Source organism: Maniola jurtina, chromosome 10, assembly GCF_905333055.1.
Source record: "Maniola jurtina chromosome 10, ilManJurt1.1, whole genome shotgun sequence".
Lineage (NCBI taxonomy): Eukaryota > Metazoa > Arthropoda > Insecta > Lepidoptera > Nymphalidae > Maniola > Maniola jurtina.
In genome coordinates this window covers 6095154-6167242 of record NC_060038.1, presented here as the reverse complement: position 1 = coordinate 6167242, position 72089 = coordinate 6095154, and the positions used below count along the sequence as shown (strand labels likewise).

General features: G+C 36.5%; 1 protein-coding gene across 2 annotated transcripts; it reads right to left on the bottom strand.

Moving 5' to 3' along the window:
- Window positions 1-29287: 29287 nt before the first annotated feature.
- LOC123868864 (neogenin-like) lies at window positions 29288-71367 on the bottom strand. 2 transcript variants are annotated; one of them, XM_045911504.1, is made up of 17 exons: window positions 70861-71367; window positions 63610-63802; window positions 62880-62983; window positions 62235-62388; window positions 61685-61889; window positions 60955-61138; window positions 60409-60863; window positions 60049-60331; window positions 59494-59609; window positions 58622-58833; window positions 57708-57862; window positions 57493-57621; window positions 56851-57005; window positions 55955-56392; window positions 55574-55607; window positions 41132-41143; window positions 29288-29298 (listed from the first exon to the last, which is right to left on the bottom strand). In XM_045911504.1, exons 1-15 carry the CDS (start codon window positions 70967-70969, stop codon window positions 55575-55577), a joined length of 2925 nt encoding a protein of 974 aa, XP_045767460.1. In that variant the 5' UTR covers window positions 70970-71367; the 3' UTR covers window positions 29288-29298; window positions 41132-41143; window position 55574. The 2 variants fall into 2 exon arrangements, with proteins under 2 accessions (XP_045767460.1, XP_045767459.1); XM_045911503.1 differs by lacking the exons at window positions 29288-29298; window positions 41132-41143 and having other exon boundaries at window positions 54831-55607.
- Between the last annotated feature and the right edge of the window lie 722 nt (window positions 71368-72089).

The window sequence follows — 72089 nt, the reverse complement described above, 5'->3', positions numbered from 1 at the left end:
AAATCTAGCGATTTACCAAAGATTACAGCACCGCTACCCGCACCTCACGCTCCGCCAAGTAATCCTACAGAATTAGCACTTTCAGTGACTACCTCTTCACGCAATTATTCAAAAGATACAACTGTACTTTTACCTACCGCGAAAGTAAATGTATGTAGTAACAATACGCAATACGCTATCCGTTTATTTTTAGATACAGGTTCAATGACTAATTTTATTTCAAAAGAATGTTGCCAACGCTTAAATATGAAAATTAAATTCGCTCCGTCAGTTGTAAAAGGCATTGGTCAAACAGAAAGCACATCCCTGGGATTCGTAACATTTAAAATTTACTCTCGCTTTGACTCACGCTGTTCTTATACTATTACCGCTAGGGTGATAGACACAATTACCGACCACTTACCAAACGCTCGTATCGATGTTTCCCAGTTGACTCATTTACACGCATTGCCATTGGCTGACGACGATTATCATACTCCAGGGCCGATCGATTGCCTAATCGGTAATGAACTGTTCCCCTTCTTGCTTGGGTGTGACAGAGTGGTCTCGCCTCGTTCGTCTGTAGTCGCAGTTCAAAGCACGCTAGGCTACATACTGATGGGGAGAGCAGACTGCGCAGCTCACAACTCGACTCACCGCTCAAACGATTTTAAAACTTTTTTATGTCACACAGACTCTCCGTCACTTGATGAAATTACTGAACGCTTTTGGTCATTAGAAAATGTACCTAATAAAATTCACATAAGCCCTGATGATGAAGCATGTGAACGCATCTTTAAAGATACTTACTCACGCGATGAAACAGGCCGATATACTGTTCACTTACCCTTTAAAGATGATCCCGCTAAACTCGGTGACTCATACTCGATCGCCAAACTCCGCTTTCTTCAATTAGAGAAGAAATTAAACGCTAATCCCGCTCTTCGTAAAGATTATAACGCAACCATTCAGTCATACATAGACAAAGGTTATCTTACGAAAGTAGACAACCCTTCACGCGATATAAATTGTTATTATATTCCGCACAGAGCTGTTTATCGCCCTGATAAGCAGCCTTCGAAAACTCGCATCGTTCTAAACGCTTCAAGTCGAACTACCTCCGGAAAATCGCTTAACGATTTATTATATGTAGGTCCTAACTTACAAAATAATATATTCGAACTCTTAATAAATTTACGCTTATTCTCAATCGCAGTAACCGCAGATATTGAAAAACATTATTTTCAATTAAATTTAACGCCCGCGCATCACGCTTTTCAAAGAATTCTTTTTAGATTTGACACTGAGCAATCTATTGACACTTATAACTTCACCGTAGTATCATTTGGAGTATCTAGTTCACCTTATCTCGCTATGAGAGTCGTGCGTCAGCTAGCTGAAGACAGCATTGACAGGTACCCGCTCGCAGCTAATGAAGCTACTCATCACATGTACATGGACGATTACATAAACTCAATCGATGGTTTTGAGAAAGCCAAAGAAACTTATCATGAAATGGTCGATATGTTCAACTCGGGTGGTTTCAATTTAACCAAATGGATCTCCAATGACACTAAATTTCTAAATGAAGTTCCTAGCTCTCATAAAAATCCGCACGCAATTAATTTTGATTCAGATGCTCAAGACGTTACAAAAATAGTAGGAATGCAGTGGCATCCTAAACTCGATACTTTTACTTTTAAAATCAACGCTAAGGAAAGTCCACGCGATTATACAAAACGCTTAATTCTTTCGATTACCGCGCGCCTGTTCGATCCAATCGGTCTAATAGGTCCTGTTACCGCTTTTATGAAACTTCTCGTCCAAGAATGTTGGAAATTAAATCTCGACTGGGATACTCCAGTACCCAGCTCAATCGCTCAACAGTTTGAACAATTTTGTAATGAACTACCACATTTAGAACAAATCAAAATTCCACGCTACGTAGGGATGAACTCTGAATCCCATGTAACGCTCATAGGTTTTTCTGACGCTAGTGAAAAATGCTATGGAGCCGCCGTTTACATACGCGTAAGTTCAGATGAACATTCTTCTGGCTCTGTTCATTTGCTCGCTTCAAAATCTAGAGTCGCACCGCTTAAGAAAACATCACTCGCTCGACTCGAGCTTTGCGCATCTCTTCTATTAGCCAGTTTAATTGATTTGATACGTGAAACTCTTAGTAAGCGCTGCAAAATAAATAATATTTACGCATTTTCTGACGCAACAGTAGCCCTTTCATGGCTTCACTCTCCCGCATATAAATACCATACATTCGTTGCCAATAGGATTACCGAAATTAATTCAAAGTTATCTGCTGAACATTGGTATCATATAAAAGGACGCGAAAATCCTGCGGACATTATATCTCGTCCAGTCACGCCGAAAGAATTATTAGAACGCAAACTTTGGTTTAACGCTCCTCAGTGGACAACGCATCCTATATCGCGATGGCCTATAACGCCTTTTCAAGTAAACGCTCATAATGAAAATTTTGAAGAAGCAAAAATTACTGTTCTAGCAGTTGAAACTTCTGTTTCCGACACTCAACATCCGATTGATATCTTAGCCGAACGCTCTTCTAGCTGGTCTAAATTATTGCGCACCATTGTTTACATGTTAAGATTCTCCAAACGCTTAAAATCACGCGGTTCTATTACAGTTTCAGATCTAGATTTTGCAGAAACTTATATAATTCGCTATGTTCAAAATAAACATTTTTCTCAAGATATTCACGCTCTCAAAAATAATAAACCTTGCTCGAAATCGATCTTAAAACTTAACCCATTTCTCGCAGACGACATCATCAGAGTTGGTGGTCGTTTAAGCAATTCGCAATTAAATTTTGGTCAAAAACATCCAATAATCTTACCTTCTAAAGACCGCATCACTCAGCTAATAGTTGATTATTATCATATCACTAATTTGCATACAGGACCCGCGTTATTACTCGCTTTACTCAGACAGAAGTTCTGGATCATTGCTGCCAGAAACTTGGTTCGACAACGTGTACACAAATGCAATATTTGTTTTCGCACCAACCCTCAATCTACTTTTCCACAAATGGGAGAGTTACCCGCTTTTAGAGTAGCGCAAGTTAAAGCCTTCGTTCACACCGCTGTGGACTACATGGGACCTTTCTTTGTAACTCACATTCGCCGCCGAGGTATTAAAAGTCATAAAGCGTACGTCTGCATATTTACATGCATGACTACCAAAGCAGTACACCTAGAATTAGTCTCAGATCTTAGTTCTGACTTATTTCTTGCAGCTTTTTTGAGACTAAGCGCACGCAAAGGCCCTGTAAGTCTAATATACAGCGATGGAGCTACTACATTTTTTGGAGCTAAACGCAAATTAGATGAACTTTACACTCTCATACAGTCCAATGCTCATAAAAATTTCATTGAAAATCGCCTCGCAGAACATCGTATTCAATTTAAACATAGCCCGCCTTACGGCCCGCATTTTAATGGTCTTAGCGAAATTAACGTTCGCTGTGTAAAAACGCATTTATACAAGGTAGTAGGGACACAAATCCTTACTTATGAAGAATTAAATACAATTATAATTCAAATCGAAAACTTATTAAATAGTAGACCATTATGTATTTTAAGCTCTGATCCGTCAGATCTTTCCGCACTTACGCCCAATCATTTTCTCAATCTCACTCCCGCAAAATATTTACCTGTCGAGGATTTAACGGATATTCCCGACAGCCGCTTATCCCGCTATCAATTGTTAACTAAAATTACTTGTTCTTTCTGGAAACGCTGGAGCCAAGAATATTTGACTTCTTTACAACACAGACAAAAGTGGAATACTCCATCCAACCCTGTGAGTCTTGGAGCTGTTGTTGTAATCAAAGACTCCAACGTTCATCCTCTTTGCTGGCCTCTAGGAGTTATAGAAGAACTCTATCCAGGGAAAGACAGTATAATTCGAGCAGTCAAAGTTAGAACGCGTTCCGGAAGCTACATCAGACCTGTAGTTCGGATATGCCCTCTACCTTCTCAATAGGCTGCTATTAACTCTATTTAAACGCTTTTAACGCTATAATTTTTATCTCTCTGTCTTGCAATTCGTTCTGTTTAGAGGATTACCTCTAGGCGGGGGAAGTTGTAAGCGCCCTCTAGTTACTTAAGTTATTATTATATATTTAATTACGCTATCATACATACACACACACAAACACTCACGCACACATAAAATTCCATCCTATTAACCGCTCCTACACCCCGCTCCTGTCAGTTACCTTTGAACCGGCGTTTACGCACGTCGAGTCTGAAACCCGCTAACTGCGTGACGCCCGCTGTACAAACGCCACGCGCCGCTTGTGTAAAAAACTCATATAACGCTAAATTAATCACGCAAAACCCGCTATTAAACTGTAAAAACGCTACGCTAAGTACATAAGTTAAAATCACATAAACTTTAAAATTAAGTGAAGTGTTCTGCGAATCTGTGCTTCGAAGAAACTATCCACGGAATACGAGAAAGGGAAGACTTCAGACCATCCGGTGACCTATCCTGCCTAAATCCAGGTATTTATCCTACACCATTCTAAATTTCAGCCGAATCCGTCCAGTAGTTTTTGCGTGAAGGAGTAACAAACATACACACACACACACACATACAAACTTTCTCCTTTATAATGTTAGTGTGATCTCTGGTCTATTCTTCACTGAAGTTCTAGTATTAACACAAGGTGGGCTTTCGAGTCGAGCATCTGTGGCGTCAATGACGACTATGCAATTCCAATGCGAGCGCAGCGACACCATCACGCGCCTGAGTGTCATCGAGCAATGTTCTGACACAATAGACTCTCGAATCGAAAGTCCAGAAAATCATATAGTTTTCGAGATATACCAACACGTACTAGGAATGTAGGTACTAAGTTACCATGTAAGGAGTGGTTGAAGCCAATGTTGACCAAATAAATTGATGTTTACCCAGCGGCTTAAGAGCCTCATTTAGATCGAGCGGTTTACCTAATTCCCACGTTTGTGCAAACATGTTTGATGTTTGGTTAACCATAGCTCCAGTTTCAGTATGTACCTACCTATGTTAATGTTCAACATATTATGTTAATCATTATTAAAGGTAAGTAGCTATTGAGCTATATTAATACATTTTGCAACCCAGTTGTTAAGAGTTAAGACTAGATAGGCTTATAGGTAAGTAGGTACATACTACATACCTAATTCTCTTTCAAGATAGAGGACCCGGCTTTGATACTCAATAGGTATAATAGGTTCTTATAATAATCAAATTAGGATTTTTCTCGACTATTTTATTTTACTAAGTATTAAGATTAAAGTTAAAATTTCCCTTTGGATACTACGCAAACATTACCTACGTATAAAATACCAGTTTCGGTGACCAGTTTGTAAACATATCTAAAGACCAAAGTTCTGAAAGGAAGGAATGTTAGAATGTGGCGGGAGCCATATATCTTTATGTTCATTTCCCTGTTACGAGCTTTCCCGTAACTTCACTTGATTCAGTGGGACAAAATTGCCGAACTAGGTATTTGTAACGTACAAGGTCAAATTTGTACGCAATTCGCAATCCAATTGCCGGAATATGGAAATGCTATCTTTATGGTTATTTGGCATCAGAGATATAGTGACCTATTTACGTTGCTCGCAATGTACCAGGAAAGATTAATTTCGGCAATTTCTTTTGATAAAACTAGATAAAATACGGCATAGCAAAGTTCTCATAAAAAGCTTTTGTCAAAAAGAAATGTAAGTACCTAAGTAATAAATAAATATAAATAATCTTCATGGAGGTTTTCCGTTGAAGAAACAGATAATTTAGTATAATTATAAATCCCCAAATTGCCCCTGCCGGTCATTGCACCTGGGACCTCCGATTTCTAAGACCACAGCACCACGTCACAGGAGGTCGCCAAACTGACTGACAAATAATAAACTACCACTAAGAAAGACGGGCCAAAACTTACGAGGGCAAAGTTGCGAGAAAAAGCTAGTCGATAAATTAAATAAAATAGAGAGGAGAAATGATATCTAATAAAAAGTACAGAATAACTTATTTATTAACCCCCGACTCAAAAAGAGGAGTGTAATAAGTTTGACGTGTGTATCTGTGTATCTGTCTGTGGCATCGTAGCTCCTAAATTAATGAACCGATTTTAATTTATTTTGTTTTGGCTTGAAAGGTGGCTTGATCGAGAGTGTTGTTAGCTATAATCCAAGAAAATCGATTCAGCCGTTTGAAAGTTATCAGCTCTTTTCTAGTTACTGTAACCTTCACTTGTCGGGGGTGTTATAAATTTTTAATTTACACTTGTTATAACTTGTAAGCTCATATTTACTCAACATTGAAAATTTTGTGCTAACAACGTTTGACAGGTTATCAAATACAAGCTATAAATAACTGAACAAAGCCCACACACTGGTCGCGCTAAACCAGAGCTAAACCTGCTCTTATTTGTAGTGGTGCATACAAGTGCACTCCCACGGTGTATCTGGTGGATTAGTCACGCTCCGGAACAGCAGGCTGCTAATGTTTATTTATTTATTTATCGATTTACAGTATCTAGATCGGAGCCAACACTTTTAAGGCTTCAGCTAGATTCTAACAGTATAGCTAGGTACAACTAATAAATCACGTCGTAAGGCTTATAACAATCCGTATATTAATTATTTTTTAGTTTCTGAATTCTGACTCGTATTAACATTACACACTGCTTATAAAACATGGTTTATCTTATTATTTCAGACACATAGTATGAGACTTATGTAAGCCCTTTATATGCAGTCTACTCGTGCAAATTTTAATACGAAGGGCAATTAGGTATTTACATTTTTTAAATTTACATTTACGTCCTAAATCCGAGGACTCTTTCGGTTTATTTTGACAGGTTGCAAGTAAAGACTGCAATATTTTGATATATTATGCAACTACTTCGAAGATAAAATTTATAAAAACTTTTAAGTAAGTATAAAAATATAATTATTATCATTTACATAGCTTCACATGTTTCGTGAGGCACCAGGATAACCTGACCTTTTGGAGTTTTGGATGTAGAAGCTCGGTCACCCATCCAGTTATCAAGTGTGCTCAATATTTCATCAGGCGCAATTATTCATCATCAATTAGGTACCTATATATTCTGTTACGAGAAAGCACATCTACTCTCAAATAGAGAAATTATCTTCATCTTGATTAAATGAATAATAATTTATGTATGCAGATCTAAATTAAATGAATACATAACGCCCTACACACTTGCTATCGCCATTGTTAAGAACAAGTTTATTCACAAGATCAGTCCAGATTTGCGAGGCACGCCCATAAATCACATAAGCTGTGATTCTATCGTCCCACGCGGCCTCAAATGTCTTAAATTAGACTCGAATTCAATACAAATTGATGTCTATATCTAACTCCGTTTGTATGATAAATTACATCGCATAGATTAAAATGATAGCTGTGATAAATGCGAAACTATGGAATTCCATAGTGTTAGAGGTCAAATAATTGGGAAATTATGCGCAACACTTCAAATTATAAATAACCAGCAAAATCTCATTATCATATTGTAAAGGTATACCTATATTCTTTTCACAATAATAATTATTTCTCTCCTTCGTATTCATCGTTGCTGAGGATCGTGATCATATCCATTGACCACATAATGGCCGCTGGACTCCAAGATCCTCATACAAATCAATTAAGAGTCCTACCTATTTATAAAACTTGTATTTTTTTAATTTTTTCGGCATCACCCATAGCCGGCCCAATACTGAACACTAGTCTCCTCCCAAAATGAGAAGGATTTAGTCCATAGGTCACGCTGACCAAGTGCGGACGGGCAAACTTCTTGAGAACATTAGAAGTCTCAGGCATGCTGGTTTCCTCTCAATATTTTCCTGTTATATTTAATTGTTTAAAACTCACACATCTCCAAAAAATTCGAGATTAGTGAGATGAGATCGAACCCCGTAAAACTTGTAAAATAGGCATTTTCAAAAACAGGAAAAACGATAGTTAAATGCTGTATAGTAATAAACAGCGATAAGCGATGATAATCTTTTTGTTTCGCGTCACCCAAGACCAAAATGTTGAGCCACCTTAATGAAATACAATTTGAACGGAGAACATCACTCTTCCCGTTTCGCCTTAATTATTCCTTTATTAATGACGACACGACGTCACAGTTTCATATTCATCACGTTTACGTCGCTATTAAGGCGCCGGCAGACGTTTAGATTTACAGCCCGCCCCGTTTCCACTATTTGCATAGTAATTTTCACTTATGAATAGGTATTAGGGCGTTATTGCACTTATAAATATTTACGCCTTACCAGGACCTAGTGGGTGGAGCGTAGTAGGGCTTGAAATTCGGACTATATTTCAGCTCCGGAGTTGGGCTTGTTCCTCGTTCGAACTCCGGAGTTCCGGTTTACGAAATGTCATTTATTAAATCTAATAATTTAAAAGTGTTGATTTTAGATTGGTTTTAGTTCTCAACTTTTCATTAGAAATTGTGATCTTTTGTAAAGAAAGCATTGTAATTTTAGAACCAAGCGGTTTATCATGTTGAAACAAAATCACTAATGATTGTAAATAACAAATTACCATCATTTCAAACTAAGAAAGAATTTACAGAAAATCACACCTTACACGGTTTTTAAAATGGACGTATCTGCTGAAAAAACTCGTTAAGCTTTAATTTTTTCTTATAGTCTGAAAATCGAAATTCCGGATAATATGTTCGCTACAATTCCGGTTTTACAAACAATACTGTAATCTTTCGAAACTCCGGAGTTACAACAAAATCGGAGTTCCGGAGCTCAAGCCCTTAGCACCTCTCTTCCTGTCAAATAATGCTTTGATGTTTCCAGGAAGCGTATGAATGATTGATGTAATTCGCTTTAATGAACATTTTGTATAGGCCAATGCAGTTTATTACAGCACAATGCCGAGATCGCATAGAGCTTCTAAATTACTTTGATGATATCACAATGTTCTATTGCTGGTATAGAAGCTAATAGAAATAAAGTCAATAGGTATATGCTACAAACGAACTGTACAAAGCTGGCAAATCTACGATTCAAATTTTTATTTGTACAATACAAAACGCATTTATTTGTTTAGAAACGTGCAGAATATTTTTAGTTGTAAATTTACATATAAAGCTATTATTTTAGCTGCACGTATGTGTTAAAAACGAAATGCATACCTACATTCGTTTTTTTCTAAACATCCATAGAATTGCAAATTGCCTTTTATAAAATGCAGTGCATTTATGGAGATTGCTTTAACGAATTCTGTGGTGTTTTAGTGCTTTATTTTGAGCCCTAAGTATTTGAAGTAAATTGAGTATGAAATTGGAATTAGCCTTTTATACGGAAAACTGAGCAAAAAGGTAAAACTTTTAAAAAGAGCTTCATTTTCTTCATGAACTTGGCAAAGAAGTACTTAATAAAGAAGTGGCCATCATTTAAAACAATAAAAAAATTGAGTTAGTATTTTTATAACAACGTTGTTGATTTTGTGGTATAAAGAGCCTCGCCTTCAACCTAAGCATCTTACCAAAATAACACTCTTAGATTGGACTATTAAGACTAGATCTATGACTATTTCAAACTTTTGTCTCATCATGATCAACCCATCACTCACACTACTGAAGACGCGGTCTCCTTTAAGAATATAAGGGTTTAGGCCATAGTCCGCAACGCTGGGTAAGTACAGATTGGCATACTTCGCACACCTTTGAGTACATTAAGGAGTCTCAGGCATGCACGTTTCCTCCTTTGATATTTAATTCCTTAAAACGTACGTATAACTCTGAAAACATTAGAGGTGCGTACCCAGGATCGAACCCCATACCAACCCTCCCGAATAGAAGGTTCTTAACTACTTGAATATCACGGCTTTCTCTACTATAATAAATTCTACTCTTCTACTTTCGAGTTGTTGCATCATCGAGCAGGGGTTATACCTATCATCATTTATAACATGACCTCCAAACTTTCGGCCACTAGCTTAACAATATATTTTCAGAGCCAATTTATCATTTCATTCTTACTTTTCCGTCAATCACTGTCCAGTTTATACACGCATCGCAAAATTCACACTCTTTTACAATGCTTTTACAGTGATATGATATGACATGGGAATTAAATGTTCATTTCAATAAACAAGTGAACAAAAGAGGTAAAAGCCGTAACAAATGCGCCTGTCGACAGATACAACCATTTCAATGATTTGTTGCGCTCAGTCAGCCAACGTTTATTAATTTACATTTGCACTTATGTGGATAAAAATGGCATAATGACCATAATTTATTGGTGAACTGAGGGTGGTTTGACCCAGTTTTAGCAGTAGGTATTCCACACAATATATTTGGTTACACAGCGACAACATAAGTCGGCAAATGGATGGATGGCGAAACTTTTTCAAAGAGAGCTCGGAAACAAATATTTAGGTCTAAAATTAAAATTAGCTGTGAACGTCGTGGGCAATAAAATAAAATAACAGCCTGAAAGCAGCCCATTTCCATAAACAACTTGCTATTCAAATTCGTAACAGTTCAAGTAATCCACAATTCAAGAAAATATACATAGCAATGTAGTCGGGCTAGTAATTATTGGACTGGAAACACGAACGTCCATAATCACTATTTGTAGCTGATAGGTTTAAAACGTTAATACTAAGTTCTCGCTATCAAAGTAGGCATTGGCGCCACCGCCCACGATCCACGTCTCGGCCCAGCGCGATTGCAAGACCTATTACCACGCAAACCGCTATGAGAGCCTTTTCGAACAAACCCACCGATAAACAGAACGCGTGTAAACACACTAATAATCTTAACGATATTAATAATTATAAGTGATGACCGAAAACGGTATAATGCTCCCCAAGGATTATCTTTGACAGTAGTCTTTGAGTGAGTCATTGAGTCATAGAACTGTCACCGTTTAAGATATCCGGTGGAAAACTGCAGCTATAGCGAGATATCGTGCTAAGTACCTATCTACATTAATTAAGGTACCTAGGTTATGGCATGAGACTATAATAATAATATTAGGCTTAGTTTCTTCAATAAGGCCAGTTTAACTAGATTAACTAGATGATGCCCGTGAAATTACATGAAATCACTAGCATCAGATTTGAAAAATACAGAAAATCAGGGTAAAGTTGGGACCTAGAATTTTACTTGCGCTGGATACACAAATGGCTATTCGCTGTCAATATGACCATACCCTTAGAGGTAATGTTTACGTCTCTAACCCCGAACCTGTCGCTCTTGCGTGGGAAGATACTCATAGGCTTTTAATTTTCAACACCCGCTTATCAAGAATTATGGAAAGATAACCAGCAACTATTTAGATCTAAAACATAAGTGCATTTAATGGGTTAGCCGTTAGAGGATGGAATATAAAATGGTACAAGCATCTCTTAATCTACTGTGTTTATAGATCAAGACAATAAAATAATACACGCTTTCTATAACAGATATAGGATCTTATGAAATCATTTGCAAATAATTTGGTCGTTAATATTTAACTAGCAAGTGCTTGTCGTGTAAATAAGAAGTCTGTAAACAAAGTATGAATGTAGGTTGTAAATACGTAATATGATCAAGGAAAATTTTCCCTTCGCAATATAAACAAAGCACTCAAGACTCTTTTTTATACCTTTTTAGGTTTATCAGTATTTATGTCATATTGATAAAGAAAGTTTCATGCAAGTTCTATTGAAGGACGATCCCATAGCAGTCCAAATTGACCAAAACCGGTTACAAACAATTAATATTTGTCTTCATTTGATCAGATTTGACAATAAGCTCTGAACTCAGAAATCTGGCTTTGGGGATAAAGCCAGAGGTTTTATTATTTTGCTTCCATATACAAATAGATGCGAAAATCCGTTTTTTACCATCCATTATAAATTATAGGCCACACAAATCCAAATCTGATCACTGCTTAAATAAAACAGAACCGATCACAGCAAGCAAAAGCTTCACATCAATCTCACTAAACCGTACACAACTCAATCTCCACTGTACGTTCGATAATTCCAATAATTTCCCGATGATTGGGTTTTCAACCGAGAAAATCTAAATATAAACCGTCGTATTCTATCTAAATAGCGCACATTAAATATCGGTTGCTCTGCTAAATCATGCTGACGGGAACTATTAATCTTCAGAGTAGAATGCTTGTCGTTAGTCGGGCAATAAAGAGATAACAAAATAAATCAAACAGCTATAAATATAACTCGATGAGCGATCAGTCTCAGAACTGTCCGATCCGATAGAATTCTACGGAACTTTTATGGAACTATCACGGAACTGAACGGAGTAAAAATAAATATAAAAACAGGGGCCCAGTTGTAAATTATGTTTACTATCGTGTAGCAGTTAAAATTTTATTTTGTTGCTTGATAGCTCTTTTTGCGTTTTGTTCCTTTACTTGTCACTTTGGAGTCGTTTCTCGTCGCTGTAAGTTTTTTTATTATTATGAAAACTTACGTAACTACATAATCCACTCCAGTTTTTTTAAATTCCTTTTTAGCGGGAGTTTACGTCGTTATAAAGAAAACCAACATGAAATCCCAAATTCCTAGATCCCGTGATATAGATTAATCATTACAGACTGAAGTGATTTTTAAATCAACTTAAATTAATTCTCAAAATATGATATAAAAACTTTATTGACACTCAATAATCACATAGAAAGGCTGTAAGTTTCAAATTCATTGCGTACTATATTGTAAATATAACGTTATCGAGAATATAGGTACGTAATCATAACGTTATTCATAGCAAACATTAACGTTAAATAAAATCATTATAAAACACCCATCTCGCTTCCATTCATCTTCATTAACACAATCATAAATAGCTATTTATAGACTATTCATCTGACGAACAAAACCAAAATTTTATACCTTTTAACAGTCTATCATTATCATTGCCTCTTTGGAACATCGCTAACCGTTGAAGGTTCCCATTCAAAGAACGAAAGTTGATAAGATTGCACAATTGGTCGTTCCCAAGACCATACCATTATGAAATTAGTGTTATCTGTACTATATATGTCTTAAACTCCTTGCGACTTGGTACAATCCAACAATAGCACTTCTCCTTTCAGCAAAGGTTGGCTGGTAGAGATTGCTCCAAGCAATAAGGCCGCCTTTGCACACAATTGTTTTTTTATGTTTTCTTCTCTCTGTGTTGTGATCCTTTACATGTGTTTTCGTGTGCAATAAAGTGTTCTATCAATCTATCTATCTATCTACTTGGTATGGACTTGATTTGGTATGGACCTATAGTTACGATCAAGATGGTACGAGTATCATAGATTTTATCGATACTCATCGTAAAAAGTACTCATTTAATCTATGTCTTTTTCACATTCAATTCGATTTATAGTTGCCCGCGACTTCGTTCGCGTGAATGTAGGTTTTTTAAATTCCCGTGGGAACTCTTTGATTTTCCGGGATAAAAAGTAGCCTATGTACTAATCCAGGGTATAATCTATCTCAATTTTAAATTTCAGCCCAATCCGTTCAGTAGTTTTTGCGTGAAGGAGTAACAAACATACACACACACACATACAAACTTTCTCCTTTATAATATTAGTGTGAAGTGTGATGTGTATTAGTTTGTACCTACTCACTCATTTTAGCAATTTTTTCCTTTCGGAACTTACCTATGCATACGAATTTCTGACTCTTATTTGCATATCCATATGGCTTGTGGAATATAATATTATAAATTTAATACACAAATACTAGGTACCTAATTTATTGATGGCATTAAGTAGGTACAATACTATGGGATTGACAAAAATATCATGCTGACATTAAGAATGGTATGGTAGTTGAAATCTATACCCTTAACAAACGCTTTTATTGCTTTTTTTTAAGTAGCAAGCTCGAATTAAACTCTTGTATTACATATGCTTGATCTACCATTGTGTATAGTCAGCATCAAAAATATCTTTTTCAGGTACAAACAGCAACATAATTAGTTTTGCACCCGTCCAGTGTCGCGTAATGCACACAAAACTATGCTGTCCTGTCCTCCAATGTGCGCAGGCCCTGAGACGGATATATCCATACTTAATATTATTATAAATGCGAAAGTGTGTCTGTCTGTCTACTACCTTTTCACGGCCCAACAGTTTAACCGATTTTGACGTTTGGTACAGAGTTAGCTTATATCCCGGGGATGAACATAGGTAACTTTTTATCCCGGAAAATCAAATAATTCCCACGGGATTCCTAAATACCCATCCGCTTAACCGATTTGCATGAAATTTGGATCCGAGGTAGCTTGCATCCCTGCAATTGACATAGGCAACTGTTTATCCCGGAAAATCAAAAAGTTCCCATGGGATTTTTAAAAACCGAAATCCACGCGGATAAAGTCGCGGGCATCCTCTAGTATTTTATATCTTGTCCCAGCTATATGCACGTTTAGTTACGATATAATCAACTATTGTCGATAATATCACACACTCACAAATAAATGCGTGTTAGTTGCCCTGCAAACCTATCTCTGCTGCTTGTACACATCTAATCCACGTCTTCGTCCACGTGATACAATATTGACTTTTGAATTTTAATATAGGTACATAACCATAAAATAATACGTAAGTATTTATGATCGAAAGAGAAAATTCTAAGAAAATTTCTTTCTTTGAATACTTTTGCCAAAAACATGTGTTATTATTTTCTATATCTTAATCTAGTAAACGATACCTATACGAAAAATTCCCATAATGTAATTAAATATCTTGGCAGCTCCCATATGATTTGTATTAGTACTTAAGTACGAGAATATTTTCTGGTTCCAACTGTACGAGAATGAATCACAGGCATAAATCGCCCGGCGACAGAGTGCTCGTAGCTTGATTTTATTTTTTGTTACTTCTGTTTCCCATCCACATGCGAGACTCTAGATTTGCTTACAACAAAATAAATATCACGTTGGCTTCATTTTGTAAAGTACTTAAAAGGTCTCTCTCCATCACTCGTTTCATACAATCGTAGTTCCAATTTCATTTGAATATTAAGCAACCAAAGTCCATGAAATGCAGACATATTCTAGAAACTAATATCTATGTCTGTGGTTTTCCAGATTTCTGTTAAAATATTCGGTTTCAAAGTTACGCGGTCTTAAAAATTTTCATACAAATCTTTGAGCCCCCGTAATTTTAAAACTACATATTTTTAGTAAAATCTAAAACACCACAGACACAGATATTAGTTTCTAGAATATGTCTGCAAAATTTCATGGACTTTGGTTGCTTAATATTCAAATGAAATTGGAACTACGATTGTATGAAACGAGTGACGGAGAGAGCCCTGTTAATAGCAATAATAGCAACTGTTAACTATTATTCATTTGTCATAGTAATAATAATAAATCATAATAAAATTGTCACATAACATCACGGATAGATTGTAGAGGCAAAAGCTCCCGGTGCTAAAATCTATGTTTGATTATTTTTTTTGGTTCACGTGTTCCAGAAACTGACTATCCGATTAAATGTATTCTAGATAGCTTTAAATTTGTATCGTTATGCATGTATTGAACATAACAATTAGTTTGGGTTAATTATTTTATTAGTTTCAATGAATTGCACCGCGTAATCACTAATTAGTTGTGCCCAAACGATTGTGCGGTTTATATGGAACGAATTCATTCGAAACGTTCGCTCAAATATTAATTTGTTTTGTTTTATCGCTGTTGATTCTCACGGATAATTGTTAATTGTTTAGTACATGGACCGGTTGAATTAAAATCGTATTTGTATTAGTTAAATTACTACTGCCAGGAAAATGTTTCTTCAAACCACTCAGAGATTTAGGAAAACTTGTATTTCAAAATAATTTGATGATCAATCATCGATAGAGAATAATAAACCTGTTATATATATTTTTAAGTTAAACTAACTATAGGTACTAGGCTATTATCAGCTTCCCCTGATGCATAAGAATTCTGAAACAAAATCTTTTAACAAACGGGGATATTGTAACGACCCTACATTTTACACCAAAGTGTTACAAAATAATATTAAAAAAAAAAAAAAAAAAAAAAAAAAAAAAAAAAAAAAAAAAAAACGTATTAAAATTTTTACTTCAATTTTATCAAAATCAGGTTAGTGAATACTTGTAGAGATGTATTTACACATACGAACATAAAATTAATTTTTGAATTTTCGAAAGGAGGCAAACACCGTTTCGCATGTCGGTGATGCAGAGACGCGATTGACCGCGGTCGAATTGCGTTGGCGAGCGATGTGTGCGCGGGCGTCGTAACGCTCGGAGCAGAGTCGAAATCAGAACGTGAACGAAATAACCCCGCACAGCGGGACCGCGTGCATTTGCGTCGGCGGGCGGTGCCTGCGCGGACGTCGTAATGCGCGGAGATAATTAGTTTGTTTAAATTCTGTACTGGGGCGATACATAAAGTTTATATTAAAGAATACTGAGTTAAGACTCGGACCAAGTTGGTGTTTGGAGAGAAACATTCTAAGCAAACACTCGAATAGAAGGGACCACTTTAATTACACAGATACTCGTATATTTGTTATATAGGGGCGATACCTCCTAAGATCTCAAAGCGATTTATGTTTGAACTGTTGACGACGTGGCTGCTCAGGCGGGGAGAACCGCGTGTCCTCCGGATGTTCGGTGATCTTTGCTTGAGATGGCTTTCGGTGATATTAACTAACTATCTGACATATGACAGAGCGCGTTGGAAGAAACTTATGCGAGGGAGTACCCTGGTGCCTTTGATGCTTTGTCAATCCTAACTAAGGAGAGCCCTAGTGTCTTAGGCGCTTTGTGAATCCTTTGCTGAGATGATTCTAATGTGCTTTAATAACAGACTGACCACAGAGGGCAGGTAATGCTGCTGTTCTGTTTGTATTCTGACATTTGTTGGAATACTTAACCGCCTTGTGGTGGTTACCCAATATCAATAACATACCCATACAAAATAACGCTAATGCATATATACTGAAGGTTGGGTTAAGGCCTGTGGATATTCCCGCAGTGAGTCTGACCCGTCCTTGAAACCTATTACAGGTCTGTAGTGGGAGGGCACCACTATAAAAATGCTATCTCAGCTACGGCTGCAACGTGGGATCATAAGTGGCACGCACCACTTCATAAAGTATGCTTGCATACGCTGCGCTGTTTATCTGGATGATGACGTGTGTGGGGGGGGGAGCTACTGTTCATTGGTATTTTATGTGCCATATTGATCTCTTGATTTATCGAGGGTCCCAGTATGACGATGGGATACCAAGGGAAGGCAGAAGCTCACCGTACGTGGCGTGGTGGAGCTACGTACCATCATTCGCTCTAAACCCCTTTTACGCCAACTGGAGCGAATGATGCCGCACACAACTTCTTCCTTTACGAAGGAAGAAGCACACTCACACACACACGTCTAATAAGTAGGGCTCTATATGAAGTGTTGTCTTGTAAGAGCAGTCTCATGATCCTTTCATATTTGAATACGTTCCTATGCAGGAATACACATTTTGATTCTTGAGCTAGCATTTGTCTTATTGGACCAAATGCTAAATAAATATTCATACACAAACAACACATTTTCAATACTCGAACTAAGTTCGCGCTGGCAATAGTTTTGCCGGACCAAATGCATGGGAGACATTATACGCAATCACACATTTTCAATACTTGAACTCTGTAAAGTCGTTTAAGTCTGATGAACTCATTATTTCCGACACTCTAAAAGTTCTTGGTTTATTATGGACACAACATCGCAAGGGGTCCTATCACTATACGATACACGTGCCACTTTAAAGAAATTGTTTTAAAATGTAATCTTTAGAAAGATCCGAAGGAAAAATAGGGTAGAGTTTTTTAGGACCCCGTTAGTTCAGTTACAATTTGGTGCCGTGACCAGGATTGGTCATAACGGCTAAATAGAGTAGGGTAAAGTAGGCGAAAGCCTACAATTTGTTGCTCGTGAAATGGAAAGAGTAAGGAAATTTTGAGTTCATAAAGACTTAAACGACTTGTTATCAGGGGGTTGTGGGGAAAAGATGATTGAAGAGAAGGAAGTAAGAATGTAGTAACTGTCTAATTGACAGGGGGTTGTGGTAGCTGCTTATGTATCGTGATTATGAGTGTTAGCTAGTGTACAAGTACCCTGTTTTAAAGCATATATGCGCAAAGGTTATAAGAGATGGTATGTTTGATGATTGACGGAGTAAATGACCGAGAATAAGGAGCGAAAGACAAATAATAGATGAAAGGTGAACAGAGCGAAAGAAAGAAGGTTTGATGAAGTGAAAGACGATAGATAAAAGGTGGACAGAGCGAAAGACACAAAGTTAGTTTGTTGAAGCGAAAGAATTAAATATATTGATCGATGATGGATAATAGGTGATGGAGACGTGGATTTTAAGAGGAATTATAGGGAAATCATGTTATAGCTTACATGCTATAACGTGAAATCTTAATAAGTTTTAGATCATGAAGTCATAAAATCAGAGTTTGTGAAAGTTTAAGATGTAATAAATGAATAGATAGCTTAAAAAGGGAAACATTGATAGATGGAGTACTAGATACCTTAACTAGGGGAAATCAAGAATTATTGAATTGACACTTAGGTAATTAAAAAGGGGATAGTGGGGAATACAGAAGTACTGTAAGTAAATACTTAATATTGCTTAGAACCGAGAGAATATTATCAGGATGTTGTCAAGTGAATGTGTGAGTAAATATTATGTATATTGATTGACGAAGAATGATATGACAAAGATGTGAGCATAAAGTAGTAAGTATTATGAAAGGGAAGTGTGTAAAACAAATGATATATGATGTAAATTCAATAAATAGCCAACCTAAGTGTCAAGCATAGATCGCTTTTGGATACGGGTATAAAAATATTAATCTTAGGTAAATTCAACTGTCATAGAATCATAAGATCGGGGGGTTGACCATTGAAAGTGGTAAACAGGAATTGTATTTTCTAGTGTAAATTCTATTCAGCATGCTTCATAGAAGGTATTCTTTTCGCATTCTTCATAGAATTTAGGGGGTTGAATGTAACGACCCTACATTTTACACCAAAGTGTTACAAAATAATATTAAAAAAAAAAAAAAAAAAAAAAAAAAAAAAACGTATTAAAATTTTTACTTCAATTTTATCAAAATCAGGTTAGTGAATACTTGTAGAGATGTATTTACACATACGAACATAAAATTAATTTTTGAATTTTCGAAAGGAGGCAAACACCGTTTCGCATGTCGGTGATGCAGAGACGCGATTGACCGCGGTCGAATTGCGTTGGCGAGCGATGTGTGCGCGGGCGTCGTAACGCTCGGAGCAGAGTCGAAATCAGAACGTGAACGAAATAACCCCGCACAGCGGGACCGCGTGCATTTGCGTCGGCGGGCGGTGCCTGCGCGGACGTCGTAATGCGCGGAGATAATTAGTTTGTTTAAATTCTGTACTGGGGCGATACATAAAGTTTATATTAAAGAATACTGAGTTAAGACTCGGACCAAGTTGGTGTTTGGAGAGAAACATTCTAAGCAAACACTCGAATAGAAGGGACCACTTTAATTACACAGATACTCGTATATTTGTTATATAGGGGCGATACCTCCTAAGATCTAAAAGCGATTTATGTTTGAACTGTTGACGACGTGGCTGCTCAGGCGGGGAGAACCGCGTGTCCTCCGGATGTTCGGTGATCTTTGCTTGAGATGGCTTTCGGTGATATTAACTAACTATCTGACATATGACAGAGCGCGTTGGAAGAAACTTATGCGAGGGAGTACACTGGTGCCTTTGATGCTTTGTCAATCCTAACTAAGGAGAGCCCTAGTGTCTTAGGCGCTTTGTGAATCCTTTGCTGAGATGATTCTAATGTGCTTTAATAACAGACTGACCACAGAGGGCAGGTAATGCTGCTGTTCTGTTTGTATTCTGACATTTGTTGGAATACTTAACCGCCTTGTGGTGGTTACCCAATATCAATAACATACCCATACAAAATAACGCTAATGCATATATACTGAAGGTTGGGTTAAGGCCTGTGGATATTCCCGCAGTGAGTCTGACCCGTCCTTGAAACCTATTACAGGTCTGTAGTGGGAGGGCACCACTATAAAAATGCTATCTCAGCTACGGCTGCAACGTGGGATCATAAGTGGCACGCACCACTTCATAAAGTATGCTTGCATACGCTGCGCTGTTTATCTGGATGATGACGTGTGTGGGGGGGGGAGCTACTGTTCATTGGTATTTTATGTGCCATATTGATCTCTTGATTTATCGAGGGTCCCAGTATGACGATGGGATACCAAGGGAAGGCAGAAGCTCACCGTACGTGGCGTGGTGGAGCTACGTACCATCATTCGCTCTAAACCCCTTTTACGCCAACTGGAGCGAATGATGCCGCACACAACTTCTTCCTTTACGAAGGAAGAAGCACACTCACACACACACGTCTAATAAGTAGGGCTCTATATGAAGTGTTGTCTTGTAAGAGCAGTCTCATGATCCTTTCATATTTGAATACGTTCCTATGCAGGAATACACATTTTGATTCTTGAGCTAGCATTTGTCTTATTGGACCAAATGCTAAATAAATATTCATACACAAACAACACATTTTCAATACTCGAACTAAGTTCGCGCTGGCAATAGTTTTGCCGGACCAAATGCATGGGAGACATTATACGCAATCACACATTTTCAATACTTGAACTCTGTAAAGTCGTTTAAGTCTGATGAACTCATTATTTCCGACACTCTAAAAGTTCTTGGTTTATTATGGACACAACATCGCAAGGGGTCCTATCACTATACGATACACGTGCCACTTTAAAGAAATTGTTTTAAAATGTAATCTTTAGAAAGATCCGAAGGAAAAATAGGGTAGAGTTTTTTAGGACCCCGTTAGTTCAGTTACAATATGCAAAGTAAAAGTAGCGTAGGTAGGTATATCTACTAGATATAACATACAGAAATTGCAAGAGAGACTAAAGCACCTACCATTTATTGATATTATCGATTTTTATTTCACAATTAGCATTTCTACGATGCTCTGCGATCAACCGCTCAATTTCAAAAGCACTTCTGATATTCTCGTTATGGAGGAGCAAACACACATTAAAATGTAAATAGGGGATAATTTAAATATTATTTTGTTTGCATAGAATCAGATAACCAAAGCAAGTCGAACAAGTTACGGTAGTCGCATAGGTGCAGCGATATGAATGTCCCACTAGATGCGGCGTTTCATAGTAACAAGTACCTAACAAACATACTTTCAACGAACATCAGTGTCCGCACTCCTGTCAATCGTAAAATAAATTAAATTAAATTAAAATTATTTTTTATTTCATTAAACTTCTGAATCCGTAACCCGCTTTAGACGCAGTAAAAACTAAACTTGCTTGATTACTCGAAACTATAATTCACATTATCATTATTTGAGCAGACAGCTTTAGTACCTATAGCCTGGTCTAACTTATCTATGTCCGTAAAACCAGTCTACGTCTGCGGATTACGTTGACAGGAGTGCGCACACCGAGGTTCATTAGAACAGGTATTAGTATTGTTGTTAATAGGAAGCGCCGCATCTAGCGGAACATTTATGTCACTGCATGGGTCCCTTCTTAAGTCTCTCAAACAAGAATTAGAAATCGAAAGTGATTTCAAGTGTGGTGTTGACTGTGAAAATACATCAGAAATTCATGACGCGCGTGACTTGCATCGGTTTGCGTTCACGACTTAAACTCACTACTTGTAGTTTTTTTTCCACTAAACAAACAGTTCGGAAATAATCAAAATATTAAGGCTAAGGACAGAAAAGTTGTATCAGACGCGACGTGATGATTAGAAACTAGCTTTTGCTCGCAACTTCGTCGGCTTGTTATAATTCGTAGCCTATAGCACTCGGGGATAATGCAGCTGACTATCAGTGAAAGAATTTTCAGAATCGGACCATTGTTTACAGAGATTACCTACATATAGTATAGACCAACTAATTTTACGTGCTTATAGCATTGTTATAGATGTACGTGCGAATACATTTTAGAAATCCATTTTTTTTTTCAATAATATTAATATAGAGGCTGCTTTTTTATAGAACTTTAAAAGATAATTTATAGAAGCTGAAGTTCAATTAGTATCACCAATACTTAACTATCGCAATTATATTATGCGCATGATTAAGATAACGATTATAGAATAATATTAAGCTTATCCTAGGTTTTGATGCTCCAACAACTTACACATATTTCAATTTCCTAACAACCAGATTAAATAATAACAGCAAAATACGATATTATTATCCATGAAATACAGTTAGAATTGCTGACTGTTTAATTATCCAAGCTAACCAATTCTATAGCAGACAGGAGCTATGGCAAATAAATTTCAAACAAACGGGTGAGAGCTGCAATTGCAAGCTAGGCTTAAATTGCAGTTAACTGTGATTTTCGGCGAACATTGCTCCACTATATCTATTGTATTCCATTTACCACGGAATTGGTTGTACAGGCCTACATACAAAGCAATTGCTTTTACTTAAATCGATTTTATATTCAATATTTTATTTGCATACTACATTTCCCGTTTTATCCAGGCGGCGCAAAACCGCGGCTTTCGGAAAGTATTAGCAGAATTTGAGTAATTCTGCTAATACTTTCATTTTGTTAAAACATTATTAATTTCTCATCAGTTTGTCTCCAAATGATTTCATTTTATCGCTCTGTTTTGATTCTCATAGTGGACTCGCAACTTTGTTCGCGTGGTTTCCAGTTTTTTGTTATTCCACTGGAAAATCTTTGATTTTCCGGGATAAAAAGTATCCCTGTCCATCCCCAGAATGCAAGCAATCTCTGTGCCAAATGTTGTCAAGATTGGTTTAGCTGTTAATGCATGAAATGGGAACATACAGACAAACAGACATTCTCTCGCATTCATTTAGTATAGATCATACTCAACTTTGTATTACTCAAATTTTCCTATAAAAATAATCTAATCATTAAAGTTTCATACAATCAATACTCTAAATCTAAGCTTTGTGACCAACGTAGATCAAATTATACGTCTCCAATCCAATTACGTCCAAACCGATCAGTAATCGCTCACCTCCATCATTTAAAGCGAAGATGTGTCTACCTTCTAAGGCGTCCTATTCTGGGTACCCACTCGACCACCCAAGCTCAAGCTGTTATTTTAGGCTCGTATAATTGAGCTGTCGCGAGCGTAGCGAACGACGACCCGCTGTGACATGCATAATGCGCTGTTTTACATTTGTACTTTTACCCTGCCTCGTGGCTCGTACCCGTAATGATCACACAGGGGAATTTGTCCTGTTGCATTTTTGTACACACTTGCTTTTAGGTTGAGCGAACTTTTACTTGGATCAGACAGCTCAGACAGCGTTACATCATGTCTCGTTTCTTCTTCGCAGACTTGGGCGCGTTTGGAACCCTCGTAGCTTTAGTTTTCTATATCGTACAAAAACAATTTTGACCATCGAAAGCAGTACAATTGTACCTACTTTGAATAAATGATTTTGACTTTGACTTTGACTTCGTATTAACTAAAGCGAGCAAAGTTAAAGTGCGCTCTATAGATTTCAACCTTAAACTCGACTAACTGCTCTTAGTACACATAATGCCCAATGCATTCGGCAAGTACAAACGCTGGTTTCCAGTTACGTTATAATCCTTTCTATCAAAACATTTCTAACTCACACTGGTCTAGTAGTTAGCATGTTTGAATGCGGATGATGAAATCCTGAGTTCAATTCCCGATCGGGTCAAAAGAGTAAAGTATGCTTTTCTGTCAATTAACAACTATCAGTATCTGCAAGTCAAGATTTAGGAGCCCATGTCTCGGAGCGGACACAAAGTCGTCGATCTAATTTCGTCTAATCTATTTCCGGGCATGTCGAATTGGCGGACGTGCATCCTAGATAATTTCTCATGAAACTCACCTGATCCACTGCAGGCCTTATCAGCTATGCAACAAATATCAGCTTTTATACCATATTTATTCCACTATTCTCTCTTTCATATTATTTTAGCAATTTTCAATTTTTTACATCTATCCTTTTTTTTTTTGGTAGAGGATTGTACAGTTTATTTGTATATGTAGATGCCCGTTTTTTTAGGCAAACGAGTGTATTATTTACCTTCTTTTTTGAAAGCGATAAAGTTTCAATACACTAATTTAAATCTTATGTAGTATATCATGTCTTTCTCGAGTGTACGCTGCTTAGATCCCATGACAAAAAATAGTGAAAAAATACCCCTGTGTGATCATACGCACCCTGCCATCGCTTACGTTGAAGCGTTTTATGTGTCAGCATTTGTAATGCGATTGTAAAGTACTGAAGCGTCAGAACGCACGTTCTAAGAATATTATAAGAATAATTATAAATTCATCACAAGAAGTCATAAATTACAGCTCTAGCCTTTTTCCAACATTATGGTAGTTTACTCTGCTTAAGTTGTCAAGATTCTAGAGGATTCTATATTGCTAATCGCATATCAAGCTTCACGTGAAACTCGAATTCGCCAAAAGTTTGAGTAGAGAGAGTATAAAGTACAAATACGTATATGTGCATTGTATTTTCTCGTACTGAAAAAATGCGCTGTTCGCTGATAATCAAAATATGCGATCATTACTTTAACAAAATTACTTGTCATATAAAAATGTGTCCAAATAGAAGTACATAAACACAAATGAATTTCACAAACATTTTCAACCACACAATACACCACAAACAAATTGTAGATATGTTACGTATAATTATCACGAATACAAAAGCGTGCTATGAATTTATAAACATGTGTTGAAAGCAACAAAGTTCAGCAAGGTTTAAAAATACGCCCTTTTCAGTTCATCCAATTTCAGCTTGTAATAAGTTGAGGCCTTTATAACCCCATGTAACTCTACTGACACGCATTGTACTAATATGATTAATAGTAACGCCGCATTAGTGATACGGGTTTTTCCTGCAACATATTTTTCCTGACATTCCCGTGAATTGGGTCAGGACAAAAATGTCAAGCGAGGGATTAATACGACGTAATACAAGGGTAATACAGTATACAAGACGTGGATATAGGTGACGTGATGTATTACACAATATCCTACTGGATACAATGGTAGGTACCTAGCAAGGGCTGTATTTTTTTGGTTTAAAAATATATGACCTAGTTGAGTTTCACAAAAAAATATTTTAAGCCTGATTTTTTGATGGAAAGCTAAACTTTATAGAAGAATAAGTATTCAACCCTGCCGTCATGGGTTACCAACTCAAATGCCAGACTTCACAGACTTAGGTACTTGCCGTGAAACCGAAGTTCTCTTGTATATTTATCCAGGTAGCAAGTTACAGCAGCTCATATCATAGTAATATTATTATACCTATCTTGAAAGTGGAGCTTTTACCCTACGTCTGAATCGAAAGTCAAAGTCCTAGTGTCTGCAAGTTTTGAAAGTTTCTCTATAGTTAATTGAAGTTTTTATTAGCTCGACGCCAAAAGGATCTTTCACTTGGATCTCAACCACTAATATCAATATAAACTTCAACGTCTTTAAGACCACCTTTGAGATTTATGGTATGGTAGGATTTTGTTTATAAATGAGAATTTATCATCTTGTTTGAAGAAGCGCCTGAACCCGGCAGAGTGTCTGAAATAACATGTAATTGTGAAAATAATAAACTATCCTATATGATTTGCCGACGAGATACACGGAGGCTTAGTCGGTAGTATTTATAACGTCTTTGAGATTATGGAAAGTTATAGTGTCTAAACAGATACGCGGAAAAGCTTGGAAGGTGGCGAAATTGAGTAGGTTTATCATAGTTTTATTTTCTTTTGGGTGTGTGTATACTAGCAACTTTTCTCCCCTGAAAAGTTTTATCACTCAAATCAATCCTAAAAAGTCTTCCGATTATAAAAAAAACTTGTTTTTCACGTTATCGTGTCGTGTCACTTTTATAAAGACTTAAAAATATAGATAAGAATAGTGCATTCTTTATGTTTTGAGATTGTATACTACAAGTTCCAAAATTTTATTATCTATGAGCAAACACACAAGCGACTTTTGCTGCGCTAAAAGAAATTATAACAACAAAAAAGTCGCGCGTGTGTTTGCTGTTAGAAAATAAAGCTTTGGAACTTGCACAATGCAATCTGTCTAAAAAAAATTATTGCAACAATGCAGAGACACTTTTCAAAGTAACATCTGATCAAAGTCGGACAATTAAGATTGCACAGACTCGAAAATTGTACATCGACGTCAGGAATTGCTTGCATAAAAGTTAACTGTCATTCTCTGCACCATAAAATTCTAATTCTCCTTCCCTTGGATCATTCCGTAGTTTTCGGTTCTAGCCATCGGCATTTAGGTTGCCTATAGCTTATCATCGTGGTAATAGAGCCAATAGCTGTTAACGAGTGTCAGAGGAATTGTTCTAACCGGACCGCATCAAAATATACGATTTCCTGACAACAATGCCGGTAGTATTTTTAAGGTGATTGTATACCATGAGGTGACCTACAAGAGGTCAACATTAACATGACCTCTTATATATGCTTACGTTATATTTCCATGCATTTCCATGTTGACGTTTCTTGTGTTTGATGCATGTGACGTCACATGCATTTTCAGGGAGAAAAACTAACTTCTTGAGGCTGCTCTTACACTTTGCAGTTGCAGCTTTCTGATTGTGACATTATTTTGTTGACAAGAAAATTTATTTGACTCCGCTACCATTTCACGCACTCCTCATTTAGATGTTATTTATAGTTAAGAAAAGGTACTTGTAAAATTTAAAACAACAAACGACAAGGCAAAAGGTTAAAGATCCAAGAATCCATCTAAGTCACAAACAATTTTACTGTACTATGAATGATGATAATATGAACTTTTGTGTTTTCCAAGGATAGAGCCTCTAAACTCACTAAATATCTATTTCACTTTACCATTTTAGAATGTATCTAGAATTATTATTTGCCTTTCGTTGGCATAATACTTAATAATAATAAAAACTGCAAAAATAAACCAAGAACCCTTGCTTATAATAGTATGGTTAATAATTGTACCTATAATGGTTTATGAAAGAGTGAAAATATGCAAAGAAAAACTGGTACAAAAAACCTTCATACTGGTTGTCATTATACCTCTGTATGTACGCTGTGGTCCGTTCTGGCACAGCCCATGAAATTCAACAGGCACCTTAATGGTGTAGTTAGTTGTATTGGTAAAAGCATAGCGCTCGACTTTTAGTAGCCACTAACGTCGAAGCGTACACTGTGGGTAGTGAAATAAAATTGCGTTAGCATGGGAATTGTATTGACTGTAAAACTAGCTTTTAAAAAACCGAACCGAAGGGTTCCGTACTCGGGTATTTTTTCTGACTTTTGCACGATAAATCAAAAACTATTATGCATAAAAATAAATAAAAATCTGTTATAGAATGTACAGGAAAAGTCCTTTCATATGATGCCCCACTTGGTATAGTTATGCAACTTTGAAAATTGAAACACATTTTTTTTTAAATGATATAACCACAAATTCACGGTTTTCAGATTTTTTCCTTTATTTGTGCTATAGAACATACCTACCTGCCAAATTTCATGGTTCTAGGTCAACGGGAAGTACCCAGGTTTTCTTGACAGACACGACGGACGGACGGACGGACGGACAGAACACGAAGTGTTCCTGTAAGGGTTGAGTTTTTCCTTTTGAGGTACGGAACCCTAAAAATGCAGGTTCTGCCAACTTTTCACTATCAACATAATTATCATGATCAACCCATCACCGGTTCATTGAGCACAAAATTCCTCGCAGAATGAGAAGGGGATTAGCAAAATTCACACACCTTTGAGAATAATTTAGAGAACTCTCAGGTATGCACGATGTTTTCTTTCACAGACGTACCACATAACTCTGAAAAGTTAGAGGTATAAAAAGCTAATCTGAGTGTTGAAAGACTTTAAATCCATATACAATTGGGCCCTTATGTCATTACAAAAGATATTAAAGAAGAAGAAAATATATTATAGTGTTAACGTCTTTATAGACTTCCTCATCAGCAAAACTAAATAAAATTAACACTTTCGAATCAAATTAGTACCTCTTGCTAATGCATATTTACTGTTATACCTACATTAGCGGAGTGTCCAACGTTTTAGTATGTAATAAAGACATTTCCGTCATGTGACTGCGAAACAACATTATTGATATTAAAATTTATTTACGAATACGACAGCGGGTGATAAAACGACATCTCAGCGCCCGGTGCGTCTGCGGAGTGGTTCTGAGAATCAGTGTAATTAATTATGCTGATGTTCTGTGCCGGCAATCCTTTGTTTTCCACACCATTTGTAGAACAATGCGACGCGACTTTTATATCGCGACAATCACGTTGCCTTTTTGTAGTTTTCTCTCGTGACTTGCTTCATTTGTATCCTATGTTTTAAACCCCCGACCCAAAAAGAGGGGAGTTATAAGTTTGACGTGTGTATCTGTGTATATCTGTCTGTGGCATCGTAGCTCCTAACCTAATGAACCGATTTTAATTTAGTTTTTTTTTTGTTTGAAAGGCGACTTGATCGAGAGTGTTCTTAGCTATAATCCAAAAAAAATTGGTTCAGCCATTTAAAAGTTATCAGCTCTTTTCTAGTTATTACTCTAACCTTCACTTGTCGGGGGTGATATACGTAAATTTTTAATTTACAATTGTCTCTATTGCAAAAGCAAAATGTATTTTATGAAGCTCCATAGTTTAGGCTAACTTGTATATCTATCTATCATCGTTATTATCAACCGATGGACGTCTCCTGCTGAATATGGGTCTCTTGAAGGGACTTTCAGACCCTACGGTCTTGCGCCGGCCGCCTGAATCCAGCGTTTCTTTGTGACTTGTTTGATTCGTTTTTCCACCTGATGGGAGGTCTTCCAACGCTGCACATTTCCGGTTAACGTCACCTGTCCAGCACCTTGACGACCAATCCAACGGCTATCGGTTTTTCGAACTATGTGCCCTGCCCATTGCCACTTCAGCTTCGCAACCTGCTCAGCTAAGTTGGTTATGCTAGTTCCTACGGACCCCATCATTTCGGTTTTGGTCACGTAAGTCGTAGATAAACTCCAAGCATAGCTCTCCCCATCACTCCCTTATAAGGCCGACTATAATTATCATTCCAGCCAAATTAAAATCCTTTGATAATAATTGGGGTTACTTATTGGTTTATGAATTACTTTTTTAATTTTTATCACAATGTTCTTTAATAACTACCCTCTGTATTTGCGAAGTGTTCAATTAATTCTACTAGCGTTAGTCTGTACAGCCAATCCTTTGTTTTCCCTCACCATTTTGTAGAACAATACGGGTGACTTTTATCTCGTAACAAACATCTCATCGACTTTTTGTTTTCTCCCGCGGCTCGTCCCGTTTCACCCGCAATTTAATCTCTATAAGACTATTCCAATTGTTACTCGACTTTTCAAGATTCGAAAGTAAATGTATTTAAGTCGTTCGTGGAACTCCAATGGAATTGAACAAAGTAGCGTTTCATTTCGATTCGAATTTAAAGACTCAAAACTTTTAGATTACGTTCTTCTTATACCAAGAGCTTGTTCGTTTATATTTTTATTTTATATCTCAATATTTTCTTTATATAAGCATGAAAGCACAGAAGAAAGTATTCCAAAATGTTATCCGCCCGCTGTGCTGATTCGAAAGTAGTAATATTTATAAATGTCACCAGTAATCGAAAAAGTTGAATGTGCCAACCAGTTAGATTAACTTGTTTTTAAAAATGCGTTGCGTCTTGTCTTTATTTAATTTAGTTCCTGCTGAATATGCCATTGACCTGACTAGAGTGATACGTTTAATAAGAGACCAACAGTATTATATTGTGACCATGATGATAACATTTCACTCTGATGATGATGCGAAAAGTAAGTATACAAAACATAGCCACATTTAACTTGCCATAGAAAGACATATGATCCTGTATTGCGATAGCGAGTTACATAACCTACCCTACTCTTTTGAAAGGCTCTATTCCCATTACATTCTAAATCATCGATCAATATGATAGATGTAGAAAATTTCACACGAGAGTTCTAAAGCGGTCAAATGTCAATGAAATCAAACCATCACGTGTCGAACTTGCATTGTCTTCAAAAGCTTAGAAACTTAAAAGCTTTAGATTATCTCGTTTCGGTAAAGATTCATTCCCTTGTACTTTTTACAGATATTTATAGTGGTGCTCTAATGGAAAGATCAAACGGATGGTACAGTTAGTTTTAATGTCTCAGTGTAAACGCCAGCGTGCCCGTTAGATATAATTAGCGGCATCGGTTAGGCCCGACTTGGCTTTGCATAGCGTTCGCCGCCTGCGATATTTTGATCTCGCTGACATTTATTATGTCACCGACTTCGACGAAGTGGACTTTCTCGATCACTAAACTTGTATTTTAACTAGTTAGGCATCTGAATTACTCACCATTCTACATAAGTACATCTATACTTAAATATAAAAAGACTTATCCTGACTGATCTATCCACCATTCTAGATAAGTATATAGATACTTATCTAGAATGGTCTTAATGGTGCACTTAGGATGAGTCTTTTTATACGTATAGACGTATAAAAAGACTCATCCTAAGTGATCTATCTATCTAGTATCAACGCAGAGCCTAAACCGCTGGGGTTAGAAACAAAGTTCTGCCTATAGGTTTCTTTCATGACGTACCTAGGTACTCACTAAGAAACTATTTTCGGAAACTCCAACTCTAAGGGGGACAATAGTGGATGTAAGTTGTGGAAGGAAATCCGCCATTTTTCAAGTTCTCCAGGGAAATAAATATTTGGGTATACGGTTAAAAATGAAGAAACACGTGTTTCAGACTTGTTGGAAACTCATTCTCGCAAATTCCACTTAAGCGAAGCCGGCGCGGGTCAGCTAATATTTTAGAAGCGTTTTTTCCTCTATTTTTAACCGACTTCCAAAAAAGGAGGAGGTTCTCAATTCGTCGGAATCTTTTTTTTTGCTCTACGGTTTAAGTACTATTTGGTTTATAGTGCATTTATTTTATCTTTGCAAACGTTATTGTTGCAGTGTGAAATGAAATGTGTTAACTGTTAACTTTAGAGGGCTAGCAAAGGTCATTTACCGATTGATACGACATCTTACCAGAGCATAGACACAGTTTTGAAAGTAGGTACGGACATTAAAACATCCATCCTGATTTGGCAATGAAAAGGTGAGCTCGAGGACCTTACGTAAACATATTTATTAAGTACAAGATGAATCAGCCAAAAAATTAACATGCAGCAATGTTTTATACAAACCTCATTAAACTCAAAGCAGCTCCATATATCAGAGTAGGTACTCAATGTTATAGTCAGGGTACTAGACCGTTGAATAAGGTGCTTCGACTTCACAGCAATTTGGTGAGGTAACGTGCTGACAGCGACGTTTTGCAAGGATCAAACTTGTTTTATGGCGCAGGAAGAATATAGCATCATATAGTCAAAACTGACGAACCTTACGGCCCTATTACGTTGGAATAAGTACCATAATTCAGTGGATATGTTTACTTGTTAGGATACCGCCTCATACACACCAGCTGAAAAATTCAGAGCAGAATTTTATAAACAAGCTACATACATTGACTGCTGCAATAATGTGATAAACAGACCAACAACCAACTTATTTGATTTGACAAATAATAAGTATATTTTAATCAAAATATTGAATCTGCCAATACATGAACTTCTTAACAGTTAGAGCATACATAACAATCTAACATACTTGTATAGGTACAATATGTAGAGCATAATATTATGTATTATCTCACAGAATTAGAAAATTCTGTATCACATATTAGCCTCTAAACACTGTATTAGCCTCTCCAGATATTAGCATGTTTGTATTATGTAACTCCTAAAGCGCCCCACCGAGCGTACGAGGAATTAAAATTGACTGCACTTTGCGTCGAGCGATCTTGATATCAACAAAATGTCTCATCAAGTCATCACTAACGTTTAGTTCACTGCTGCTATTAATGCGAAAATAGTGAAAACCAAATTGCTGTACAAACTGGCTAGCAATCGCAGGCCCACCGTATTTGTATTAGTTCAGATCAGCGTAACATACACGAACCAAGTGCAATTTGTAACTGAAATACCCACTGGCGAATTCTTACCTTATCTTCAGCTACGTACCTAAGTCTGTCCCAAGCTTAACGCTATAAGGCGTCGGAGCAGGGACTCTCATCAAGTTTAACGAGCCATTCCCACTCGCTACGCACCTAGGGGAACTCGTAATTTTCGGAACTGCTAACGTGTAATTATTTCGAAAAGGGCGTCAATAGCGCAACCACAACACATTTGTATGCGTGGAGCAACTTGGAATGGTTAAACAAGTCAGTCAGGACTTGATAGATCTGATGCAATATCTTGTGATGTCCTTATACCTGTGTGACTAATCGTTGCTTTGAAGCGACGAGGTTCGCATATATTTATATTAGACGATATTTGAAGCTAAAATTGACCTATAATTAATTTCAAATAAGTACTTAGAGCAATTATGTAGAGTTGACGAAACGTGGCACTATGTCCATTATGGCTTTAGTGGTGTGGTACTGGTGATACTTAAAAATCTGGAAACACAACACACAACACATTTATAGTTAAACCTAACTTAAATCAAAAATTCCTGTGCATTTTTGTAGATAACTCTTAGATACCATCAGTTTCCGCAGTCTAACCGAGGAACTTATATTGTATATCTGTCATGGAAATTATCTAATAGTTCATCAATTCATAACCAATTAATGTCCAATTAAGTGTTTCTTCTTGAATGTAAATTACTAAGTTTAAAGAATTACGCAATTGCTAGCAATCCCCTGGTCAAATCTTTTTAGTCTCGGTGCTAAAGATCTTGCAGCAGACTCAGCTCAATAAAATTGGCTCAAAAACCAATGACAACATCACTCGCCAAATACGAACGCGCGTAGAGACCATTCCCGAAAGTATCCAGTAGTTGTCGGGACTGAAATATCGTTCGCAAAAAGAGGAACATCAAAGCATTGAGGCACGGTGAGTGCGACGTGATACGGTTTAGAAATAAACTCGGTAGTCACTACAAGAGCTGTCGACGCTGGGACAGTTCCGTTTTCGCCTAAACTGATTTGATGGTGAAATATTATGCAGTTTTTTCCTAATTTGATTTTTGAAAGAGGTCACTCTTCTTTATATTTCAATACAATCTAGGACTGAACTCTATAATCACTTAATGCTTTAAATGAGAAGGTTAAAGAATAGATTATTTTGTACCTACCTACTGACTGTTAATGACATTTTTTTAGTACAAAATATACAATCAATCACAGTATTATAGAAGATAGTATTCACCCGTAATTTAGGACTTATAATATTATGATACTACTACCTAGATGATGCCCGCGACATTTTATTAGGATAAAAATTAGCTCATAATATGTTATACAGGGTAGGTATAAGTGGTAGATATAGCTGTTTCCATTCCAAATAGTTAAGTCGGTTCCATCATTGTGGCGTCAATGATAGAACCGACAACCACACAAACTTTCAAATTGATAGTATTAGATAGTAAGATCTTAGTCAACAGTAAGTAATAATAATATCTATACTTAAAACAAACACCTAAATTCAAGAATACCTAAAAGCTCTTTTCCACTCTTTACACTTCAATGAATAGATGCAAAAAGAGAAGTCTTTTAGAAGAACTCCACATTGTTTCAAAAGATACTCATTGTTGCAAAATACTTGAACAAGATTTAAAGATAAATCAAGCAACTGATAGCAGAGCAATGGTTGTCAGGCGGTTTATTTTCAGCACGAGTGTGGTAAGAGATAAAAGCGTGCAGTAAAACTTGGTCCCGTGTGGGCGAGGAATAGATAAGAGGCGGCTGGAGAGATATCTCTTAAAGCGATAATTTGTTTACTCGTCCTTACTCCTGATATAAAGAAAAATACGACTCTTGCTCTCGAAAAGTTCAACGCATCGTTTAATGTCACATAAACAATGTATACAGGGTGTTTTATTTATCTAGGGGGTTAAAGATTGTGGGTTGATTGAAGAATGATAAAAGATCGTGGATTTGACCTGCAGCTCGCTCCAGCAATGCGCGGGACTTCAATTACTTTTATACACACATGGTATATATCAAATCTTTGAAAAGAGCAACCGCCAAGTTTCTTGCTAGTCGTCTCGGTAGGAAAGGCATTCCGGACCAGTGATAGATGCTTTAGACCTTTCAAAAGTACTTGTGAAAGTCTAATTTAATAAAAATCTTTTGAATTTGAACTTTTTGTTGAATTCGGGCAATTCGGATAATTCGAATATTTTAGTCAGAATTATTTAGAGCTTTTGGAAATTGTTGTACTGGTTAGTTCCATTGACGCTACAACTTTTTGTGGATCTTGGTTTCCTATACAATTTTTTCCTATTTTATTTATTTATTTATTCGTACCAAAAATTTGTAACTCGTAAAAAGAAAATGATAAGAAATGAGCAGGGAATAAAAGATCTCTATACTGGTAGAGATCTTTTACAGAGAGAAGAGAGAGAGTGACCCTAGGCAGTGGGATTTAGTTCTTACCTACCTTCTTCCACGATGTTACCCTTTGTATAGTGGGTAATAATCCTGATACACGCTGTATATTATTGTGGTTGTATACAAAGAAACATACGCGTTAAAATGGGGCAGTAAAACGGGCTAAACGCTCGCGACATTTATTAATTGAATATTCGTTTTATTGGTTGTAATTTAAGGATTATAAAACCCTTTTCCTAGATACGCGATGGAGCTTGGAAAATATTAATGGCACCATAAATTTATTCGGGCTTAAAAAATTCTTGTTTAAAATACGACTACCTTAACTAGCCATGTATAGATATAAACGCCTAGGTGCTACAGTATTATGAACAATAAATGATTTACGAAATGTACCCAGCAATTTTTAATTTTTTAAACTTTATGGGCCAATTAGTGAATGTAATTTCTTGGAATTAGTTATGTATGAGAACAAATTGATAACAAGATAAACTACTACCCGCGAACAGCTGCCGATCGATACCTATAGATATAGTTATTGTATTTAATATTGTAGATACTATACATTAATATTAGTGAACTCAGTTTTTTTTTTTGTTCTTTCATTTGATATCTCACTCGATACATAGCAAAAATATATTTTCACTTTTTCGGTTGCGACATCCGTCAGGTCAATTATTTTATAATGTAGTCTATGTCACCCGGACAATAATAACGAATTGATTGACACCTCATTCATCAAAATCTTTATGATCAAAAAATGATGGATCTTTGTTTTTTACACAAGATTATAAATGGGGATATTGATTGTCCAAATTTATTAAATAGAATACAACTGTCAATACCAAAGCAAAACGCAAGATCGCTTATAAAGAGCAAACGAACATTTAGGGCCAGAATATGTAAAAGTAACCTTGGTAGTGCTGCTCCTCTTAATAGAATTGTGATATCTTATAATAATGTGTTCAGAAAAGCTAACCTAGATATTTTTCAACACTCCGCTTCGTTATTTAAAAAGAAAATTAAAAACCACCTAAAGAGTCTTTAAATATTCCATAGTAAGTCTAATATAAAATGTTTAAAGATTCATTTTGAAATTGTAGGGTACTATTGTTAGTCTTAATTGTAGTTTTTATTGTTAGTTTTAAGAATTATTGTACTTTTGGCTTTTTGAGTAGTTAATTTAATTATTATAGAATTTATGCAATGAATGTCTTAGGTTAAGTTTTACTATTTAGAAGTTGTAGATTAAGCATGTTGAGTTAGCCTGTAAGTGAGTATACATTGATAGTCCTAAGTTTATATAAGTCGTCATAATTATTTTTCTTTGTATACCGTTGGCTTCCTATTAAATAAAAAAAAAAAAAAAAAAAATCGGCTCAATAATTTAGGCGCTACTATGAAACACACAGACTCTGGTACAAACATACATACATAGACTGCTAAAATCATAACCCTTTCTTTTGGCTTTGCCGTAGTCGGGTAAAAACCACGCAGCTATGGCTAGGTACGAGAGTTTCTGTATTATGACATAAGTTTACAAAATGGACCACTCAGTTAAAAACTACTTACCTCTAAAAACTATAATAAAGTGTTACTAATACTTGTAGGTATATCACTATAATAAATACTAATACTCGTAGGTACCTACTTATATCATAAACACAAAATTATTTGCATGCCGAAATTGCATAGCGTGAGTATGTATGTTATATTATTTCACATTACTAGCTGCAATACTGGCCGTCATTTTATGCAATCATAATAAACTCGTCAAATCGTAACATAACTCAATTTGAATCTCATTTGGGTACCATTTTATGAAGAAAATATACAAGTAAAACATCATTTTGAATTATTGGAGACTCAACCAATCAAAGAAAGCATGAATATATTGTGGTGGCATTGAAGTTGTTATTTAAGCATAAGAAAGTTATCAAAATGAAATTTTTCGCTCATTTTTAAGGTGCCCACGCACTTGAACTGAACTGCAGCTGAACTGCGCGTCGCGTCAGCGCCCTGCACGATATTCTCTCCAGCCGCGACGCGCGTACGTCACTGCCGCGCGGCGCGGCTGGAGAGAATATTGTGCGGGGCGCTGACGCGACGCGCAGTTCAGTTCGAGTGCGTGGGCACCTTTAGTCTCAATCTTTGATATAACATTGTAGATGATGCAAGTACAACGTCAGCCACAATTTATGGTCAATCTTTTATATTACCGTTTGGTCAGAATTAAATGACCATAACAAAAATAAAACCGAAGATGCGTAATAACAGGGTTCGGGCCTCGGATGCAACGCCATAAGGCGTTTATTAAAAAGCAATTTCGTGTTTATTCTATCAGTTTAGCAATTTAACGTTATTAAAATAACAGCTTTTTCGATATAAGAGAAGTGTTTTCGATATTGCTCTATCGGAACGTTTATGAGTAATTACTTGGATTAAATGCCCATATTTCATGATGCGACCTAGAAATGCTCGGGTGGGTATTAAAATATTGTTTGGGTCGGTATTAAAACTTTATGCGGATGTTATGCTTTGATTGCTGGTAGAGGCGGTTTAATAGTCTCCATATCTGGTTGATGTATTGTATGTTCGAATTGAGATTACGCTATTTTTATTACAGGCATAATTGCTTGGTGGTGAGGAAATGGTTCTTGTGTAGAATGATGGCTTATTCAATACCAAACACTTTTTTTTTACGATTTACTTTACGATTTTAATTAAATAAATTTCCAGAACTTAATTTTTGTGTTTAAAATAAAGTAAACTATTAAAATAAAGTTAATTAGCCTTTAAGATAGAATTTGTAGCATGCGATCATCGCGTTCGCGATAGAGGAAACAGAATATCTAAGTGTAGGTATTTCTTTTGTATAAACAAGATGAAGTTAAACAGCACTAAAACCCGACTACTGAAGCGTTGACCAACTTTGCGCTGAATAAGTCAGCTCAAAATAGCTTAGGCGCTACGGTGGAACAGATATATACAAACAAACATACATACATAGACTGCTTAAATCATACCCCCTCCTTTTATGGCTTAGCCGTAGTGGGGTAAAAAAGAAAGGGTTATGATTTTAGCAGTTTATGTATTATGAATGTAGGTTTGTATTTATGTCTGTTCCACTGTAGTTATTTTGAGCTGACTTAGTCAGCGCAAAATTGGACACCTCTTCTCACCATCTTTTACACGTTGTTGGATAAAAATCGGGTCTCAGTCAAAAAGTAGTGTTCTGTGTTAGCTTTGAATATTTAAAATAAACAGTAGACAACCAAAATATAAAACGGCTTATGGTCTGTAGTGTTATATTTCTAAGTAACTTACACCACAGCCCTACAAAACTCAATCCTGTACTGTAACGGTACGTGCTCCCTAACAATTAAGTTCGATGATAATACCAGTATCGAATTGCGGGCAACCCTAAGATAGGTTAGATGTTTTAGGTAGAGACTTCATTAGACTACGAGGGAGCGTTTTTTCTGATAGGAAAATAGTAATTATAGTTTTTCAAAGCTTCGCTTATAATTCGTTTTATATTTACTAGGCAAAGACCAAAATATTTTCAATCCCAAGGATCAGGAATAGCTCAGATCTGGCCCGCTGCTCCGGGTATGGTCCATGTTCATCATCCATCCATCAATTTCTATCAGCTTTCTTACGTCCCCTGTCAGCAAACTCGATATTTCTCATCTACCCGCTTCCAAGCTTCTTGGGATAAAAGTACGTGATTAAATTCTCTCTCTCTCTCCCTCTGCGTCATGCTCTTCTTTACCAAGGGTCATTAATTCGTTACTCGTTTCTATTAATTACATAATGAAAAGGGATGCGATGGGTTCCCAGACTCTTTCGCATTCGAAGAAACTAATGTTTCAAGTCTTAGGTTTAAGGATTATTATCAGATATGAGTGAAACAGAAAAAATAAAACGACCTGATTTGGACCTCCAACGTTAGTCGCCTATCCAAATACCGAATTATCTGATCACTGATCTGATAGTGATTTAATTGTTCTATCAAGAAATCTTATCACGCAAAATTTTATAAAAAAGCTTGTAAATAGCCCGAAAAACGCATTGAATAATTGAAGAGTGTACCTATTTCAAGTGCGAGTCTTTCTAATACGCTTCGCTTACTACAATATCCACACCTAAATAAGAATCCCATGAAGGACAAGGGAGCGTGAAGCCTCAGTGTTACCTCGAATTTCGTAATTAAACGCTTGGTATAATTACGACCTTTCCCTTGCCAGAAACCTTTATTCACACTCTGTTACACTTTAATCTCTAAGTGCGACATTGGTACCTTTGAACGGAACTGTTGTTGAGAGTAGTAGACAAACAAGTTAAGTTGGTATGGTTGTAATCAGTATAGACGTAACCCGAAAATGCATATACGTAGGAACGAATTGTTACGTCGACTTTTGATGCTGATATCTAATTTTTATGCGTGAATACGTACTTAACTGTTCGTAATTGCATAATAAACATATCTGGATTAGGTTTCTTTTAGAAAAGTTTAAGCTATGTGGCCTTACTAACAAGTAGGTAGGTATTCAAAATATTATAATATAAAAAAATTATTACTATAGAAAAAAAAAAGAAAAAAAAAAATGAGAGCGGACGTAGAGTTGATTCGATCTGGTGTTAATTTCCTTAAAAGTAAGGTTATGATATTGGGTATGCAATCATCATCATGATCAACCCATCGCCTGCTCACTAACAGAGCACGGGTCTCCTCTCAGAATGAGAAGGGGTTTTGGCCATAGTCTACCACTCTGTCCAACTGTTGAAAAGAATATTAAGGAAAACTCTCAGGAATATAGGTTTTCTCACAATATTTTCCTTCACCGTTAAAGCAAGTGATACTTATTTATTGATTAAAACGCACATAACTCCGAAAAGTTAAAGGTGCATGCCCGGGATCGAACCCCCGACCTCCCGATTAGGATGTGAATGTCTTAACCCGTAGGCAGCGATCCCGGCTTCAATCAGGTATGCAGTACCTAGTTATATCTACTTTGATGAGTTAAGAAAACGCCTTAGAGTACTTATAATCAGAATGACCCAAATACCATCATATTTTCGGATCAAAATTATGAAAATCTTTGGAAAATGTGTCGGAATGCCAGATTGCATAACGACCCGGTGCATAAAGATATACATCATAATGCCACATTAATAAATCTCATACAGGAAGACATAAAGCCGGCGATGGCAACGTTTATGTAAATTGCTTCCGTTCAGATTCACTAAGATTTATGTATTAACGTCAACAACAATTAAATTTGGACCACTGTTCCACGCTCGGATTTAATTATTCATCGTCAAGCAATTTTCCATGGATCTGATAAGTCCAATTAAACCTTTCCTTCCGAAATATTAATAATACTGAATGGTTTATGGAGATTTCAACACAGTTTTAATAAAGACATCTGCAATGCTGCAGTGTCATAACATTACTCTGCAGTAAATTAAGGGTTACATAGCTACATGTACAACAGTGTGCTTGGTAAAGGTTGCCTTTTCATACTACGAATAACTTGAGTACCTACCCAAGCCAAAAGTTAATAGGAATCTTATAAGCAAGAGCTCCAATCTATACCTTGTCACTGCTTTCTATCAGGTTAGATTGTTCTCAAGCGCAAGTCAATCTTGCATAATAAAAACACACCTAATTAAGAGGGCTCTCTCCGTCACTCGTTTCATACAATCGTAGTTCCAATTTCATTTGAATACTAAGCAACCAAAGTCCATGAAATTTTGCAGACATATTCTAGAAACTAATATCTGTGTCTGTGGTTTTCCAGATTTCTGTTAAAATATTCGGTTTCAAAGTTACGCGGTCTTAAAAAATTCCATACAAATCTTTGAGCCCCTGTAATTTTAAAACTACATATTTTTAGAAAAATCTAAAACATCACAGACACAGATATTAGTTTCTAGAATATATGTCTGCAAAATTTCATGGACTTTGGTTGCTTAATATTCAAATGAAATTGGAACTACGATTGTATGAAACGAGTGACGGAGAGAGCCCTGTTAAACAATTTATTTCATGCTTGCTTGATAGATAGAGGCCTGTTTATGACAGTAATTTTTTGCACGCGCTGCATTTAAAAACAGTACCTTCAACCATTTAACAGGGCTCTCTCCGTCACTCGTTTCATACAATCGTAGTTCTCATTTCATTTGAATATTAAACAACCAAAGTCCATGAAATTTTGCAGACATATTTTAGAAACTAATATCTGTGTCTGTGGTGTTTTAGATTTTTCTAAAGATATGTAGTTTTAAAATTACAGGGGCTCAAAGATTTGTATGAAAATTTTTAAGACCGCGTAACTTTGAAACCGAATATTTTAACATAAATCTGGAAAACCACAGACATAGATATTAGTTTCTAGAATATGTCTGCAAAATTTTATGGACTTTGGTTGCTTAATATTCAAATGAAATTGGAACTACGATTGTATGAAACGAGTGACGGAGAGAGCCCTCTTAAAGTGCAAGGTAGGGACAAAATAAAAAAACTGTCTACTCATAATATTAAGAAGCAATTTTTAATACTCATAATTCTTCACACAGCATGACGTTTAAGTGTTACTCCATATATTTCAGTACGGAAAAAGGAATGCCCGAAGACATGAACCAATAATAAATATTTTATTCGTAAGGAATAAAGTTAAAGTGCAGGGCTGCACCCTAAGATAGGGTCGAATCTACCTGGCCGACTGTTTTATTGGCATTTATATTAACTTTTCATGTTCAGCTAATGGATTAGTGCAGTCTAGGCCGTAAGGGAATATGTAGGTACGGTCATGAATTAAGGCGGTTTTACTATCTGATAATATTATAACTACCTACCTGACGGTTTACGGCTAGATATTTCTTACTTTGAACCGTTAGGTTTGAATGATCTTATATACTTAGGCTTCAATGATTAAGAACGAAAGATTTAGGTTTAGGTTATGGATTAGTCTATGTTTGGAGTTTTTTCAATAAATCAATGTAAGGTAATCACATCAAAAGGACCACAGAATGCTAAGGTCAGCAGAGGTCGGTTTTGACATAATTTTTTGAATAATTCGCTCCTTGAGCAATCTGAGGCTTTCTTCGCTCTTACAGATCTTTTTGTTATGAGTTCACCTAATAATGTCTATTTGTGCCTAGAAGTTTTATAATTGAAAAACTGCATAGATACTGACCAATACTTCAAAATTGTGCTTTACTTAATCATCGAGTAGATGATGCCCGCTATTTCGTCCGCGTGGATTTATGTAGGTTTTCAAAAATCTCGCGGGAACTCAGATTTTCGAGATAGAAGTAATCTAATTTCTGTCTTTAAGATGCATGTTACCTCTATTATACTAAGGAGGTGATGCTCGTAACTTTTCCACGAGCATTTATGTTTTTAAAAATCCCGTGGCAACACTGATTTATGGACATCAAAAGTAGCTTATGTACTTTCCTGGAATGTAACTTGTCTCCGTATCAAATTCGTCAAAATCGGCTAAAAATGAATAGGCCGTGAAAAATTAGCAGACAAACAGACAGACACACTTTCACATTTATAATATTATTATGAAAGTATGGATTACCATCAGACAAGGTCTTAGCAAGTGTAAACCAAATAGGTACTTATTATCAAGTGCATCTAAGTTCTATACTTAGAAGATTATTTACGAGGCGGAAAGCCTGTAGATATCTGTATATACTTATACTACGCATTATGTTAGTTCCCGTGTAAGTTTTTATATGCTACAAAAAATGAGACTTCCTATTTTAACTTGCAAAGCTGCCTTACTTTTCACGATAAAGTGCCCCCGTGGAAATAGTCCAGCCGATAACATTAGCATGAATTATACTCACAGATTGTTCACATCTTACCATCTTTGCTACATTTACATAAGTGGTACGCAATAAGTTGTTGAGAAATATATGATTTTATCGCCAAGACATAAAGGTTATCTTTGCATCGCTGTAACTTGTAAGGATATTGTGTTCAGTGTTATTTATGTTTATCAATTCACATATCTCTAGCTGTATTACAAACACCTTAGAAACTTATGTAGCTAGATCTGATTACTGGAAACATATTCTGGAATCTACAATAATATGCCGTATCTGATTGTATTTTGGACTGTATGAATACCTACTGGATTAACTTCCAGTGCAAAATGCTCAGGCAAAAAGCTGTCGTGAGCTCTTAAAGTTAGTTCTATTTAAATAAATCGGTCATTCGTCGTCGTTCATCTTCTGAAACGGCAAAAAGGGTATTTTTTTAAATCAGCTATAAGTAACTGTATCAAACCAAGACAGAAATGAATTAGGTTCCAGGATTTATTGCGAAATGCTCTCAACCCGAGTCTTCATCGGGTTTCGTGGGGTTTTCATTCTCTTTATTGCCTTCGACACTGTCATTAATTAAAGTCTGGAAATTTTATCAAAGGATTCCACAGTCTGATAGTTTTAAGATAATTTATCATTATTGGAATTTAACGCAAAATTGGAAGTTATTCGAGAACTTTTCTTTTATGAATTTTTAAGACCACACTTTTTTGAAAAAATACCTAAAAATACTAGAAAGTTTTTAAGACAATAGGTGAATTGAATAAGGCTAAACTTACACTTGGTTTTGTCGGTGCATGTATATGAACACCACAGTTTTACGATGTATACGGAATCGCCCGCCTTTCACTGCGAAGCTCGTTGGCACGACGCGTCCAACGCGTTGGTACACGTTGGGTATACACCGACAAAATCCTCCTATAGCTTATGATTCTTATAATCATAATCATATGATTAAGCCGAACGGAATATAAGATTTTTAACACGTTTTTATTAATTCGCTTCTTGTCAGTCTGTTTCATTGTTTGTCTATTAGATGCAAATACAATCGTTTTTAAACTAATTTCCCGATAAGCTAGAAACTTGGAATAGATTGGAACTATATGACAGTGCAATAACTCTCCCCCCGTCTCTGTTAATTAGGCTTGCTAATAGAGCTACTGGAAAAGCTGTAGCATTATGAACGTATACTTGTTAAATCTGATCGTAAAACCTCAACATGCCCATAACTGAAATATCGTTATAACTGAAAATGAACACGAAAGCAACTGTATTCAAAAGCGGTTTTATATTTTACGACCACACAAAGAGTTCTAAGCCACAGGTAACGACGTGCTTTATTACTAAGTAGTGTATTATTAATGTCGCCTCAGAATGTTTAACGTGATATAAACCCTTGTTTAGCACCCTCATACAGCTCAGGTAAAATGCCTTATTGAACTGTAATGGTGTAGTCAGAATGTACCTACTTACTTATTTTTTAGGGTTCCGTACCTCAAAAGGAAAAACGGAACCCTTATAGGACCACTTTATTGTCTGTTTGTCTATCTGTCCGTCCGTCTGTCCGTCGTGTCTGTCAAGAAAACCTATAGGGTACTTCCCGTTGATCTAGAATCATGAAAGGCAGGAACAATCTACACATAGTTTACAGTCGTAACACCTAGATACACGAATACTTATTCACTAATTTAGGCAAAATAATATAATTATTGAAGTTTGTCCTGCCGACTTCTGCCGGTCGGTATAATTCCTCCACAGTGTCACCCCTACTTATGACAGTAGGATTGCTCTGTCTAGACATCTCAGTCGACTGATTGTATGAAATATCTTCAGGCTTTGCTATACCTATTTTTTATTATATATTTGCTGTACTTACTTCTTTCAGATTAGTGCTGATTTCACATATCGGATACACCCCATTCGCCGAATCCAACGGATCTTTTAGTGCTACTAAAAATTATTATTAAAGAATACTGGGTGTGTGAGGATGTCTATGTGGTACAATCGATGCGACTTGTATTGCAAATTTTATTGGCAATTTCAGCTCTAAAAATTCGATGCATTCAGTGCGTGTGGCTGTTATGTTGCAGGCGAAATCTCAAAGTCGTACGTACACCCATATACCTACCTACTTGTAGTATCAGGAGAAAACAGTCAAGTGCAAACTCGTAGGTACTGTATATCTACGTGCGCAATTATGTTAATGTGTTTCCAAGGTATTTCCTTCATCAACCAACTTTCCAAATGGATCCTATCTTATCAGAAACCGACACTTCGAAGTTAAAGTAAACCAATTATGAAAGCAGTCGAAGCTAATGTTTACTTTAATCACTTTCCCCATCACATTTAAATAAATGTGCCAACCACAAAAGTTTTCGGACTAACGTGCCTAATTAAAATTTATCAAACTTGAAGCTCTAATTTTAATCCTTTGCTTAATAAGAATAATTTTAGCGGACTTTTGAAATAAAATTGGAGTTTAAAATGTATAAGTAGGTAGTTGATATAAAATAAAATTGTTTATACTTAGTACAATTTTTATATGAGGAAAAATAAAACACATTTTAATTATAAAATTGCTATATTTTGAAACTTTAAATAACACGACTGGCTCTGAAAATATTTGGATTGCAAAAACAAAATCTTTTTAAAAGGGATTAGAAAGACATGGAGTAGGATAGTTAAAAAATTTGAAATCGTGGAGTCCGCGTTACGCTTAAATACAGTACAATAATTATACAATAATTTCTAATACACGAATTAATATAAATATCACAGTCAAATATTATACAACTAAAGTTCTAACTCTAAATGTAAATGGCAGTGCAATTAGACCTTAAAAAGACCCATTCGATGAAATAAATCTTGTTATCCGATAGTGGTATGAAGAATATATTAGAGAGATATCTATTGTTACAAATATTTATCATAATGTGAAGCTAGTCTAATTACTGTGACTAGAATTAGGAATAATTTACGACATACAACTATCAATATTTTGGTAGCTACATGTTACAATATTAATTTATGCCTCTACAATTATTATACTATATATAGCTCAATTACCACTCACTGACTCACTCACTCATTGACATAATTGTTCTCCTAGAAAGAGAAGGAAAATGATATAATAATGTAGGGGAGATGTGTTTGGATTCGGGAACCCTCTGGGGAAAAATTATGACTTTTCGGAAAAACAAGATGGCGGCCGACGTGATTTTTGCAGCACCGTTGTTTTCCAACCGATTTCGTTGAATTTTGCAAACTTTGAAGAAAGTAGTAAACGGTTAATAGAAAATGTAGAAAAAATTGGAAAAACAAGATGGCGGCCGAGCCGCAGGGTTTTGAAAATTTTGATTTTTCGACCCCGAACCGCGGCGCCACAGATCCGAAACGGGAAATCGATAATAATTATTTTTTTCTGGTTTCGCCCACGACTATCCTGTATTTTGACAGAACGAGAGTGGTTTTTCAAAATTCAAGATGGCGGCTGTCATGGCGGCCGTTTTGTTCGAGGTACGAAAAAACGCAATTTTAAAAGTTAAATATCTCAAAGTTGGCAACATTGGAGCGATTCGGTTTCTATGAAGCGATTGTACGTATAGACTCGATGTATAGATTGGTGGGGAAAAATTACCCCATTTTTCGGGAAATTTCAAGATTTTTGCGAAAATGTAAAAAATCGAAATACGGACTTTTCGCAAAATCCGAGTATGAGCGATTAAGTGTTTTGCTCGTACAAATGAAATTTGGGTATTTTTGTCGCCGGAGACTGGCAACACTGGAATTTATCAAAGTAAAAGTGATTTTCGACACGGTCTTTTTCACGATATCCCCTTTCGCGTGGGTGCAAGCGAGAGGAAAGATTGAAACGTCATCGGGAGCGGTACATCCTGTAGTTAATAGGAAAATTATGAAACCGTGTAAAATCTTTCTGTAAAACGAGTTGGCGGCCATTTTGTATTTTTTTTAATTTTTCGAAATTTTGATCACGTTTTTGAGGCAGTTGGCAACATTTTGGAAAGTCAGTATGTATGAATCGATTGTGTATCTCGGCTGGCAGTATGAAGATATGCAACCGGTGTTGCCACTTTTGGGGAGATTTTCGAGATTTTCAACTAGAAAACTCCTGTAAAATTTTGTATGAAAAAATTTTTTTTCACTGATGGTGTCGTATAGAAAACAAAAACTTAGTAAGCCAAAATTATGGAGAGAGCTGATGATTGAGGGTTTCGGAGACGGGTGAAGGGTCCGCTCAAGGTATTGAAGATAGGTGGGGGGTGCTCGACCAAATGTCATTCATGACATCATCCAATTGCCAAAAAGCTGAAAAAAAATTCAAAATGGCGAAGAAAAGATGGCCGCCATACAAATTTCGCCGGCGTCCAGCTCGGAGGGTATAAAAGATGGAGGTGTGGTTTCGTGGCAAAAGAGGATCAGGATCCAAAGGTCTACTCGATGAATAGAAAAAAAATTCAAAATGGCGGAATTTATTTTCCCATACATTTTGTATGGCGAATATTGAATGTCTCATTCTCCTAGAAAGAGACGGAAAACGATACGATAATGTAGGGGAGATATGTTTTGAAGCGCGATATGAGTAGGGAAAAATTATGACATTTCAGAAAAACAAGATGGCGGCCTATATGATTTTTGCAACTCTTTTGTTTTCCAACCGATTTCGTTGAAACTCGCAATCTTTGAAGAATGTAGTAAACGATTAATAGAAAAAGTGGAAAATTTTGGAAAAACAAGATGGCCGCCGTACAAATTTCGTCGGTGTCTATCTCGGAGGCTATAAAAGATGGAAGAGTGGTTTCTTGGCAAAAGATGATCAGGGTCCGAAGGTCTACTCGGTGGAACAAACTCTGCATGCTCGCGGACCACTTTAGTGGTCCGCGCACCCACGCACCCTACTAAATTATTATCCTAATTTACAAAAAATAATATGGATATCGTTTTCAGGGTTTTCCAGGGTGCTGATTTTGATAATGACATTTATTTTCAAATCCAAGATGGCGGACTTACATTTTCTACAAAAAATAGAAATGCCTGTCATTTTATGGGGTATTGCGGAGTGAATTGTGTGTCTTAATAAATAAATTTGGTTTAATATAATAAAGTTAATCTTACCACGTCACGCGAGCTGCTTTAGCAGCTCGCGCACCGAGCGAATACTATATATAGCTCGATTACCACTCACTGACTCACTGACTCACTCATTGACATAATTGTTCTCCTAGAAAGAGACGGAAAATGATATAGTGATGTGGGGGAGTTGTGTTCGGTTTCGGGAACCCTCTGGGGAAAAATTATGACATTTCAGAAAAACAAGATGGCGGCCGACGTGATTTTTGCAACTCTTTTGTTTTCCAACCGATTTCGTTGAATTTTGCAATCTTTGAAGAAAATATTAAACGATTAATGGGAAATGTCAAAAAAATTGAAAAAACAAGATGGCGGCCGAGCTGGATCGTTTTCAAAATTTTCATTTTTCGATCCCTAACCGCGGCGCCACTGATCCAAGACGGAGAAGTCGAGTATAATTATTTTTTCGTGTTTCGCCCACGATTATCCTGTATTTTGACAAAACGGGAGTGGTTTTTAAAAATTCAAGATGGCGGCTGTCATGGCGGCCGTTTTGTTCGAGGTACAAAAATACGCAATTTTAAAAGTTAAATATCTCAAAGTTGGCAACATCGGAGCGATTCGGTTTCTATGAAGCGATTGTACGTATAGGCTCGAGGTATAGATTGGAGGAAAAAAAATACCCCATTTTTAGGGAAATTTCAAGATTTTCGGGAAATTGTAAAAAATCGAAATACGCACTTTTAGCAAAATCCGAGTATGAGCGATTACGTGTTTTGCTCGTGCAAATAACATTTAGGTACTTTTGTCGCCGGCGACTGGCAACACTAAAATTTATCAAAGCAAAAGTGATTTTCGACGTGGTCTTTTTTAGGGGCGATCGGTTCGCCTGGGTGCGAGCGAGATGAGAGATTGAAACGTCATCGGGAGCAGTATATCCTGTAGTTAATAGGAAAATTATGAAACCGTGTAAAATCTTTCTGTGAAACGAGTTGGCGGCCATTTTGTATTTTTTTTAATTTTTCGAAATTTTGATCGCGTTTTTGAGGCAGTTGGCAACATTTTGGAAAGTCAGAATGTATGAATCGATTGTGTATCTCGGCTTGCAGTATGGAGATATGCAACCGGTGTTGCCACTTTTGGGGAGATTTTCGAGATTTCCAACTAGAAAACTCCTGTAAAATTTTGTATGAAAAATTTTTTTTTCACTGATGGTGTCGTATAGAGAACAAAAAGTTAGTAAGCCAAAATTATGGAGAGAGCTGATGATTGAGGATATTGGAGACGGGTGAAGGGTCCGCTCAAGGTATTGAAGATAGGTGGGGGGTGCTCGAGCAAATGTCATTCATGACGTCATCCAATTGCCAAAAAGCTGGAAAAAAATTTAAAATGGCGAAGAAAAGATGGCCGCCATACAAATTTCGCCGGTGTCCAGCTCGGAGGGTATAAAAGATGGAAGTGAGGTTTCTTGGCATGAGATGATCAGGGTCCGAAGGTCTACTTGATGAATAGAAAAAAAATTCAAAATGGCGGAATTTATTTTCCCATAGAAAATGTATGGCGAATATTGAATGTCTCATTCTCCTAGAAAGAGACGGAAAACGATACATTGATGTATGGGAGATATGTTCGGATGCGCGATATGAGTACGGAAAAATTATGACATTTCAGAAAAACAAGATGGCGGCCTATATGATTTTTGCAACTCTTTTGTTTTCCAACCGATTTCGTTGAAACTCGCAATCTTTGAAGAAAGTAGTAAATGATTAATAGAAAAAGTGGAAAATTTTGGAAAAACAAGATGGCCGCCGTACAAATTTCGTCGGTGTCTATCTCGGAGGCTATAAAAGATGGAAGAGTGGTTTCTTGGCAAAATATGATCAGGATCCGGAGGTCTACTCAGTGAAACAAACTCTACATGCTCGCGGACCACTTTAGTGGTCCGCGCACCCACGCACCCTACTTTATTAACCTCAACTACCCCGTTTTTACAAAAAATGATATGGATGTCGTTTTCAGAGTTTTCCAGGGTGCTGATTTTGATAATGACATTCATGTTTAGATCCAAGCTGGTGGACATGCACTTTTTAAGAAAAAATTGATATGAGTGTGGGTTTTATGTGTTTTTGTGGTGAATTGTGTATCTTAATAAATAAATTTGGTTAAATATAATAAAGTCAACATAACCACGTCACGCGAGCTGCTTTAGCAGCTCGCGCACCGAGCAAAACACTAGTTATTATACTATATATAGCTCGATTACCACTCACTGACTCACTGACTCATTGACATAATTGTTCTCCTAGAAAGAGATGGAAAATGATATAGTGATGTAGGGGAGTTGTGTTCGGTTTCGGGAACCCTCTGGGGAAAAATTATGACATTTCAGAAAAACAAGATGGCGGCCGCCGTGATTTTTGCAGCTCCGTTGTTTTCCAACCGATTTCGTTGAATTTTGCAATATTTGAAGAAAATAGTAAACGATTAATGGAAAATGTCGAAAAAATTGAAAAAACAAGATGGCGGCCGAACCGTAGCGTTTTCAAAATTTTGATTTTTCGACCCCGAACCACGGCGCCACAGATCCGAGACGGGGTAGTCGAGGATAATTATTTCTTCGTGTTTCGCCCACGATTATCCTGTATTTTGACAGAACGGGAGTGGTTTTTAAAAATTCAAGATGGCGGCTGTCATGGCGGCCGTTTTGTTCGAGGTACGAAAAAACGCAATTTTAAAAGTTAAATATCTCAAAGTTGGCAACATCGGAGCGATTCGGCTTCTATGAAGCGGTTGTACGTATAGACTCGAGGTATAGATCGGTGGGAAAAAATTACCCCATTTTTAGGGAAATTTCAAGATTTTCGGGAAATTGTAAAAAATCGAAATACGCACTTTTAGCAAAATCCGAGTATGAGTGATTACGTGTTTGTCTCGTACAAATGACATTTGGGTATTTTTGTCACCGGAGACTGGCAACACTGGAATTTATCAAAGTAAAAGTGATTTTCGACACGGTCTTTTTCACGGTATCCCCTTTCGTGTGGGTGCGAGCGAGAGGAAAGATTGAAACGTCATCGGGCGCGGTATATCCTGTAGTTTATAGGAAAATTATGAAACCGTGTAAAATCTTTCTGTGAAACGAGTTGGCGGCCATTTTGTATTTTTTTTCATTTTTCGAAATTTTGATCACGTTTTTGAGGCATTTGGCAACATTTTGGAAAGTCGACATTTATCAATCGATTGTGTGACTCAACCAGCAGTATCGAAATATGTAAACAGTGTTGCCACATTTGGGGAGATTTTCGAGATTTTCCCCAAAAACTCCTCCTGTAAAATTTTGTATGAAATTTTTTTTTTTCACTGATGGTTTCGTATAGAAAACAAAAAAAAAATCGAGGAAAAATTTGGAAATAGCTGATGATTGAGGATGTCGGAGACGGGTGGAGGGCCCGCTTAAGGTATGGAAGATAGGTGGGGGGTGTTCGAGCAAATGTCATTCATGACGTCATCCAATTGCCAAAAAGCTGAAAAAAAATTCAAAATGGCGAAGAAAAAATGGCCGCCATACAAATTTCGCCAGTGTCCAGCTCGGAGGGTATAAAAGATGGAAGGTTGGTTTCTTGGCAGAAGAGGATCAGGATACAAAGGTCTACTCGATGAATAGAAAAAAAATTCAAAATGGCGGAATTTATTTTTCCATACATTTTGTATGGCGAATATCGAATGTCTTATTCTCCTAGAAAGAGACAGAAAACGATACGATGATGTTCGGGAGATATGTTTTGGTGCGCGATATGAGTAGGGAAAAATTATGACATTTCAGAAAAACAAGATGGCGACCGACGTGATTTTTGCAACTCTTTTGTTTTCCAACCGATTTCGTTGAAACTCGCAATCTTTAAAGAATGTAGTAAACGATTAATAGAAAAAGTGGAAAATTTTGAAAAAACAAGATGGCCGCCGTACAAAATTCGTCGGTGTCTATCTCGGAGGCTATAAAAGATGGAAGAGGGGTTTCTTGGCAAAAGATGATCAGGGTCCGAAGGTCTACTCGGTGGAACAAATTCTGCATGCTCGCGGACCACTTTAGTGGTCCGCGCACCCACGCACCCTACTTTATTAACCTCAACCACCCCATTTTTACAAAAAATGATATGGATGTCGTTTTCAGAGTTTTCCAGGGCGCTGATTTTGATAACGACATTTATTTTGAAATCCAAGATGGCGGACATGCACTTTTTAAGAAAAAAATTGATATGGGTGTCGTTTTGTGGGTTTTTTGGGGTGAATTGTATATCTTAATAAATAAATTTGGTTTAGTATAATAAAGTTAACCCAACCACGTCACGTGAGCTGCTTTAGCAGCTCACGCACCGAGCAAAACACTAGTTATACTATATATAGCTCGATTACCACTCACTGACTCACTCATTGACATAATTGTTCTCCTAGAAAGAGACGGAAAATGATATAGTGATGTAGGGGAGTTGTGTTCGGATTCGGGAACCCTCTGGGGAAAAATTATGACATTTCAGAAAAACAAGATGGCGGCCGATGTGATTTTTGCAGCTCCGTTGTTTTTTAAGGGACTCCGTTCTAACTCGCAACTATTGAAGAATGTAGTAAACGGTTAACAGAAAATGTATAAAAAATTGGAAAAACAAGATGGCGGCCGAGCCGTAGCGTTTTCAAAATTTTGAATTTTCGACCCCTAACCGCGGCGCCACAGATCCAAGACGGGGTAGTCAAGGATAATTATTTTTTCCTATTTCGCCCACGATTATCCTGTATTTTGACAGAAAGGGAGTGGTTTTTAAAAATTCAAGATGGCGGCTGTCATGGCGGCCGTTTTGTTCGAGGTACGAAAAAACGCAATTTTAAAATTCGAATATCTCAAAGTTGGCAACATCGGAGCGGTTTGGCTTCTATGAAGCGGTTGTACGTATAGACTCGAGGTATATATCGGTGGGAAAAAGTTACCCCATTTTTAGGGAAATTTCAAGATTTTCGGGAAATTGTAAAAAATCGAAATAAGGATTTTGTGCAAAATCCGAGTATGAGCAATTATGTGTTTTGCTGGTACAAATGACATTTGGGTATTTTTGTCGCCGGAGACTGGCAACACTGGAATTCATCAAAGTAAAAGTTATTTTCGACGTGGTCTTTTTTTAGGGGCGATCGTTTCGCGTGGGTGCGAGCGAGAGGAGAGATTGAAACGTCATCGGGAGCGGTATATCCCGTAGTTAATAGGAAAATTATGAAACCGTGTAAAATCTTTCTGTGAAACGAGTTGGCGGCCATTTTGTATTTTTTTTAATTTTTCGAAATTTTGATCACGTTTTTGAGGCAGTTGGCAACATTTTGGAAAGTCGACATGTATGAATCGATTGTGTGACTCAACCGGCAGTATCGAAATATGTAAACAGTGTTGCCACATTTGGGGAGATTTTCGGGATTTTCCCCAAAAACTCCTCCTGTAAAATTTTGTATGAAATTATTTTTTTTCACTGATGGTTTCGTATAGAAAACAAAAAAAAAATCGAGGAAAAATTTGGAAATAGCTGATGATCGAGGATGTCGGAGACGGGTGAAGGGTCCGCTCAAGGTATTGAAGATAGGTAGGGGGTGCTCGACCAAATGTCATTCATGACGTCATCCAATTGCCAAAAAGCTGAAAAAAAATTCAAAATGGCGAAGAAAAGATGGCCGCCATACAAATTTCGCCGGTGTCCAGCTCGGAGGGTATAAAAGATGGAGGTGCGGTTTCTTGGCAAAAGGTGATCAGGATCGGAAGGTCTACTCGATGAATAGAAAAAAAATTCAAAATGGCGGAATTTTTTTTCCCATACATTTTGTATGGCGAATATCGAATGTCTTATTCTCCTAGAAAGAGACAGAAAACGATACGATGATGTTCGGGAGATATGTTTTGGTGCGCGATATGAGTAGGGAAAAATTATGACATTTCAGAAAAACAAGATGGCGACCGACGTGATTTTTGCAACTCTTTTGTTTTCCAACCGATTTCGTTGAAACTCGCAATCTTTAAAGAATGTAGTAAACGATTAATAGAAAAAGTGGAAAATTTTGAAAAAACAAGATGGCCGCCGTACAAAATTCGTCGGTGTCTATCTCGGAGGCTATAAAAGATGGAAGAGGGGTTTCTTGGCAAAAGATGATCAGGGTCCGAAGGTCTACTCGGTGGAACAAATTCTGCATGCTCGCGGACCACTTTAGTGGTCCGCGCACCCACGCACCCTACTTTATTAACCTCAACCACCCCATTTTTACAAAAAATGATATGGATGTCGTTTTCAGAGTTTTCCAGGGCGCTGATTTTGATAACGACATTTATTTTGAAATCCAAGATGGCGGACATGCACTTTTTAAGAAAAAAATTGATATGGGTGTCGTTTTGTGGGTTTTTTGGGGTGAATTGTATATCTTAATAAATAAATTTGGTTTAGTATAATAAAGTTAACCCAACCACGTCACGTGAGCTGCTTTAGCAGCTCACGCACCGAGCAAAACACTAGTTATACTATATATAGCTCGATTACCACTCACTGACTCACTCATTGACATAATTGTTCTCCTAGAAAGAGACGGAAAATGATATAGTGATGTAGGGGAGTTGTGTTCGGATTCGGGAACCCTCTGGGGAAAAATTATGACATTTCAGAAAAACAAGATGGCGGCCGATGTGATTTTTGCAGCTCCGTTGTTTTTTAAGGGACTCCGTTCTAACTCGCAACTATTGAAGAATGTAGTAAACGATTAATAGAAAAAGTGGAAAATTTTGAAAAAACAAGATGGCCGCCGTACAAATTTCGTCGGTGTCTATCTCGGAGGCTATAAAAGATGGAAGAGTGGTTTCTTCGCAAAAGATGATCAGGGTCCGGAGGTCTACTCAATGGAACAAACTCTGCATGCTCGCGGACCACTTTAGTGGTCCGCGCACCCACGCACCCTACTTTATTAACCTCAACTACCCCATTTTTACAAAAAATGATATGGATGTCGTTTTCAGAGTTTTCCAGAGCGCTAATTTTGATAACGACATTTATTTTGAAATCCAAGATGGCGGGCGTGCACTTTTTAAGAAAAAAATTGATATAGGTGTCGTTTTATGGGTTTTTCGGGGTAATTTGTGTACCTTAATAAAAAAATCGGTTATATATAAAAAAATTAACATAACCACGTCACGCGAGCTGCTTTAGCAGCTCGCGCACCGAGCAAAAACTAGTTCTTAGATATAGGTACATTACAATGTTCAATTTCAATACTACAATGCATTTAACTATTTTTCACAGTGTCAATTATTCTGCCGATTTTAAGTTGGCACATTTTCTCTGTACTTGCGATACGAAAATACTCCAGAAACTGAATATTGCGGGTAGTTTTAGTTATGGTACAAACTAAATAATTAAATGAATGAAAATTCTGTATTGCACATTAAACAAGAGTACCGAGAAAATAAATAAATAGGTTGCCAAGATAGCCTTATCACTGTAAGCAATCCATCTTATTAGAACTTGGCTTAGACACATTGGCCGTGTGTCTTGATTGTAGGCAACCTTTTACCTTTGGTTAACAAAATTTTACGTAACTTTATAGTGAATTCATTTGTTCAGTTTCAATAAAACTTTCCTTAAATTTAACTTAACGCTGACAATATGGTCTTTATTAGCCAAAATAGACTTTTAATTTAACGTTAGTGTACCGACTTAGTTTATCCTGCTTCGACTTTATTATCAGATGCTAACTAAAATATTAGCATATACTTGTATATAGTTAATGTAATAGGGGGATGTTAGACATTAAAGTCTGGATTTACACTTTGTAATTTACCCTTGAATTTCATAAGACAGCTGTAAAAAGGACATTTCTGAAAGCTAACTTCCTAGTATTTTAAATAGACACAAATATTTATCTAAAACAGTTATAATTACTCACTGGTTCTAAAACCTATTAACATTGAAAAGATGATATTGAATATTGCTTTAAGTTTCTTTTAGCGTCACGTCATTTCATATTTTGACCTTTGTTCTCGGGACTCTGAAAAAAAAATAACTTTATGGAAAGGTACTTATTTCAATATTTTTAAACTTTTTGGTCTAACATACTGATTTTAATCTTCTTGAACATTTTGGCCAACACTTTTTGGTTAACATACGAAACTGCACGATACATTTTAGCTATTTAAAAGCCTATTACATTTCAAATTTCTAAAAACTGTTTTTATCACCTTTCATATTGTTTCAATCTGTTTTTACTCAAAAAGTTTGATAAAATAAGACTACGTAAACATTTCTTTTCAACCAATTTCAATATAAAAACTTTAAGTAGTATTTTTTGAAGAAAGTAATTGAATTCTATGAAAACAATATGAAAAAAATTCTTACCTCGTAGGGCGGCGGTGGCAGTATATCATTTAGATTTATTTGACAGCCTTGCTCGGACCGCGCCATATTCGAATATCGTCCTGATCCTGACTGAATGGGAATTTTAAAACTATTCTCCCTCCCTAGCCAATGCCATTGGGGGTAGTCGTATTCTAAATCACTGGCAGGACACACTTTACTTTTGTCCTGTCTACTCCTCGATCCTGACCTATTAGTGTGACACGAACCACAATCATCTTCGACCATATTTACATCATTGTGAAGGTTCTCATGTCTCAATTCCCTGTAGTCTTTTGTAGATCTACTGGAAGTGCTGTGGCAACATGTCGAACATTCTCCATTGGAATATTGAATGCTGCCATTGCAAGATCTAACTATGCTATTGTTGTGAGATCGTCTTTCCGGACAACTTCGGGCATCTCCGATATCAGGATTGTCCTGTGAGGAAATTTATAAAACATCATTTTGAGTGTAATATTTAAATTCATCATCATCATGATCAACCTATCACCTTCTCACGGGTCTTCTCTCAGATTAAGAAGGGTTTAAGCCTTAATTTGCCACGTTAACCCAGTGCGGATTAGCAGACTTTACACAGCTTTGAGAACATTTTGGAGAACTCTAAGGCTTACACGTTTCCTCACGATATTTAAAGAAAGTGTTACTTGTTAATTGCTTAAAACAAACATAATCCGAGAAGCTATACGTGCGTGCCATTGATCGAACTCCAAACCTTCTAAGCCTGGCGTCTTAACCTCTAGGTTACGACCGCTCTTAATGTAATGTTTACATTATGATAGTGTTATTTGCAAATCAGATAGGTACCTACATAATCTTCTTATCATATTCATAAGTCAACAACAAAATTCTCATAATGCTTATCTTATGGTACTTACCTTGAAATTGAGTTCAGTGTAAATAGCGCTGGATGCATAGGGTTCCGGTGGGCCCCTTTTGATTCTGTCTACACTCGAAGCATCTAAACCTTGGATAGAGTTCTGTGGCAGACAATACTCTGGCTCAACGTTCATAATATTTGGTGTGTGACCTCCTAGAAATAGAAAAAGAATTGAAATAAAAATTGAATTGAAAAGCATTGAGAATAGAAGAAGAAACTAGTCGGGCTTACATCGACTAAGTACGTGAGTACCTATAGCTGGTACATTATTTACTTAAAATAGATAAAAAGAATATCTATACAAATTTATCGTAACAGGGTATAATTAGAACCCTGGCAAAAAATTAGCGCTATTATTATACTACCTAAACACAATCCAATGGCAGTAACCATTCGCTTTATACTTGTAGTTGTGTATTTTTCAAATCGCAATGTGCAAATCTCGGGGTCAGTGCCCGACGACATGTCATTGACCCCGCGGCACCTAACCACGCAACGTCTGTTGACCTCTAGCGTCAGTCATACGAATATTTACTATTTATTGTGGTATCAATAAATAATAATCATCAATACTATCACCTATCTTCGTTTTTACATTCATTCTAATTACACCCTGTATTTTAAAAAAGCCTGTTAATACCTTGCAATAAACTTTGATGACAGCTCGTAACATCTAATCCAGAATCTGGTGGAGCAAACACCGGTCGATCTCTGAGCCAAATCGTATCTTTATTCAATAGACACTGTTGAGCCGTAACAATAGATTGACCTACAACGGAGATCACTATTTCAATTCCATGTATCGTAGAGAGGCTAACAAATTGATAAATGATTCTTTTTTGATATATCACTTACCGGTCGACTTCTTTCTTTGAATGTTGTTACGGCGCTTGATGTAATAGATACTAACGATGCCAATTACAATGATAGAGAATAGAGTTAGCGCTAAGGCAAGTAACCATGTCTCATGCAGCAAATGTGGGATCGATGCGTCGTTTGGTGGTTCAGTCCTAAAAAAACATTTATTTTAGAGTAAGTGTAATTACCTACAGAGTACCCTTTTTTTTTAATTTGTCGATACACCAGTTTCTATTGCCGAATTAATGAACAAAAACATTAATATTTTTATTATATAACTTGACATGTATGGGCCGGGACATTGGTCTCGCTTGTCGCTTGTGCGGCTAATCAAGGAAAAGGGGAGAAAGGGGCAAGCTTGTCAAAGTTAGACGTAATAATCTTCAGATCGATCCCACCTTAATTTAAATGGGTTTAGTGAATGTAGACACTTTCACAAGCACACCTACCTACTATGACCACAGAATAAAAATGTTTCTGAATATTTTCAATTATAATTTTAAAATTATACGGCCACAAGTGAAGCTTTCCATTAAAAATTGAACCTTGATAGTTTGCGTTAAGTAATAAATTTTAAAAGCTAACAAAAAAACTTGTGACCGTGTATTTTTTGCTATCAAACGACCGCTTGTGGCCGTGCAGAAATTTACAATTTTGTTTGTTAAAATTCAGAATTTTTACCATAATAAATGTTTGAAGAAATGAAGGAACTTTTATGTCATTAAAAATTGTAAACTACAACAGCTACAAGCTTTCAACATATAATAATTATTAGAGGTATTGTCACATTTTTCCAATCTAACCTGATGTAAATAATATTGTGGAATTATATAATTACATCTAAATAAGCTTAATTTGCAAAATATGTACATTACAAAATATACGGCAATAGTAAAAGTTAAACTACTTACTGTACATAATGTCTCTGCGAATGCATGGGCAGCATGTGGATTTGCGCGGGTGCGCTGAATGGTCCATGCCCACTGCGGGTAACCGCTGCGGCCCGCGCGCTGTAGCGGCCTCCGGCTCGCAGCGAGCTAGCCGCTGCAGCACGCGTACGCGCGCCGAGTGACATTTGCCCCACTACTCGACCGCTATTGCCGTTTCCCACACGGATCTCGATCTGAACCCCACAAGAAAACTTGAAATTTTCAAGCACAACGCAAGCCAATCGCCACTGCTACATATGGACGGCGACAAGCTACCAACTACACTTTTCAATTTTGATACGTTCTTTATGTAGCCCAGGGGAAAAAGATATTGGCTCAAAGCATCAATAGTATAAACAGTTTTAATCATTACCTATTTAAATAAAATAATAATAATTATTTCATATTAGAGGATGTCTGCGACTACATCCACCTGGAATTAGATTTTTTAAACTTCTGTTGGAATTCTCAGATTTTCTGGGATAAAAACTAATTAATATCCATCTCATAATATGTCTTAATATATTTCTGAACCAAATTTCAAAGTGAAATTGTTGTGAATTGTGGCAGTGAAAAGGTTACGTATAGACAGAAAGACACAATTTAGTATTTCAAATTAATTTAGTATGAATTGAAAAAACGTTAGATCATAGAAAAAGGACAATGGAATAAAATAAGGCAGATACAGAATATAAAATGAAATCGAATTTGTTATTCAAACACAAAATGAAACAGTGAATTATCGCGCATAAATTTTCATACAAAATTAACGCTTTCGGTTTCAATTATCGGAACACAAACGTTGTCGAAATATTAAATAAACAATTTAACGGGCGTAACGTGTGTATGCTCACCAAATAGCCTGTAAGTTCTCCGTTCCAAGTATTCGCAGGTGGTGGTTCCCAGCGTATCCACGCTGATGTTGCGTTAATTACACCCGCTGTCACGCTTTGGGGCGGCGCTGATGGCACTAAAATTACAAAATGCATTATAAGTACTATACAGAACACCTCATAATATAACAAGCCGTTACAAAATAAATCTCCAATTTAATCGTTTAGACGAAATTCCTTGGCGCCATACAGTGGGAGTGTGTGGTCCCGGGTTCGATTCTCGGTAGAGGAAATTTTGGATTTTATAATTTATTAGTTTTCTCTGTTCTAGTTTGTTGGGAGGCTTCGGTCGAGGCTAGTTACCACTAGTTTCTACTGGAAAAGCCGTACCGCAAAGTTATTTTTCGTTCCGGTACGATGCTGTGTAGAAACCAAAAGGGTTATGGGTTTAATAAAAACTGCCCTACCCCTTCGAGGTTAGCCCGCTTTCATCTTAGGCTGCATCATCACTTACCACCAGGTAAGATTGCAGTCAAGGGCTAACTTGTATCTGAATAAAAAAAAATTTAAACTTACCGTCCTCATCCGTATAACCCGTCATCGAATTAGAAGGTTTCCCAAGCAACATTTTATAGAACGGCATAAGAAAAATATCGTACTCTGTATACGACGCCAGCCCTGATAAAATATAGCTCGATGACCCACTGTTATCAACGTTTGTCAGAGATCCATTAGGACACAACTCTACTTGAGACGAATTCAATATTGTTATCTCTTCAGTGCTATTGCGCCAGTTCAAAGAAGTTCCATTGTACCAAATCTTAACTCCCTCCAAATATTCATTGTAATCTGTTAACACCTAAAATTGTTTGAATGTTTCTTAAGTTATATACAATTCACATTCGATTAATATTGCGTATAACAACGAATACTCACGTCCCAAACAACTTTCAGAGAGCTTGACGACAAAGTTTCCACCCTCCTTAGGACTAAAACATTTTGTTGTAAATACTTCCTCGCTTGAACAAACTCATACTCTGTCATACGAACCTCGTGTTCGTAATTATTGCCGAAGTTTTTGTCCGAGGAGTGTTCCTTCAGTGGATTATTGGTTTTCTTTAACACATTTAGATAAGCCTCTTGCATAACACTACCGGCCGCATTTACAGCAATACAGATAACCCTTCCGCCGTGTTCCACTTTCGCACCGTCCAGATAAAGTAAACTCGAATTACTTCTAGTGCACTCAGGAAAAAGTAGAGAGTCTTCGTTGCCTTCTAGGATCCAAAACGTAGTAGGTGTCGGTAAGCCTTTAGCTTCACAGGGAATGGACACCACATCACCCTCCCATGCGGTCAAATTGGACGGTATCTGCGTGAAGTGTGGTAAGGCTGGAACAGATGGCCGTATTGAAATAGCTCTAAACAGATATCAAAAATACACACGCAATAAAATCAAACCGAATAGTAAAGAAGGGCTTACAGTAAACGGTTAGTGATGCGCTAGCGATGCTCGTGCCGGCGTGGCTGTCAGCCCGGCAGGAATAGACGCCCGCGTCGGATGCGGACACCTGTTCCAACCGTAATAGTCCTCGTATTATTGTTGCATGGGATGGCAGCACGCCGTCTTCCTTGACCCATGTTATTTTAACGCTTGTATCATAGCTCTACAAACAAATCAATATGAATTTAGCTTTCAGTGATCTTTCAGTGTAATAACTATAATAAGTTATGACGACACTTTCCCGTTTTCAAGCTATATTTCTGAGACAAAATAGATGTAAATGTAGATTTTTATAAAGTTCCCAAGAAAATGAATGTACATAGATTGTTTATTTTAATAATACGTATCGCACCCCTAGATTAAAACTGTTTCAACTCAAAAACATCGCATTTTGAAATATCCTCATTTTCTGGTCCCAGGCTCGATACGAGTATGTATGGGAGTGAATCTGTAATAGCCATCCTTTATATCTATAATATTAAAAACACAATCATTCTCTCTAAAGATTGAAACCAAATATGGGATGCGTCTGTAAGCTGCGTCCGTCAGCCAAGTCTGATAAAAGTTTCAGACTTGAATCTTTTTATCATGATTAGTTCTGTAGATTATCAAAATCAGTTTTCTTAGTTTCTGAAAAAGTGTTTTGGAGTTGAAACAGTTTTCATATAAGGGTACAATTATTAAACATATCATATGTTTAATTATTTACCTGACAATTGAACTCTACATTTTGTCCAACTAAAGCAGTTACATTACTAGGCTTAACGACAAAGTGGGGCCGCCTTAAAACAATTAACGCCGCAGCTCTGGACTGTCTCTCGCCTGCTATATTCGAGGCAACACATCTGAATAGACCACTATCATTTGGCAGTGTTTCTAGTATTTTTAAGCTACCGGTTTCTGTTATGGTTACCCTGAAACATAATTAACGTTACAAACTGAAACAACAATATTCAATAACTGAAACAATAATAGTCAACACTTTAAATATACGAGTATACTATTCTTTTTCTTTTAGAGTAGTTCATTTTTTTTTTGTTTATAGACTAGCGAATGGCTGCAATCATTTTTTTACTATTCTTATACTTATTTTAAAAAAATTATGCTGTCAGATGTTAGTTATTATTATTTCTTTATTTTGAGTAAGCATAATAGTTCCTAAAGTTTAGTTATGGATTCATTATTCCCTTGTTTTTGCGTAAACATCATAGTTCCTAACGTTTCACTACTAATAATGTAACATAATATAATATTATTACCTCCCATTAACTTCAATATCATACATTTGACCGTCTTTCAACCAATGCACGGATGGGTCCGGAACGCCTCGAGGTGGCATACATTCTAATAAAGCCGGTTCCCCTGCAGCTACTTGCACATCTCTAGGTTCAACCCGAAAGTCATCACGTAGAACTAAAATAAACGTAGAATATTAATTATTACACTGAAATACTTATCGAGGCATGGCAACTATTACGTAGAACGAATAAACATATAAATCCTCCAAAATACTGTGGAGTGTTCATAAGCTCTTGTAATAGTAAAAATAAATTGATTAATCGTCAAGCGGCTGTGATTATTTGGATAAAGATATCCCTTGAGTCGGTGGTGTTGTATGAAAGGATTTGGGAATCCACTGCATTATTAACGCAAGAAAACTTCTACCATAATTAATGGAAAGGAGTCACAACCCTCAGCAATGAGGATTACGATGCAGAGAGAGAAATCCCTTGAATTATGTTCATACACTTCGTTTTTTTTTTTTCAATATTAAAAAATAATAATTTATATAGCATGTTTTTAATTAATTATACTGAAAGATCTTTCTATCTTAGTAATTTAGCAATGAAATGAAATGACGAGTGATAAATAGGTACAATAAAACTAACAGTTATGAATCTTACCGGCAACATTTAATGAAGCGTTCTGGCTCACAGCCTCCCCGGCTATATTGCGGGCCACACACCAGTAAATCCCCTCATCACTCTCCTTTTTGCCCCGGTTCACCCTACGATGACAGAGGAAATTGTTACTTACACTCAGGAAAATTACTAATGATTTTTACGGCTTTGTTTTTATCTAAGGACTACCTGATGTTAGGTTGGGAAATGGTTCAGCATACAGAGTTAATATGATGTCGTGTATGATGCTGAAAATACTTGGATTTAAGTTACCTACCTATCTTTTAATCATAATGATATTTTCTCGAGAAAGTAGATCAGACTCCTTTATGATCGTTAGTAAAATTTTTGCCGGAACAACGTTAATGTAAAATATCTTTATTTGAGCCTTTAGTTGTTTAACTGACTTGTTGAGGCTAGCATTTTCGACTGCAGATGATGAAGACCCGAGTTTAACTCTTGAGTATGGCCAAAAAAGCTATTGGGACGGGAAGCCATCGTAGGTTTTACGGGGTGAACAATCGCCAACTTGCTAACTCTGGGCTAGTAATGAGAGTTTCTTGATGGAAAACCCTATTTTTGTCTCGAACCAGGAATCAAACCGAAAAACCTCATATTCCACAGTTAAAAATGCTGACCGCTAGACCAGAGAGGCAGGTTAAGGTCAGCCAAATAAAACTCGTACATAATATATTATGCAGATATATTCAGTCGGTATTTTAGTTACACTTACTTTAAAAACAACAGACCGTCTTCCAATAGCACTCTGTGACCATCCTCTGCTGGTGGCAAGGGTGCACCATCTTTGTACCAATGCACGGTGGGCTTAGGTCTTCCTTCCACCACGCACCTCAGCGTCGCTGGTTCACTTCGGCCGGAAACCGTGGTGGATGGGTGCTCTTTTATGCGTGGTGCTCGATTTTGCGCTAAGGAATAAAACACAGTCATCGTCATCATCATCATGGTCCACCATCGCCAGTTCACTACTGAACACAAGTCTCTCCTCAGAATGTTTAGGCTATAGTCCGCCACGCTGGTCAATCACGACATAGCAGGAAAAAAAATAGAGAATATTATGGGGAACTCTTAGACATGCAGATTTTAACTGTTTAAAAACTAATATTTCGCCTTAAATAATACAGTATAGAAAAACAAAATTACTTAAATTAAATGTTTATAATTTAAAAATTAATTTAAGACATGAAAGCACATTACACTAATTTAAGTATTGATTTAAATAAACTAAATGTAAGTTCTCTAATCGATTTTTTACCCCCTACCCAAAAAGAGAGGTGTTATAAGTTTGACGTGTGTATCTGTGTATCTGTCTGTGGCATCGTAGCTCTTAAACTAATGAACCGATTTTAATTTAGTTTTTTTTGTTTGAAAGGTGGCTTGATCGAGAGTGTTCTTAGCTATAATCCAAGCAATTCAGTTCAGCCGTTTGAAAGCTATCAATCAGCTCTTTCCTAGTTACTGTTTCGTTTCGTAAACTCTCACTGATGAAAGGTGACAAAACAGACGACGAAACACTTCCTACGAAGTTATTATCTATTGATGTTATTTTAGTTTTGTATATGTTTAAAATTTTGACGGTGCCAAATAGGTCTTCTTCCTTCCTGTTGCGGTTTCCGCAACACAAAACCGCCGTTTTGGCTCAAGATTTAGTAACGTAAAGGAAATCGCACACTGCCGCAAAACTCACAAGAGAGGTATTTTTCAGTAGGTACAAAAATGCAGTGACGTGAACAGAGATTTTTATCTGTGGACGTCATTTCTTCGATGCGTTCGATACAGCTGAATCTTGATGCTGACGTCACATGCATTTTCAGTAGGTATTGCGTAGGAGCTACACTTATAGATTTTCCGGTTCCTGTGCTCATTATGTAGTTCATCGTGATATGCTAGGATCTTTAGACTTTTATATCTGAGAACTATTTTATATTCTGAGAACTAACTGACCCGCTCTGGTTTCGCTTGGGCGGGTTTTAGATAACAAATGCAAAATCTTCAATACATAAATGCAAAAGTCTTTCCGGAGCAGAGCCAACGAGTTGAGCTGTACCTAGATACAGTTTTTTTTTTTATATCATCATCATGATGACCATCACATACCATCCGGTGAGATTGCAATCAAGGGCTAACTTGTATCAGAAATTTAGAAAAAAAAAACTCATGAGTCATGAAACTCGCAGGTCTCCTCTCAGAATTTTAGCCACTATCCGCCTGCCAAGTGTGGCACACACCTTTGAGAACGTTATGGAGAACTCTCAGGCATGCAGGTGACCTCACGATGCTTTTCTTCAATAAGACGTGATATTGATTAATTGCTTAAAATGCACATAACTCCGAAAATTTAGAGGTGCATGCCCGGGAACGTACCCCTGACCTCCTGAACAGGAGGCGGACGTCCTACATTTTTATTCTTTTTACTGATCTCTTAAAAAATCTGATTAAATTAAAGATTAAAAGTAAAAATAAGAAATTTATTTATGTCTCAATGATCTAAGGCTCCGCAATGTCTAATTGCTGGTTTTAGATTGAAATCTGATAAGCCGACAGGAGACGAAGACCTATTGTATTAATTTCTTATTAAGGCGTCCTGTACAACAGCTGCGACTGTCTAGACTCTAGAGAATCTTAATTTTTAAATTCTTGGAAATTCGTACATCACTGCCTTGTCATGCGTTTTTCAATTTTCCAGCCTTTTATTATGCCCGTATTTTCCTAACCTTTTTCGAATTTTCGAAAAGGTGGTAAATTATTTTGACATTTCAAAAGCACTTGTTAAAGTTTACTTGAATAAGAATATATTCTATTCTATTCTAAGGCATAGATATTAGTTTCTAGAATATGTCTGCAAAATTTCATGGACTTTGGTTGCTTACTATTCAAATGAAATTAGAACAACGTTTGTATGGAGCGAGTGACGGAGAGACACCTCTTAAACAATTGATTATCTTGTCTTACAATGAACGGAAAGACATCGCTTATTATGTTTATTTCTAAGGTCTACTTTTTGTAGGCTTCCTTATTTCTTGTATCACATCCCGGTCGGGCCGCGCCGGTCAAGCGCGGTAGTTGTCCTTTATTAATACTTGTCACAATCACGATAACCCGGACAATGTACGCATTATCTTGACACGTCTGTCTTTTTGTACGCCCGCCTCCTACAAGTAGGCGATGTAAATAACTAATTCTAACTAACTAAATAACTAAGTAATTCTATTACAAAAACGATTTATCAGTGTAGTTTCTATATTAATTAAACGTCAAAAAAGATTTTTTACTATACAAATAATGATACTGGATAATATAGCCAGATTAACTACGATGTTATACTGTATATTGTATTAAACTGCGAAGTGCATTGATTTATTAGAAAAAAATACTATCCATATTTTTTTAATATAGAAAGGTTTGGTGGTTTTTCTGTCAACCAAATTCCTAGACCTAGACCATATTTTTAATCCGCCACCCATTTTAATACTTCACCCTGCTCGTATAAATCGTATCGTCGTAGGGTAGGTTTATTTATTAATTTAAACAACTGAATAAATAAATCAGGTTATTTAGTGTTTTAACGTATTTCCTACAGAATACACAAGCCTAATTACATAGAAAAAATATGCAATACCAAGCCCAACAATAGAAACTCACTTCGAACTTTAGTTTTCAAGCTCAAAAAATATGCAATACAAAGGTTAACAAAAGAAATCTACTTCTAACTTTAGTTTTCAAGTTTCAAGCCCAATAACCATGCAAAGAGAATCGGAATAAAACCATAACCGCTAACAGGTACAAGCGAAAACGAAATAAAATACTTATGTAACTACCCGCGAACTCTAATTAAACCCGGACTTGAAAAAAAGACTCCATTGTTTCGTAAACGCAACGCTTTTACCGAACTACATTTTGTTAATTGGGTTCCAACTACTTTTAATTACTCAACTGTACAGTACCAGTCTAAAGGTTAAATTAACATTTGTGCATTGGATTTTAGTATTTATGTCAATTTATTAACAAAGATAATTGTTTGACCATCTGTTATTAATTTTGATAAGTACATGTATGTCATCAGGATAATTTTTTTAGCTGTCCGGAGACGGATTTGATATTGATTAATTTTCATTATGAACAAAAACTATTAACTCATTTTTGTACAGGTTACATAATAAATAATACGTACTAATCATAAATAAGTCATAAAATTAATCTACAATAGCACCTATAGTACAGTGGATGATAGACATTATACGATGCTATATTTACGAATCGATAAAGCGGGGAATGACAGGAGTGACGCATAGCAAAAAATAAGTAAAGCTTTATGAAACAAACACATAGATATTTTGTAGGTAGGTACATATTTTAACTCGATAATATAGAAAGGTCACAGTTTAAACTCCGACTAGTTAATTATTGCCCTAGGTGGGTAGCTCCTGCTAAAAAAATAGTTGGAGAGCAAAGATCCTAATTAATACATAATTGTTTGATGCAAAAAAATGTATTTTATAAGGCATTCATATAAGAGTAAAAAATGCAATTATTCTAAGTATAGAAAATATATTATTAGGCAATTAATAAGTTTTTGTGTATTCCCAATGTAAGTTTGCGAGTGAAGAATCCCCTTGTAATCAATTATTAAACTATTCAAAATTTCATGCACTGAAACAGTTTTTAAACAGAAATAATGGACAAATTACAATTTAAAAAGTAGAAAAAAAAATTATAGACTAAAATTATCTTTAATTTGACTTATCGCAGCTTGATAACCATAACGGACCCAATGCCACCCATCACTGTGTTATCTCTAAGATGACGGTTCACAAAGCTAACACATGACGCAGAGCAGATAAAGAAAACCAGAAGTTTCATATTAATTTGAAACTAAGATACCATCAGCGACACAGTGTTTCTTTGTATTGGATGGACCAAGCCTTAAATTTTTTGAATATTATTAAAAACACTTGCTTGATCAACCATCAGCGGTTCTCAAACGTGTAAGACAACGGAACACTCAATAAATGTCTTTCATTTTATAGAACCTAAACTATTACTGCTACAAAGCGCGATTTTTTTTCACTTTCTATAAAAGTAACCTAAAAAGCACTGAAAAGCCATAACATAGATACTAATCATAAGATGACACAAAAGCTCCTCAAAGTTTCACTAATTCATCAAAGCCTGCTCATTTCTTGAAACTCATAGAGCTGGCCGTTTTAGCATGCGTTTTTGACATCTGTCATTTACATATAAACAATGATGTGTGCGAGAGGGTACACAATATTATGTCGTATGTAACCGACAAATGTCAAAAACGCAAACTTAAAACGGCAGCTCAATAGGTTCCTCGTATCCCACTTTAGGAATGGCTGGAGTCAGTACTGTTACAAACCAGTGTGATGACGAACGCAACCACTAATAAAGAGTGCATTCCCACGCAACATAGTGACGGCTGAACATCTTGGAAAGATCCAGAAAGATCCAAAAATTAAAAAAAAGAAGTTCATGGACAAAATCAGAAATGAAAAGTCCATTTCAAGATTTGGAACGAATACTATACGAAAGCTAACATTACTGTTAAAAAGGAGAATTTAGGAGCTTTTAAAAGCATGTGCCAGAAATGTTACAGTTTAGTTGTAAACATTATATCTAAGTAGCAGCCATGTCGACATGTTCAAGCGCGGTTAAGCATTTGAACGTTTTACGCGTAATATTTTCCCTTTATTTCCAACAACAAAGAACGTAGAAGCAAACTTAACGTTGCAAATTGTTCACTACTAAGTTTTATGATAAACATAGATTGAAATAGTTGCCTTATTACACACAACTTATTATTTTAAGCAATACTTGATTCTATATTAAATAACGATCAGAAATATAGTTTATCTACTATGCAATTTACAAATGTTCCTACATACATTCGTAGAAAAGAACAGATGCTAGGTTAATTTAAAGATGTAGGTAGTAGATGTAGGTATGACTTCTTTTCTGCTATGGCAAAGTTCCCACAACGTACGAATGGCAGGTTTGAACTTTCTGCTCAGATAATGCAGAAGAACTATCTTACAAACTTTTACCAAACACCTCTCCCCAGTTTCACGGATTTTTAGGGTTCCGTAGCCAAATGGCAAAAAAACGGAACCCTTATGGATTCGTCATGTCTGTCTGTCCGTCCGTATGTCACAGCCACATTTTTCCGAAACTATACTGTTGAAACTCGGTAAATTCTGTGAACCGCATTAAGATTTTCACACAAAAATAGAAAAAAAAACAGTAAATTTTGGGGGTTCCCCATATTTATTACTTAGAACTGAAACTCAAAGCGAGTCTGACTCGCACTTGGCCGGTTTTTGATATCAGGCGTGAGAGGTCGCAACATAAGACAATATAATGTTCCAGCAGTAAAGTAGTGTGAATATAATATACCTTAGTTATTTTAACATGCTCTCAGTTGTATGTATAACTAAGTCATGTATCTCAGCTTACATCGACGACGGATCGGTTACACAAGTGTCGATAACCATATTAAAGTGCATGCTACCAACTGCGTTATCGCCCAGACGACTGAAAGGGGGCTGACGTTTGACAGATTGTAAATAACGAAATATAAATAGACATGGAATATCATTGATGCAGGAGGAATACATATAATACATACTTATTACACTGTTATAATGTATAACTGTGTGCTTGTTTTAACCGAAACTATCATGTACTTATAACTCGACCATTCATCTATGCTCGAGGCCCTGATAAGTCTGAAAACTACTTATTTTTGATACAAAATCAAAAAGAATAAAAAAATTGACGGAATTCTAATTTGTAAATTAATAAAATCAATAAGTACCTACCACTTAATAGTTCAATAGATTATGTTGAAAGGGACTATATAAAAGTTGAAATAAGACTTTTAGGTCCAGTTGCATGACAGTCAGTTAAAATTATTTTACAATTACTGTTAAATTTTGACCGTCATTAAATATCGATATGGGTTTCATCAGTCAGAGTCTTGTTAACTTTAGGCCAAAATTTTAGAGGTATGTGTAGGTATTACTGAATTGCGCAATCCACTATACTTTTTTCAGAGCTCATTTATCTGTTATGCCTTTGAACCTTAATAATGTTAATTTTCAAGCCTGTCTGATAAAGTAACTCAACTATCATAACATAACACAAAACATTGCTGAAATAGTTTTTCGACCATATTGTTTGAACTCCTTGTGCGAACGAAAAGAATACTAAATAAAGTACGAAATATAAAAAAAAAATATTATACTTAAAGGTAAAAGTTTGTGTGTATGTTTGTTTCTCTTTCACGCAAAAACTACTGAACGGATTTGGCAGTGAGTAGAAATAGATTATACCCTGGATTAGCACATAGGTTTGTTTTTATTCCGGAAAATCAATGAGTTCCCGCGGGATTTTCAAAAATCTATATCCACGCGAACGAAATCGCGGGCATTAACTAGTACAAAATAAAGAGCTCACTGTACTGAGGTGAATTCATCATCATCATCACCATCATCATCGCCGTCGTGTGTGCACTCTGCCCTCTTCAAGATTTATTAAGTTTGGCGGTCATCACGGCGGTATTTGAAGCAGTTTTTTTTTTATGTCTGGTAGCAATAGGCCTTATTTATCAGAACAGATATAATATCAGAAACATCATACTGAAACTGGATTAACAATCCATGTAAAGAAATGTGAAAGAGAGTTCAAATTGTGTTTGGTGCGCCAATACCAACGGTTAAAGTAAGTTTTAAAATAATCGTAACACGGAAAATGGAGAGAGCTACAGGCTAAACACATCAAATATTTTTTTGATAATTTAAATATAGGTACTTACATATACAAAAGTACAAGTGTATATGGTATTAAATAAAAACAAACTGTATATTTAAGTTAACTAAAAATAAGAAATCTCTAAATCTTAATTAAAATAGGTAGGCACATAATAAATTATTTTTTTAATATTTACCATTAGTTCCATTCAGTCCAATAAGTAACAAATGCACAAAAACGAGGAATACGAATTGGTTCCTCCCGTTTATGGCGTTATGACACTCATTACCACCGACATCCACCATACTGCCACCGAATTACACTAATAAAACACCTTCGAATTTTTACATGATTGTAAGGAACCAATTAGGAAAAGTTTTTATGCGTCACAATTTTTTTATTGTCTGTTCTATTATGTATTAAAGTGTCATTTCTGTTTCAAAATTCGAACGGTAAAAGTTCAGTTCAAATAGGCGGCAATATAACCATAGCGCGCGAACGACGAAAACGTTCGAAAGAATGGGCGTCCGTGAACGCGACCTACTCGTTTCGAACCGTGTGTCGTACTATTGCCTCCCTCCTTCATCTGTGTTTACTCTCTCTCAAATGGGGGGATTCAAAGGCGCCGTGCCGTTGATCTAATGGGATATTACAACTGTTTGACCCATTGTAAATAAACTGAGAGAGCCATGAACTTATGACGTAACGCGTTCCTATCTATAAATCAGTATCACTCCTACTTGATACCAATTAGAGTCATGTTTATTGATGTTTGATTTTAATTAACAAATCAATAGTTTGGTAAGTTTAATTTATATGTTAAATAAATAAACAGACTGGTTGGTAATGGTTCAACTTTTAACTATAAAGATAGAGTTGTAATAAGTTCTAATAGGATCTTGGTCTCGTTTTAGTACTACTATGTAATAATTATATAGAAGTACAGAAACGAAAATGTTTTTCAATTAAGTACCTACCTATTTTTTTAAATGTAAACGTTAACATAAAAGCTCTACATGTTTTTGTATTGCGCCACATTTAATAGAATACAATGTTAACAGGAAATCACATTCATTTGACCCCTTTCTTAGCTACGCACTAAGGACCCCTGAACAACAATTTAAAGCTTTAAAAAAGCTCCCTAACGTAGCCATTGTAAAAATCTTACAATAATTCTTGCACGCAAGCAAGCTTCGAACGAGCTTTCAAAACTATTGACCCGGTGTGTAACCCCAAATTTTCGTAACCCCCACAAAAAAGACCATTCAAAAAGGAAAGGAAACAAAATACGGCTTATTTCATTCGACGTATTTGTCGAGTTAGCGCATGCGCGCCGGCCGCCGCCGACAAAGGCTCAGCTCAAAAAATAAAACGTTCTAATTTCAAACCGGTCGCCCCTCTGCCGCACGCGCTCCTGCGCATCCC

Coding starts and splice junctions, on each gene's coding strand:
- LOC123868864 (XM_045911504.1), bottom strand. CDS start 70,969: ATGGTGGATGTCGGTGGTAATGAGTGTCATAACGCCATAAACGGGAGG. Junction 63,803..70,860: donor TGGACTGAATGGAACTAATG/GTAAATATTAAA, acceptor TTTATTCCTTAG/CGCAAAATCGAGCACCACGC. Junction 61,139..61,684: donor ATGTAGAGTTCAATTGTCAG/GTAAATAATTAA, acceptor ATTTGTTTGTAG/AGCTATGATACAAGCGTTAA.